Source organism: Eleutherodactylus coqui, chromosome 2 (genome assembly GCF_035609145.1).
Source record: "Eleutherodactylus coqui strain aEleCoq1 chromosome 2, aEleCoq1.hap1, whole genome shotgun sequence".
Classification (NCBI taxonomy): domain Eukaryota; kingdom Metazoa; phylum Chordata; class Amphibia; order Anura; family Eleutherodactylidae; genus Eleutherodactylus; species Eleutherodactylus coqui.
The window spans coordinates 229,180,250-229,252,338 of NC_089838.1; the positions used below are offsets into that span (position 1 = coordinate 229,180,250).

The 72,089-nt window shown below is 39.6% G+C and overlaps 1 protein-coding gene across 1 annotated transcript; it reads left to right on the top strand.

The window, feature by feature from the left end:
- The first annotated feature begins 8,212 nt into the window (after nucleotides 1–8,212).
- ONECUT1 (one cut homeobox 1) lies at nucleotides 8,213–56,304 on the top strand. Its single transcript, XM_066589969.1, has 2 exons — nucleotides 8,213–9,296; nucleotides 56,018–56,304. Exons 1-2 carry the CDS (start codon nucleotides 8,213–8,215, stop codon nucleotides 56,302–56,304), a joined length of 1,371 nt encoding a protein of 456 aa, XP_066446066.1.
- The last annotated feature ends 15,785 nt before the right edge of the window (nucleotides 56,305–72,089 follow it).

The following is a 72,089-nucleotide window of genomic DNA, read 5'->3' on the forward strand; positions in this document are numbered from 1 at the left end:
ATAATATAGAATGTGTATACGTTTACAGTGATATGAATAGAAGTACATATTTTTAACTATGGACATTATGAAATAAAACTTCTTGACCCGCCAGGTGACAGAATGTGGGGAAATCCTCGAGAGGGTGAACAGTGCATTTTATATATGTAATCAGCATGGCACAAGAGTCATTATTCACACTGCTGTCAATTAATGCATGGGCTACGATAAATTTCCCTTTATATCCATATAGGATTTCCTAGGATTGTGGATTATTTGGGTTTGCACTAATAGTGATCTCCTTCTTCTGTGTGGTCATTTCCTGTGTTTACCTTATTAAATCAGTGACTATAAATGGATTTAGCTTCAGCCTGTGTGCTAGGAATATCAAGGGATCGATGTGGCTCTGCATTTGCATTTTGCTAGACTCTTCATATGATCCATGTAGTATTGTGGGTGTTTGCAGTCGTCCTTACCCCACATATTATCACCAGCACGGGATAGCTCTAGATTAAACTGACAATCATCCTGAGAGCTCTCTGAAAATGTTTAACTTTTTGGATTCCCTGTGACAACTCCTTCATATTTAAACAATGATACAGGCACTTGTTTAACGAGTAAACTACACAGCGGCTCCTGGCAACCTCAATACTGGAGGTTTTTGTCAGGTATTTGTACCTTTGTAAAAAATAAAAAAAAAGTACAGCTTTGTATCATTGTGCTATTGTATCAGTTGCAGCAGGACTCACACTTACACAATCCAAGTATTCATGCGCTTCGAAAATGTAGGCATATTCATTGTCTTTTAGGTAATACACACGCACACATACATACATATATGTCCCACTATATATATCACTGCACAACCTCCAAGCAGAACGTGTATAAATGTATGTTTATATATATATCCGTCTGTACGACCTACAAGCAGAGCATATATAAAGGGCTCTCTGAATTATGACGGTGAATATTCTTTGTATGCTATTGCACATATAATATCCAACCAGAAGACCTCGTACTGCATCATGCAAATAGCAGTGCTAGATTAAATGTAGAAGTGCCTATCTTGTCATTGTCATTGAATATAGTATTTCTCCTCTGCACCCCAATACCCCAAAGTTATGATAGCGCTTACCGTCTTTCATAAAACCAGTCACCATATGGCACAAAAAAAGTTAATTCAGAAGTCTAAAACACCGAAATGTATAGTGTTTAATTTTATTTTAATGCTAATATCGGTTTGGTCATAAATCAAACTTAATTTACTTTAGGTACGTCTACAGGTTGTAATTATTATAAGATGAGGGAGAAATAAACTATTGTGACTGATGTTTACAAAGGACTGTACACATAAATGGCCATGACAGTTCATATCCGGAATATACTCTGAACTGTTCAATCAACTATGGTAAAATAGGATTTCGAAAAATCGATCAAGGAGGCCACAATGTATTTCTGTGAATTAATACAGGGAATGGCAGAAAAAAGTTTCCAATATTTTTCTATGTGCGGGACAGAATTGTACACAGTGTGACATATAATAGCCGGTGAGAATGGTTCAGCAGTATTATTATTATTGTCATTATTATTATTAGTGTTATTAGTAAGCTTAGTATTTAATGTTGTTTGAAATTTTGTTTAAATTTAAAAAAATGCTCAAAAAATAAGGATAGGAACACAAGAAATATACCAAAATAAAAAAGAGGAGAAAAAATGTATCTGTGCTGATTCCTGGCACCAAATGAAAGCAGACACACTGAACTGTTGTTCATTTATGTAAATGGTTTTCGATCAGTTTCCAGAGGTTGTTGTATTGTGTATTATACTGCTTATTTTTAGTATTACTATTAGCATTAGACTTATCATTGTTGCCTGGATATGAAGATATGATGTATCATTATTATTATTTGCATTGATGACATATATTTATGTTGTTTGGATATTGTTTTAGCCCCATGATGGAGATGATTCAGTACTATGCAGCCTTGTGTGCCGTTAGCAGCACACAGTACCTGCCTTCCTCCCCAGTATTGATCCGGGCAGCCATTCATCTCCGCCATAGCAGACATGGAATCATTTTCGCATTACAGTAGCCAGGATTTGCTTTTAATTCATATTTAAAGCTGCAACCGGCCCGCTGGAGCTCTCAGTGCAAAGACTGGAGGCGCCTAATTAATAATAAGGCAGAAACTAAGGAAGGTTGCTCTGTGTCAATTATTCATGGCCGTATCTATGGCTCCTCCAGTTTTATCATTACTAATACTAATACTACTCCAAAGTTATCTACTAGGTGGGGACAACTCTCCCTGCACTATACGCTGACATCGCTACTTCTAATCAGTACACACCATTTATATATTATAAATGCATGTACATGAGTGCATGTGTGTAGCATGTATTTCTGTATATATGTACTGTGTACACTGTGCATGAGTGCATAGTATGCATATGTGTGTGTGTGTGTGTGTGTGTGTGTGTGTGTCTATGTTGTTTGCATGTACAGTGTTTATGTATAGTGTGTGTATTTGTATTTATGCTTGTATATGCATTGTAGATGTGCATATGGTCCTATGTGTTGTATGTACGTAAGATATGAGTGTTTCTACTGTGCTTTTTAGTGTAGGTGTCTGTATGTATGAATATATATTTGTATCTGAATATGCCATGTGTACATTTATGTATGTACTTGTGTATTTTGCTTTGTTTTTCTTACGTCTGTATATTTGTATGCATGATTGATTATGTGAATGTATATGTTGCAGTATGTATACTTTTGTGCCTATTATGTACATGTATATTGCTCTGCGTGTTTTGTATGTAGCAGTGTACTGAACTATGACTTGACCATACTGACTAATAACGCAGATGCTTTCACGTACTTTTCATATTATATACATGACACTATATTAAATATTAGGGGTGGGTCATATATTTGTGTATGTTTTCGCTATAGAAAAGATATTTTCAGCCACGAGGACAATAGGTCCAAACAAGACTTATCAATGCTTGGTGTACTCCAGCTCTGGCTCGTGAGGGGCTCATTCTGCTCAAAATAAGTAGTTAGTGATGAACTAATGGTCAGATAGGGGGAGAGACCCCCATATGATGGCCGCTTCAATGCATCTTAACAAAAGTGTAATTTTCCCCTCTTGCAAAGCAGAAAGGCACGAGTGTGAATGAAAAATATCGACCACTATGAGAATATGAGCAGATGCTCCATCACCTAATACCACAGGGTTACATCCATCTACTTACCCTGAACTGGGCATGATCCACCGCCCAATGAAGGGTTAATATATGTAGCCCTTAGATGCAATAGAGAACCTGATAGTTTAAAAGTAAGGAGTCTATACATTTATGTATTCTCTTTGCTCCATTAAATTTTAATTAAATATTATATATACCGTGGTTAAAATATGAATACTAGTGCTGCTACGTTGCCCTTAGCCTCTATACTATTTAGTTCAGTTTATAGGAAACTGGATTTATTTTCTTCCTTATGTACTCGCTTTTATTTAAACTAATAAAAAAGAACAACCACCCTGACCCCCCCCCCCCCCCCCCCCATTATGTTACTTTGTAGCGACAGATGTAGATGTATTTGTAGATGGACAAGTTTGCAGGAAGCTCTGGAGAAATGTAACTGTCCAGCTGGCAGCTGTGGCTTTTGGAGTCTTCACGCGTCACCTTTGACATCCTGCCTATTGGAGAAGAGCTGAGTCCTCCATCCACTGACCACTGCAAGCTGTCACCATTACCAACACATGGCCAGTCCAGCACCATTATACAAAACCGATCACAATATACTGTCCCAGCACTATCATACAAAGCCAATCACAACATACTGCTCCTGCAACATCACACAAAGCCAATCACAACATAATGCCCCAGCACTATCATACAAAGCCAATCACAATATAGTGCTAAAGCATCATTATACAAAGTAAATCATAATATACTGCCCCAGCACTATCATACAAAGCCAATCATAGTATAGTGCTCCTGCATCATCACACAAAGTCGATCACAGTATACCACTCCAGTACCTTCGTATAGAACCAATGACAATATCCTACTCTAGTACCGTAGCTAATCACAACACACTGCTCCAGCACTACCAAACAAATACAATCATAACACACTTTTACAAGAACATGTCTCAAAGCCAATCACAATATATTGTCCTAGCAGTACTGTATGATATATATATATATATATATATATATATATATATATATATATATATATATATATATATATATATATATTCGGTGCACAGTTTATACGTGTGTGTGTGTACGAGTGAGTGTGGGTGGTGTGTATATGTGTGTCTGCCTGCAATTCACAGATAGGTTCATACAATGTAAATGCCATGCAGATGGACAACATGAAAGTACAGCAACAGCGATATTTGCAACATTGTATGCAGCAACAGTTACAGTACTGTCCATCCATATACAACACATTCCATACTACAATACGCACAACACATGAACACACACACACACACACACACACACACACACACACACACATATATATATATATATATATATATATATATATATATAATGCAAAGTACCGTATATGTGCTGTTATGCACGCACACAAGTGTGTGATAGTTTTGTATATGATGTGTGCATATGTTTATACAATTTGTGTTAACAATCTCTGTATGGATACAATATTATCCAGCATTGATCATAATGAAGTAGAGCTTGCTCTCAAGGCCATTTTTACCTCTCTTTTTACACAGAGGTGATTGGCTTTTAGCAGTCTTATTCACTGTACAGCTGGTAATTAGAAGCCGCTTAGTATCAGGGACAGATACATTATCTAATCAATGTTTCTAAACATCCCCATCCCATTTCTATCACTGTTTTGTATCATTAAAATGATTTTCTAAGCCACCAATCACATTCTGCTAGTGGTAAAAAAAAATCATTTAATAAATAACGAATTGGAAAAAAGATATATACTGACTATTTGGAATGATTTGTTGAACTGGGAAAGGGTTAAAATGCGGGCTGACCATGTCTGCAGTTGAGGGAAGGGACATTGCGGCTGCTGTGATTTTGTCCATGGGCTTTACACAATAGACACATCTGTACTTGCTGTGGTGTCTTCTTTTGACACCTGCATAGTCCCTGCCATGACCATTGCTAATCCCAGCATGCAAGGCACAAACTAATGATCTCAGTTCTAGCACACAGAGGATGATATGGAGAAGATAACTAGGGTTAAAAGAATTAATAATTAGTATATAAATACCAGGAAGGACATTAATTGCAAATCACCTACTATATCAATGCTGATTTCCTCACTAGAAGATACAAGGTGCCAGGCTGTGCCAAGTAGGTGCCTGCTTAATAGAAATCGCCTTGATGTAATGAGTATAGAGGAAACCCGGAAGTTAAAATTAAAATTCAATTTGAGCAGCACAGAAGCACTTATAATGCAAAGTCACCAAATGGGAGGGACATGGAGATGTAATTACTACACTGGCTGACATGCTGGGGAGGTGCAGGGACAGTGCCACTGACTACTAGATACTTCCTGCCTACATCACTATATACACTATTATACGGGGTGTAGTCAAAAAGACTAATCCAGTGCTCAGCACTGGTGTCCTATATTGAAATAACAATAGCCTACTTGAATAGGAAGGCATGGATGCACTACACAATGGTATGGCGCAAGGGCCTATGGGGGCCCCAGAACATGGATTTCAATTTTGTGTTGTAGTCTCTGTATGAGATAGAAAGTTAGCCCCAATTGCAAAGTTTAAGAGTGGGAAGTGATCCACGTTTTGCATCTCTATATGTCCCATGAGAACACTGCTATGACTGAAGTAAGGAAAGCATACTCAAAACGGCCTCCTTCTGCAATGATCCATGCATGGAGTCATTATTGGACCTGTATTAATTCCAGGGGTCCCAACACAGATGGGTATCTGAATCACCTGCAGACAACAGAGGTTGACTTCCTGGATAATCTGCCCCTATTGTAATTGTAGCAAAAGTAGGCCACTAAGGCTAGGGTCACACAGGGCGGATTTGCCGCGGTTTTGCCACAGCAGATCCGCCCGCGGCCGCTAATCCCGGGATTAGCCAGCCATGTGGATGAGATTTCTCAGAAATCTCGTCCACACGGGACGGCTAATCCGCTGCGGTAAATCCGGTTGAAACCGCGGCTGCGGCGGCCGCAGCCACGGTTTCAAAAGAAGCAGCATGTCCATTCTTTTTTTCATTCCGCTGCGGCCGCGCTCTCCTCTATGGGAGCGCCGGCCGCAGCGAAAGAGCGAGCGGCCGGGCCGCTTCAAAGCCACCGCGGCTTAAACCGCGGCGGTTCTCCCGGCGGAAATCTCGCGGTTTTTGCTGCGGCCAAACCGCGAGATTTCCGACGAAAATCCGCCCCGTGTGAACCCAGCCTTACAGTATGCTTTCCTTACTTTAGGCCTTATGCACACAGCATGTTCAAATTCCACATGCGGATTTCCACTGCGGATGATCTGCGAGTCATTGCGGAAAGTAAATTAAAATGCTTGCGGGTGATTGCAATTTCAATGGTTTTTCCATGTGGATGTACACAGATGCACAGCGGATCGTCCACACGGAAAAAAAATCAGAATCCATGCTAAAATGGAGCATGCTGCAATATATTTTCTGCTCGCAGAATCCGCAAATCAAAGCCGCATATGTATGTGGAGATAAGGACGCTCCATGCTTTCCTATGGGCAACTTGAACAGCGGGTCTCCCGTGCAGGAGCCGATCGCGGATTCCGCAATTCAAATCCACCCGTGTACATGAGTCCTTAGTCATAGCATTAGTCCCACAGGACTTAGAGAGTTGCGGAAAGCAGATTTCTGTTTCTTACATGCTACTATTCAACTTTACAACTGGGTTTTACTCTCTGTCACAATATAATATTGAAATCCATGTTGTGGAGCCCCCAGGGGCCCATGCACCATACCATACCGTAGCACATCCATGCCTTCCTATTCAAGTACGCCATTGTTATTTCTACATAGGACACCAGTACTGAGATATAGTGCTGGATAATTCTTTTTGACTACACCCTGTATACACTTGTGTACAAAACCTGGTTTACATTGGTTACATTTACATGCTTATGTAGAACATTGTGCTATATGCACAAAGATGATTCTCAGGTGCAACTTGCATCGGACAGCCCACGGACACCTAATCCATGTGCTGCCTGATGTACGAGACACCGCACATTTGCATGTACTATTCTCAGCTGAGAATCAGACAGGAATAAGACCTGCCGCCATTTATTTTTACTCACCCCAGTAAAGAAAAGCCCATGTGAATACACCCATTTGACTGGGTTCTATTTCTGTCTGATTTTAGGACCAAAAAATAGATCCGAAATTAGATGAAAAAATCATTGTTATGCATATAGCCTTACAGCGGCCACAAAATTAAAATCCATATTCTGGGGCCCCTTGGGGCCCAAGTGCCATACCATCCTATAGCGCTTCCATGCTTCCCTATTCAAATACGCTATTGTTATTTCTGTATAGGACACCAGCATTGAGATATAGTGCTGGATCAGTCTTTTTGACTACACCCTGTATATATGAAAGATAGATTGTGGAACTACAAGTCCAAGCAGCTTTTGCAATATGCAATAACCAAGGGTTAATATTTCTCATAGCAATTGGGGTTCTGAAAGATACACCCCAGATATAATACTAATTGCTATAAAAGTGAAGCTTTTCACACAGAGCTGGGGACATATGGGATAAGGAAGTATCCATTGGGGTAGATATTTTCTAGATTTCCTACTGCCTGGCATGGCTGCTTCCAGGGAACAATAGACTGCATTATCTAGAGCCATAAAGAATACACATGCTCATAGCTCTGGCTGGGATCTGGCATGTACATGGTAAATAGAAGCCTTATTATAGGGGGAGTGATGTGACAGGAGCCAGGCTGAGTGCGCCTGCGCGGTGCGGCTCGCCAGCTGCAGGGGCAGCAGCTCAGTGACTACACATTGATCAGTGAGGGACATGGCAGGAGATGGCGAGGGGACCGAGCAGCCTGCAATCACTGCCCTGGTAGCGGGGCCTTAGCCGCGTCCTAACCCTAAGTAGAGTGCGTCTAATGGTAATAAGCGGAGCGCAGGACAAGTTCCATGTGAAGCCTCCCGGGACGTGTCCCCCACACGCCACATACATGTGCTGTCCACACGCCTGCACGCCTCATCATGAACGCTCAGCTGACCATGGACAATATCGTCGATCTGCACGGGGTGAGCCATGATCCGGTAGCGGCCACGGCTGATCTCATGAACGGCAGCCCCCACCACAGAGGATCGGTGACACACCGCAGCAACCACCTGGCGGCTCATCCCCGATCCATGGGCATGGCTTCCATCCTGGACGGAGGAGAATACCACCATCACCACCACAGACCCCCGGAGCATGCCTTAACGGGGGCCCTGCACCCCACCATGACCATGGCGTGTGACACCCCACCGGGCATGAGTATGAGCAGCACCTACACCACCCTCACCCCTCTGCAACCCCTGCCACCCATCTCCACCGTGTCGGACAAGTTCCCCCATCACCACCACCACCACCACCACCATCACCCCCACCAGCGGATACCGGGCAATGTCAGCGGCAGCTTCACCCTCATGAGGGATGACAGGGGTCTGGCTCCCATGAACAATCTGTACACCCCCTACCACAAGGAGGTCACCGGGATGGGGCAAAGCTTGTCCCCGCTCTCCGGGTCAGGTCTTGGCAGCATCCACAATGCCCAGCAAGGCTTGCCTCACTACGCTCACCCCAGTGCCACCATGCCCACTGAGAAAATGCTCACCCCCAATGGCTTTGAAGCCCATCACCCTGCCATGTTGACAAGGCATGGAGAACAACATCTCACCCCGCAATCGGCTGGCATGGTGCCTATCAACGGGATCCCTCATCATCCTCATGCCCATTTAAATGCCCAGACTCACGGGCAAATCCTGGGCTCCAGCAGGGAGCAAAACCCTTCATCTGTGACTGGATCACAAGTCAACAACGGAAGTAATTCAGGGCAAATGGAAGAAATCAATACCAAAGAAGTAGCTCAGAGAATCACTACCGAGCTGAAGCGGTACAGCATCCCCCAGGCGATCTTTGCTCAGAGGGTTCTGTGCCGTTCACAAGGGACCCTCTCAGATCTGCTGAGGAACCCCAAACCTTGGAGCAAACTCAAATCCGGCCGGGAGACCTTCCGTAGGATGTGGAAGTGGCTCCAGGAGCCTGAATTCCAGAGGATGTCAGCTCTCAGGCTAGCAGGTGAGCCCCCTCCCCATATGTAGCCCTTCTTCTATTGTACTCTCAAGGGTTTGGGACCTGATTCTTCCACCTTCACTGCTGCACTTGTGTGCTTTCTTGCACAATACTATTAGTGTCCTATACTCTTATACTGGTATGTGGGTCCAAATAGTTTCATCCACCCTGTATCTTTTGTGTGTATGCTTGTCATCTCCTGCCATTGCTGTCCCTCTAGATCCTGCATTCTTCACCACCTCTATCCAGCCTGTCATTGTCACCCTGATCATGTCACCCAGCCATGTCTACCACTATACAATAGGGTCGTCAGTCCCAGTGCAGGACTTCGCCGTGCCTGAGAATTACCCGTGTGCACTATTATTTTATAGAATTCTAATACTATAAATGTATATTATTAAATATATAATTTGTATCATCTATCTATCTATCTATCTATCTATCTATCTATCTATCTATCTATCTATCTAATAACTATAATATTATACAGAATTTATAGAATATTGTGAAAATAGGAGACTGAAGAAGATCCCACTCTTTCTGTATCTCTCACCCATTGTCTTTGCCAAACAATTAATATCGATTGATTGATTGATTCCTATCTGCTAATCATAAATCAATACTTGCAGAGACGTTTATACTTACTGAGCCACTGCAAGTACCAGCATGTAAATAGACTTAGAATAAGACTGTATCAGAATTCCAGGGGTGAATATAATCTGAGAATTTAGTCATTCTGTCTGTCATTATGGGTGATGTCTGTACCTGTGAGCTTGATGTACACTCCAATATAGTGATGGAAGGTGATTGTATTGGTGACTGTCGGGGAGCTTTTGTCTTTGTTTCAGCAGGTACAGCACTGTTCTTCTGTAAAGTGCACCCACTTTTTAATTGTCGGTCCAGTGCAGAGGACGTAGGGAAGCCTTGGATCCTATGGATTATTACTTTATTACCTTCTTACTGTCCAGTATTAATATTACTGAACTTTGTAGAGTTCTGATGCACTCACTATTATTATTAGAAGTGGTAGAAGTAATACTATTATTATTAGGAGTACTGTTACTATTCCTTCTATCACTACTACTACTACTAATACTATAGTGTCTGTGTAGCATGCCTGAAGCCTAATCTCTGCACCCTGCAGATTTGTGCAATAAGTGATTCCCGGAGTTTAATAGAAAGCAGAGTCTTATTTGAGGGATTAATTAACTGGCAGCTCTTCATTAATCCGTCCCTGGAGAATGGCAGGCAGTCAGTGTGAGGTGCTGTCACTAGCAGAGATCTGCTGCACAGACGGCACTGGAAGGAGTAGACCCCTGCAGGACACGTTATGTGATATGGAGTGTATGTGTATGCTCTACACCCTCTATTGTCATCTTTTGTAGGCTTCTTGTATTTCTTATATTGCTATACAGCATGCTTACAGGACACAGAAATAGTTGCAGGGGTGTACTGTTGTGTATGATATATAGATTATTTCAGCTACGATCATTACACTGCTTCACGATGCCAGAATGCAGCCTGTACAATTACAGCAGTCATACCTACCTGTAAGGACACATATACGCAGATGCAGATATTTTTACTCTATTCTCTTCCTTTCATATTTGGTTAATTGGGATAAAAACAATGTCTATAAGTGAACCCGGAATACTTGGAAACGCTCCCCGGTGATCCTCGTGAAAGCAGCGATTGATAAGCGAAGTTCTCTTCGATTTACAGTGTATTTTTACGACAATTTGGTGGAACAGAATCTCCATTTATTTACATGGATCAATAGCGGAAACAAGCGCCTGAATTAGAATGTAGGATCCCCTTCTTGGCGTTATCTGGGCATTAATCTGCCAATCTACAGTGCTTGCTGGAGAGTGCTGCTCACTTGCTGCATACAAATGAATTGTAATATACATACAGTATATATATATATATATATATATATATATATATATATATATATATATATATATATATATATATATACACACACAAATATTCCCATTCAAATAGATAGTGAAATAGACATTTGATAAATGAGCGGCATGTGTGCTTTTTAGTTAGAATTTACATATTTTCTCCTGCAGGATCGGTTGGTTCTAATACAGTAAGGTCGATAAGGTATATACATAAAATGAATATGCATATATATAGATAGAAAGTAACATTGTTTAGCACCAAAAGTTTTAAATGCACTCATGCACACAATTATATTTACTAATAATCATGATAGCTTGCATTATATATTTATATATATTTACACACACATATATGTATATATATATATATATATATATATAAATATATATAATACAATTTGCAGATACACAGCTATCATTATTATTAGTGAATATAGTTGTGTATATGTGTACATATAAAACTTTTGGTGTAAAACAATGTTATTTCAGTTTCATTTTGTTTCTTTCGTTTATGCAAAAAACATCTATTTGCATGAGTAAAAAAACAATATACTGGACAATGATTGATAAAAGGCTTCATATTTCTTGAAGACAGTGTACATATAAAACCAAATGTAATAATATCTACAAAATATATAATAAACAGTCTATTAATAATAAACAATTTATTATTGTTTTATGCTGTAATATTTTATATCTTTTTTGTAAACTTTTTTTTTACATTTCACTCATTTAATTGTTACTGAATTGATTTCATTTTTGGTTGCTGATAATTAGATTTTTTTTGTATTTTTGTTTTCTTTTACTTTTCTGACTGTATGTTAGAGCCCAGCCCTACCTTTAAGTATGACTGAAAATTCAGGAACTCACAATAAGCAGCTTTTTAAACGAATAAACAGTACATGATTGAATAGCATTTTTCCTTTCTGGATGTTTATTTTTTACATCTCAGTGTTATATAGTACCTTGTACACACCTGTCTCTGAAGATGTTATGTGTGCTGCAGGAGTCTTTTTGTGCTTCTCTGACATCTCTACAGATGAATGCAGCACGGTGGATAGGCTAAGTGCAAGTTCTGAAGAATACCAGTGCATATGTTTTACTTTAGTGGTGTCAACCTACCCTGAGACCAGTATGTCATTTTACATTTGTTTCTGGGCCTCAGTTTAGATTGAAATGATTTTCTGCCATAATAGGCCTCTGTTGGTGTCCAGAGCTTGCTTGTGTTTGCTGATTCAATCCATGTTATTCCACACACTTGGGGCTTACTCTCATTTTTCACAATAGGAATCAAACACATTCAGTTTAAGCGTTTTCTTTACACTCAATTGGATTTACTTTTGTGGTTTAATGTAGGCCTAACTCTTTCTAGGACTGGACACATTTACAGATCAATATAAGATCATGGTTCCAGAATCACTGGGTATTCAGCCATATTTCACAAATTATTGTGTAGCAGAACCCCTTTGTCAATTATAATTACCTACTTAATACGCAGTTAATATTTCAACAAAGTAACATATTTCTAGAAAAAATGTGTCAAAATAAACTTCCCTATAGTCTCCATTTATACTAGTAAATGTAAACAAAAAATGAGTCAACTTTTTTCATATAATGGAAAGTTTTATAATCCTGAAATAATAATAGCAGAAAATTCACATTTTACTCTTTATTATCTTTATTAGAATTGTATTTACAACAAAAAACTTTTCATGAGCCCTGGTACAAAAGCTACGTCAAACTATATTACCAGTAGTGCAAGGGAATTCTCTCATGAAGTTTTTGTAGGTTGACAGTCACAGCCACTTCCAGTCAACTTTTTTTCCTATTTATAATTGTTTATAAAAAGTAAATGAAAGTGAGGACTTTGATATTTGATATTAATCTGTGAATTGTTTGGGGCCTTGTGTCTCTTAAAAGTAATAGAACATAAAGTAAACTTCAGTAATCACTACAGAACAATGCGTTTCTATGGAGCCAGGAGATTTCATAGATTATTTATCCTTAATTAATTAACAAATAGTTCTACAGTAGCACATTGAGTGTCAATAACTCAATTAATTTACTTCTAGTTATACAGTACAGCTCCAGCTTAAGGGACTGAGACTTGTACACAATCAGATAAGTACTGTTTAGTATCAAAGGGCATAAGTGCAGCCATCAGAGGCTTCTGTATTTACCATATGAACGGTGTCTCTGAACAGTACAGAACGTCCAAAGTTTAGTACTAATTTTTTAACAATATATACAGTAAATGACAGTATATGATATAGTGAAGTATGGTAATACCCTCTTTGCTTAAAGTAGATACAAATATATCAATATTTTTACTTCTGAACAGCTACATTTTAGTAATGCCTTCTTCCATCATTTCTAGACTGAAGAGATTCAAGTAAATAGTTATGCAAAGGTTTCAAATACTTTTTCCTGACATTCATTTAATGGTTGTTGTGACACACTTTAAAGCTCACATATTGTTCAAACTTCAAGGGTAGAAGTCATGGATGCCCAGAATACCTAGAGTCATTTATACCAAGACCATTGTATGGTTATATACATATATAATATGTAGTATGGTATGTATTTGTGTATAGGTTCTGCAGATTCTTGTTTGCTTGTTATGATAACTGATTACTCTTAGTTTTCAATGGACATAGCAATATATCTTCTAAGTAAGTAGTAAGCTCTCGTGTTCTTCACCTTCCATTAATGAATTGAATTATCCCTACAATACAATTACTTCTGATCTGATTGGGACAGATGGGCCTCAGTCATGACATATGTATTCTGATCATTACAACCCTTTGAAAGGAGTAACATTGAATTCTGTTTGATCTTCCTGTACACCTGTTGTCACCCTGCGAGGAAACATCATATAAACATGATATTAGGTAGTTTTAAATACCCCTTGACTGCACCATAGTAATTAACCAATCCACCATCTCCAACTCGCATTGATAAGGCTTTTGTTATCTTGGTTGGTAAAACAAAGATACCTATTCTAGAATTAGGCAATATATAGGAAGCCAAACATCTAACGCTTTACACATTGATCATTATTCATTTGTATCTCTACAATGGTTTTAACTTATTTAAGGCCCTGAAACAATACCAGGATAAGAAGAAAAGCTGTATGTGGTCATCTATAATACATGGCACCATAATAAATGCAGGCAATGTTATGCTGCTTGTGTTTAGAGAATTGTTATCAAGCTACAAGTCATAATGAGGGATGTCATACCCTTAGATGTGGAGCAGAAATTTTTAGCAGCAGTAACAATAAAAATCTGATCTCAGTGCTATGCTGTAATTGCTCTACCATAAAACCAGAGTACTCAGATTTAAGTATACTCCTATTAATGTAAAATACAATATATAGGGCTTTGGTAAGAAATAATTTCTTATATTTGGAGTATTAAAATAAACAATTTCACATCTCATAGGCTCTTTACATAGCTACAGAATCCTAACAGCTGGCCACATTGTGGATTTTTATTATTACTTTTAATCATAGAGTTATTAATTTGTCTTGTTAGGCAACAGTAGCCTCTAAAAGTTTAAAATTAGTTCTGCTTGTTTGTAACAAAATTAGTTCTACATGTTTGTAACAAAAAATGACCAAAATGTGCATTTTTCTTTAAATGTCATTAATTTGTGAAAGCAGGTACTATCCTAAACTACAGGATGGCCTCCTTCACACATGGTAAACTGGCCTGGAATGGCACAGCTACATGTCATACTTTGCTGTGGTATTTATTCCAGTTTTGCATTACAACTTTACATGCACTTATTCCTCAATATAGTCCATATAGTAAGCTATGCAGAAACAATCAGACTGTGGGCTGGAGATGCAGAGTCTATATTCTTGACCATCAAATCTACTGATGTGTATGGACGCTCCAATTTCCTGGTCACTAAAGTTCTTGGGTAACTGGCAGCTATGAAGAGTAATTTGTTCACCCTTCTTACACCAAACAATGATGTCGAATCCAATAGTAACTTTCTTTATGTTCTACTTAGATTTCTCAGAGAGAAAATAATAAATGTCACTATAAGCTGCATCTTATTACTTGTTGCAGTGATTCTCTTGGTTTAACAAAATTACAAAGTAAGGCCGGGTTCACACTAGCGTATCACACAGCGTGCGGCATGCAGCCAGTATGCATTGATATTGCGTACAGGTTAGAGGTCACCCATCGTCATGTACTATCCTGGCGTGTATGTACCGTAATACGTGCCAAGATAGAACATGCTCTGATTTTTCAAAACCTGCAGGCGTAATATGAAATTACCCAACACTCGTGTGAGACAGCCCTAAAGTATTACTATTTATTGCCACATGTATTGATTGCACCATGATCTTAAAGTTGGATATATATAGTTTGGAGAGACATTCTGCACTTTACTGTGTCACAGCCAATGGCAACAAAAAGGAAAAGATCGTACAATCATGTTGGACGAACTGCAGAAACTCCTTATGCAATATTAAATAGTTAAAACAGGGAAGCAATCAACCAGCAAATGAGGCAGCACCCATTTGTCAGCTGATCAGATCTTTTTTGGTGCTACAAAAATGATCATTGTGGGAAGCACATCTCCCTGTGTAAACGGGGAATGTGCTGCCGAAAATGATAAAAATGTATGGGGAATGAATGAGCATAGCAACGTTCAGACATTCCCCATTCAGTATGAATTAGGCCATATAAAGGCCATTTTAAATAGCGCCAATCTCATCTATTGGTGCTTGTGATGTGGCTCAGACTGAGAGATGTAACAGAACGTCGAGGGCACCTTCACACAAGTGTATTTGCACACGTCTTTGCATGTGTAAAATGTATGTGTAAAGTACACAGAGAATAGAACCCATTGATTTTTCATTTCCTTTTTGCGGTTGCATTTATCACACATGCAAAAAAATAGGACCTGCTCTGGTTTTGTATGCATTTGCGCACCAAGAGGCCCCATAGACGTCTATGGAAGTGCGCATAAATGCGCAATATGATGTTCAATTCAGTGAAAAAAAGAACACATCAAGAACTCATTAAGCTAAATAGCCACTTAAATCAGGGCATGATCGTTTGCTGCTCACAAATGAACATGCCCTGATGCGCAAAAAGTACAGTAAAATACGCTGATACGCACCCAAAAATGCCTTGTACATAGCACAAATACATTGCACTAAGGCGTGCGCAAAAATGTATGCGCTTGTGTGAAGGAGCACTTAGGCTAGATTCCTTTTTCACTGGAGATCCCACATAGTTTCTCTCTGGCTGGTACACAAAAGTTAGAGGGAGATTGATGCCAGAACTGCTCCCATTGATTTCAATGGAAAGATGTCTATCTTTCGATGCATCAGTTGTAATGCTAGATGATTCGTCTTGTGGACAGAAAATTGCAGCATCCGAAGCCTTCAACAAAACAAGAATACTGTTTCATTATTTAATGCACATGGCACTTTGATCCATGGTGTTCCCCATCCTAACGTGCACACATGGTAGCATGTCTAAAGTTCTACCTTATCAGTAACTAGTAAATCTGTGCAGTTAAATGAAAATTATTGGTGAGGTTGGGGTGGGGGTGGGGGTGGAGTGCTGCCTCAATGGTTGCCTTACATTATACAGTGAATATAACAACTTGTTATATTAAGTGATCACAGTCAAAGACAAGTCTCATTACAACACTAATTGCAAGGTGTGACTGTGCAGAAATCTTTCCTGCATGAATCATACTCCGGCAGAGGTAAATGAGAATAGTTATGCAACAGTTGTTTGCGACTATCATGTGACTCTTGTAAGTTCCACCAAAGTTTCTATAAAATGCAACTTCTATATGTCTTTGACTTGCACACTCATTGAGTTGCACACAAAAACACATTCCTGTGTTGTGTGTCGCACCGGATGCACAAGTGAAGTCATTGTGGCATCCCATAACATTGGAGAGTTATACACTATTCAGGGTCCAGGTAAACTGTTACCTATGTAATAGACAAAGGCAGTTCTTATAGCGGGGACAACTAACATTCTTCTCTTTCTGGATATGTTTTTTTTTTTTTTTTAAGGGAAAACCTTCTTTAACTTTATAGAACTTGTATAAAATCTTTATTCACTGAGGATATGGAAGATCGCTCATCACTTATGGTTTCATCTTCAGTCATCTTAAAACTTCTGAGTGTTATGAGTCATGTATATGAGATGACATTGAAGAGCACCTCACTGAGATCATTACCGTAGCTATATTCCATATATCAGATTATCTCATAGTCATCTATATTATTCTACCCATTTACCAAGCATCCTGCATTGTATTCGCCTATAGATAAACTGGCATCCAACAATTACTGATTACCCATAATATAGTTCACAAGTTCAAACGGACAATAAAGGAAATATGAAAATGTAGTCTAGAGATTATCAGTTCTCAGTATGAAATTCATTGTTTTTCTGTCTTCAAGATAATTGTATTATTTTATTAATATCTCTAATTTAAATGTCAATACTCGCTTCATATCTCTCAGAAACAATTATACAACTGGAATAACACACAGTAATATTTATAAAGTAAAACAATAGCAAATCTGAAGGTCCTTCTGATTGACTTCACATCATACATATTTGTTTCTATCACAAACTGCTAATTATTGGCAAATTACTGTACCAATTTATGTAGACAACTTGGGTTTATTACTACATGCTCAAAAGTATATGGACACCACATCTAGTGACTGGGCTGCCACTATTTAAACCCATGTGCACCCAAGAACATAAACACATAGACCTGCCTTCTCCATCGACAAGTATTAAATGAGTTGGTGGTCACAAAAGCTCACAACATCGGATTGTTGGGTGTTAAAGAATATGGCACATAAAATTAATTGACCTTAACACCAAAATGCCTCAAAGTCAGCACAAGCATATGATCACTGGATAATATCTCTATGGTCAACTAGTCACACACAAGTTAGATTCTTCCATGAGCATGTGAAAGTATTCCCTGTTGTGGTGTAAACTCCACCATTATTTTACATTTTATCATGAATCATTCTTCATCATTTCGAAATCTATTGACTCACTCAGGGTTTTGAGGGATAAAGATGTCCACTCTAAAATTTGTGGAGGACGACTATTGGTTTGGGGTTGTTTTTCAGGGTTTGAATTAAGTTCCAGCCTAGGAACATCTTAATGATATACCCTAAAATGATATTTTAGATAATGAGGCTGCTTCCAAGTCTGTGGAAAGGATATGGAGAACTTACTATGCAGTGAAGCCTCGTACGAATCTAGGCCCATCAAAAAGGGTTTACGAAGAGCATTGATAACCATAAAAGTTTAAGAATCATTTGAAATGGCAATCGCATGCCAGGCCTTATCATCCAAGCTCTCACGCTTGCTAATAATCTTGTGAAGCATGAAAGAAAATACAGGGTGAGCAGAGCTCTGTGCGGAAATATCAGGAAAGAGTCACAACCGTGTAGTGTACTATGAGGGCTGCTACTGACCTAGTGACATTACGCCAGACAGCTAAATGTGTCGAGGAGTGCAAAGCAGAGTACATGAAAAAACTAGGATTCTGACGCAAACCACAAGTAGAAGACCAAAGTGAAGATGATGACAACTTTATTTTTAACCAGCAAGTGTCATACGCTTTGAGGCACTATGCCTCTTTCTCAAACAGGTGGGCAGTAAAAGCCAGATGGTGAAGGGAATCCCTTAAAAGAAATCTGTCAGTTTGAACATGCTGTCCAATTTGCAGTGCAGGCAGCCTGTTATAGAGCAGGAGGAGCTGAGCAGATTGATATAGTTTTATGGGGAAAGATTCTGTATAACTTGTATTTTATTCATTTATATCCCTGCTCATTCTGAGCTGAACAGTCCGATGGGCGGTCCAATCAGTGACAGCTATCTGTGTATGACTGTAGCTGTCAATCACTGATAGGACCGCCCACCGGACTGTTCAGCTCAGAATGTGCAAGTGTTTAAATGAATAAAACACAGGTTATACTGAATCTTTCCCCATAAATCTATATATCAATTTCCTCAGCAACGCCTGCTGTATAACACGCCACCTGCATTTTGGACAGCATATTTGAGCTGACAGATTCATTTTAAATATAATAGTATCAGTAAAAGCCAATGATACCACTTGTGGTATCTTCTCTTTACATTTGGCCCGTTGGCCACTAATGGTAACATTGCTTGGGCTAAGGAATTCCCTTCAGCATTTGGACTTCACTGTCCAGCTGTTTGAGAAGGAGGTATACCACTTCTAAATGAATGCGTCACATTCACTGGTTGAAAATAAAGTTGTCTTCACTTCACTTATTTCATCTTCAGTCTTCTACTTGCAGTTTATGCCAGAATCCTAGTATTTTCATGTACTCTATTAATAATCTTGTGTCTGAATGGGCCTAAATTTCACAAAAGACAACAAATAGACAAAGGTTATAAAAGGCCATTCTGGTGATTTTTAAAAATTCCTTATGTATCTATTCCCCCAGTATGTATATGTGAGCTAGTGTTACCTTGGTTAGTTATTTCTTTCTGTCTGAAGCTCCTTGACTCCTTGTCATGTGATCCCAGTTCTGGCCAGCTCAGATTTATTTGAGAGTTAGGGCTTCATTTTCACAGTCTGTGTGATGCTCTTGCATGCTACCACAGAAACTGCTTAGAGGTGGATAAAGAAGATCCTGTTACAGCTACTGATGATAATCACACGGTTGCTGTCACACAGGTGTAATAGAGGAGATCACAGCTCATCCTCCTGACTGTATGGCCGCCTGCACACGAGCGGGTCGGATCCGGCAGCGAGAATTCTCGCCGCGGGACCCGACCCGAGGGCCTGCAAGGACGAGCGCGTACTCACCCGCGCCTGGCGGCCCCAGCTCTTTCATGTGCCGGCTGCCGCGCAGCCGGCGCATGCGCAGACCGGAGCCGGCGGCCGGGTGAGTGCGTGCCCCGCACAAAAATAGGACATGCCGCGGTTTGTTTGCCGCGCGAGATTTCGCGCGGCCAAACCGCGGCCGTCTGCATAGGAGTGCGTATTGTAATGCACTCCTATGCAAACTTTCAGTGGTGGAAATCCCGCGGGAAATCCCGCGGCGGGATTTCCGCCCGTGTGCAGGCGGCCTATATGTATGATCTGTAGACTATAGAAGGTAATAATAATTAAACTGCCCCCCCTGCAGGCAAAGATTGTATAGCCTTAACTAATGCATCATTGCATTAATTTAAAGGTAAATTAAAAAATCTCACCATCAAGATGGTGTTTGATAAGGTGGCTGCATGACATGAAAAAGACTAGAACATATAGAAGAGACCTGCTGGGTGTGACAGGTAATCAGATGAGGGGGCAAGCAGAGTGGCTCTTTAAAGTGTACCACACAGCAAACCAAAACTCCGCATTCCTTCATTCTAGTAGATGAATGGAAGATCATCCCAGGTAGTGCCATTTGAATACAGAAGTATGTAGGTAGATTTTGGCATTTATAGATGAAACCAATTAAAAACCATCTTTCTTACTAGATTTATTATTAGATTATTATTATTTATTATTATGAAGTACATCAGACTGGTTGTAAAATTTAAACCCTTTGGGAAACTGCAACAATCATTGCCATATGTAAAATGCCCACATGTATATGGGAGAGCTATGCTATGACTATGGGTCCTTTTACATGGGACAATTGTCGGGTGAGTCAGCCCAATGATTATCGCTTCTGGTGCTTCCACACAAGAGCAACAGTCATTCAGTGATTGGAGGCCTAGCATTCACAGTAAACAGGTAGTTGTCTATAGATGAACAACTGCCTGTTTATATAGGTGGATCATCGTTTGATTTTTATGTCTGCCTAAACTGAACGACGAATGATAAGTGAACACATTATTGCTGGCAGGGTTTACACTGAACAATTGTCTCCAGTTTCGCATGATCTAGCAATAAACTGAACAGTAGTCATTCCATGTTAAAGGATCCTAGGGACCATTCTGATTGGTCTGAAGCACATAAGAATCCAATATGTTGCAATAAAATGGGTTTTAAACTCTTTTCATTTATCAGCTGGAATCTACCTACATACATCTGTATTTAATTACCTAAATTCCACAGCCATCTTCCAAAATGCAGTGGCTTTGTTAGAATATGGAAAGATTTTACAGATGCAAACAGAAGACCAACTTCTTATTAATTACCTTGGTTTTTGAAGAAGACATTACTAGCACAAACTGCAGTCTAAGTTACAACTTCCAAACATTGCGCATGACATAAGCATATGTTAAACCAGGTTCTTATATATCAGCTGTGTACAACCAGTGTATTCACACCTGACCTGGATACAACTGATGCCATTTTGATGCACTTTTGCATCAGTCCGATGTCCAAGCTGGACAGAAAAGTGCTGCATGCTGTGTTTTTTTTATCCAGTTTACCGAGGCATCCGGCATCAAAACTGATGCACTGGATGTCTTGAACTGCCCCAATGAAAATTATGGGATCAGTTCTAGCATCAGTTTACCTCTGGCATTTCATTACTATGCTAGAGAGCCAGGTGTACAAGAACCTGGCCTGACAGTATATTGTACCAATCAAGACCAAATTCTCAGCTACTATGAAAATAAGTTCAAATATGTACCCCAAAATATATCAACCAATAAAAGCTCTTTACTCATTTACATATGTAGATCCATACTTGTTAGGCCTATTTAGAAATGGTCAACTATCTATGTTGTTTATGCTAATTTTGATACATACTGTTCAGTAAAACAATATTCAGAGTCCTTTCCATTATATACGAATGCTCGGTAGTCCGCTGTATGCAGTGAACCGCAGGTTTGTGGGCACAAAGTCAAGGAATGGGAGGAACTATAAACATACAATTAAATCTTGGAACTCAGCTCCCCTTCTACTATGCTTCCATTACTTTAGTTTATGGGACTCATCAGAGGTGACAGAGTCCCCTTAAGGGATTGCCACCCAATGTGCCAGCAAATGTGAGCTAAACCTTAAAGTTATTCTATGCTGTATAGTCTTGCTGACCCATATATTAATCTGAAGAATACATATACAGAGGTGCTATATGTAGAGAGCAGAAGTTCCAGGATAATACATGTTATTATAAAACACTGTACGCTTAGAAAATTATAGCATGATTTGTTTTTGAGTTGGTATTTTTTTCCAACTACTTCAACAGTTCAAAGAAGTAAAACTGTCGTCATCGTGAAAAGCTGAGGTGACTGCCATTTGTGCACATTAAGATAGGGGTTCCTGTAGAAATAAGAATGATCAGTGGAATCGCATTTGTCAGTGGCAGCATGGCGTTAAGATGACATCACACGGATGAACTCTGCCCTTATGATTAATACGTGTGTGGAGATATCGCAGTGAGTGACCCCTCGAAGGGTCACTGAACTATATCTGGTCATTAGCTCACTTTCAGTACTATGACTATACAACTCAATGTGACATTAGAGTTTCTTTGTTAATGAATAAACTAAGTGAATAGTAAGCTATTGTCTTTACACCATGAGAACGAACTTAATCAACTTAGCAAAGATAAGAGATGGCAGAGTTTTCCTTTTGCAAATAATGGCTAAAATATCAGTGGGATTAAAATAACATCATACCCACTGTCCTGTGGTATGGGGGATTCCTCTACATTACAAATTAAAATTCGGGAAATTCTGAGCCTGAAAATATGCTTTTGTTTAATTATGGTCAGTTAGTCGCAGTCATTAATGGCAGCAATTTCGTGGACATACTGTAAATTATTACTGTGATTAAGTAAGGATGTCTTAAGAGCCCATACACGGAGCGATGATCGCTCAAACGACAGTTTGAGTGACAGCTTTGAGTGATCATTTTGCATAAATTATTAAGCTGCTCAGCTACTTAATAGCTATTTAGCGTGCAAATGAAGCCTATAGGCCCATTTAGACACAGCGATAATCGCTCAAAAGATGTCGCTCAGGCGACTTTTGAGCGATCATCGTTGTGTCATTTACAGCGCAAGATGATCGCTCAAGATGAGTGATCACCTTGCACTGCCAGTGGAGGATGCAGAAGACAAGCGGGGTGTCCCCGCTTGTCTTCTGCATACAGCTGTTCCCCCGCTTCGAGCTCCCGGCTGTTATACAGCCGAGCGCTCGGAGCATAGGATTCAGAAGACAAGCGGGGTGTCCCTGCTTGTCTTCTGCATCCAGATGTTTTCTGCACGGAGTGCCCAGCTGTTATACAGCCAATGGAGAACAGAGCTCGACCGCTCTGTTTTTCATACTCAACCCGATAACAGGGAGCGGGATTCAGCTGAAACAATAGTATCAGCTGTATCCCGCTGTGAATCCCTGATAAGACTCATTGTCGTCTTTCAGCACGCTAAAAGACGACGATGAGCGATGGCATAACGAAAACTGCACGATGTCAGTGCAGTTACACACAACGATTATCGCTCAAAAGATGGCTTTTGAGTGAATTTTGAGCGATAATCGTTGTGTTTAAATGGGTCTTTAGTAGAGATGAGCGAACCTACTCGTTGCGAGTAATTACTCGATCGAGCACCGCGATTTTCGAGTACTTCCGTACTCGGGTGAAAAGATTCAGGGGGGCGCCGGGGGGCGGGGGGAGGCGTGGCAGAGCGGGGGGTAGCAGCGGGGAACAGGGGGGAGCCCTCTCTCTCTCCCTCTCCCCCCACTCCCCGCTGCAACCCCCCACTCACCCACGGCGCCCCCGAATCTTTTCGCCCGAGTACGGAAGTACTCGAAAATCGCGGCGCTCGGGCGAAAAAGGGGCGTGGCCGAGTAGGTTCGCTCATCTCTAGTCTTTAGCTGAAAGCAGTTTTTAGCCCAAGGGCACTTATTAGCTTTTAGTTCCTTTGTTCTCTAACAGGAAACAATGCTATCAGCACTACCCGTGGAGAACTGCTGAAAAGGCTGACCGATGATTTTTAGGTTGGCCTGAATTTAATGATCGGCTAGCAGTGCACAAAAAGTGCATGATGGCCGCACATTTAGACGCAATGATTATCGCTCAAATGATCGCTTTTAAGCCGTTTTTGAGCAATAATCGCTCCGTGTAAATGGGCCTTTAGCTGAAATCTTCTAGGTAGATGTTCATTAGTCAAGCATTGTCGAAAGTCTATGAATACTTATGTAAATTTTAAAGGTGCTAACTATGAGGTTTCACTCACACAAGTGTATTCACAGACCGAAACACTGCGTATTCCATATGTGTTGCTTTTTTTTGCATGTGAGCATTCCCTTTCTTCACGTACAAAAGGACATCTTACCCAAAATTAGAAATATCAGGAGCAACAAAGGGAAGATCGGCACTGCTGTAGAGAGAACCAGGCTTGTGAGATGAGATAATCCTTTTGTTGGGTTACGCGTTTCTGAGCCGGACCTGCTCTTTCATCAGGCCACTAATTGGCAATCATAGCTATTGAAATCAATGGGAATGATGCCTATTCTATTAACCTTCTGGCTCCTCAATGCAGTCAGGGAAAGAAAACGGACCAAAGGATCAGCTGATCGTCAGGAATCCCAAGCGTTAGATCGCCGTTGATCAACAGTAACAGCCCAGAATAACCCTTTAAGGGATTCTGAGTTAATAGAATGAGTTTTCTATTGAGAACCTACATCTATTACACCCCATTTGGACCCATAGTTTATAGTCCCATTTTCGTTATAACGATTAAAAGTGAGGGTTGGTTTTGTTTTTAAAGACAGACATTTTAACCTAACGGAAATCATTAGAAAATGGACATAGTGGCGGGCTTTTTAGTCATTGTATTATGTGTAGTGTTTGCATTGAACGAAAAATAAACGATAATTGAGCGATAGTTTGGTTGAGCACCAGGTAGGCATGTTAAAAACGAAGCTTTGTCCTCCCGTCAGCCAATCGCTGGGCCTGTAGCCTGTTGAATGTACGCCCCACCAAACGATTAAAAGCTCCCCTCAAATTGCTGAACGACTGAACGAATGTCATTTTAACCAAACAAGAAGCAAACAGACGAACAACGTTTTTTAGCTGACTGCCAGAGCAGAGATTATCTTTGGAGGACCCAGACATTATACCATACAAGGACGGCCCATTGATTTCAGTGGGAATTGTGTAATGTTTCATTTTCCCCTGTGGCGACTCTGTGGGGAAATTAAATACTTGCTGCCAGGTTGGCTAATAGATTACAGTTGATTGCTGGAGGGTCAGCTTATAATCAGGGAACACTTCTAACAAAAAAAGTGATAGTTTACAGTGGCCAACTTCTTTAAATGTGGCCTTTACATCCTAAATTCTTGATTCAGGTGGGTTTCTAGTCAATGCTAAGTAAAATTGGTGGAGCTATCCTCTACAAGACTAGTTGCTGTATTTTTCTGACTATAAGAGGCAGCTTTTAACAAGATAAAATTTAGCAGAAAAACATCTGTGCCTTATGGTCCAGAGGTAGGGGAGTCTGATAGATCCAGATACCCCTGACCGTTGCCTTGATAATCTAGCAGTGTGTTGATGGATCATTGGGAGAACTCTGCAGCCGTACATATCGTGGATGCTCGATCAGTCCCCTCCAGCAGATACCACTAGAGATCACTCACATATCTTCCCCCGGGGTGCAGGTCCTCCTCCGTACACATAGGGACAGACAACAAAGATCAAAGATCTTACTGTAGCAGCAGGATCATAGATGATGTCCTTACCATGTGACCAGGAACTTTGTGAACAGTTAGCAGCTAATGTTAAAGAAATCAGTCTTTAAATGCCAGTTGCAGATGTGTGTGTGCATGCAGTAGAGCTGTGTGTGTGAATGCAGCAGAGTTGTGTGTGTGCATGCATGTAGCAGAGCTGTATGTGTGAATGGATATGCTGCAAACTGTGTGTGTATGTCGCAAAGTTGTGTATCTTCAAGAGTTTTGTGTGTTGCACACATGTACAAAGTGCATGCAGCAGTGCTGTGTATGTGTATAATAGGAACTTATGTGCTTGCGCCATAGTTTGAAGGGACAGACTAGGCTTAATTGGAGCTTACTGTTCAGTGTTGACCCCCTTTTCTAAGTAATAAAAGAACACATAATCACCTGTCCTGTACCCTCGCAGCTCCAGTGCCACTTCTCCCATTCTCCTCTACTGGTCTGTTTACAAGCTGCAGTCAATCTGTATATAATGCACAGCTGAGACCTGTGACTGGCAGCAGCCGTCTGTGATGTTCCATATAAACACCGACTGCAGCTTGTAAAGAGTCCCTGCGGGAGAACGAGAGCTGTGGCGCTGGAGCTGCAGGAGGCCAGGATGGGTGAGTATATTTTCTTTTATTATTTTTTCCCAAGTTCTTGCTGGTTTAAGAAAACAACTCAGAAAATACCTTAAAATGTATTTAATTTAAATCTATATGTTCATTTTCTGAGTTCAGTAGAACATTGTTGACGATCAATGATTTCCAGGACTTCACTTCTGGAGACACACAAGTGTTCTTGAATAAATTTCTTAAGCCTTGGTTCTGGTTTGGAAGAATCGTTTTTAAGCTGATTCTCTGTGACCTCAAGACAAAGTCCCAATGACCTGTCATTAAATACCACTGAAGTCAAGGTCATAATTTGAAGATAATCTTCCCATTGTTGCCAATTGAATAAAATTAGTCAATTCTATTATATATTTTCTTGTTAGGGGTCTCCCTTGTTACCTGAACAACTTCCATTAGTAAAAAGAGCAATTTGGGTGATAAGAGTCTATGAGGGATCTGTTTTCTAAGGGACTTTTCACATAGTTGGAATATTTACGTAGCAGCACCGTAGAATTTGCAAATGTGCGGCAAATTCCACTCCAAAATCCACATGCGTACAGATTGGAAAATGACTGAATTCTTCGTACCATAGCAAGTGAGTTTGAATAAAACAGCGGTATGATGGGTCCTGCCCTATGTTTCTCGTACATAGTATTAATAGTACGAGCGAGAATACCATTAATGAAAGCAAAACCATTGAAATCAATGGTTTCATTTCATTCCGTTATGCGGCTATAATTTTGACAGACGCATAACAAGACAACATCATGTCCAGCTTTTTAAGCTATACACAGCTATTCAGTTGCGTCCAATAATAAGGCAAAAATCGCGACCATCTGAAGCATTGGATTTCAATGTATTTATTAAGATGGCTGATTTTTAGCCGCGCAAATAAATTGCGGCAAGAAAAATAGCTGCGTCCAAAGATAGGTCTTGCCCTATCTTTGGCCGAGATACGCTGGAGGCTCCCATAGACTTCTATGGAAGCTGAATAAAAAGGGAGGGGAGGGAGTTTATCTGCGTCTAATGCTGGGAAAAGAAAACAACTGCCTCTATTTAAGTCATTCCGAGGATTTCTGCTGACCAAAGCAGCGTATTTTTTCTCCAATAAGCAGCAGCCACCCGCGTGAACGGCAGAAAATACGCAGCTAAAGATTGGGACTTGATCATGGCTATTCTTCATTCATGTGATTTTACAGGGCATACGGGCGATTGTAAAAATGCTTACGGTCGTGTAAAAGAGCCCTTAAGCTGCTGTTATGGAAATATTCAACAAACTCTGCAGGTCTATCTGAAGATTTCTAATGCAAACTTGCAGGCAGTTTTAAGCCATTTTCAATTGCGCATCAAAATCTTTAGGTAGTTCTGTGTATTTTGATGCAGAATTTACTGCATCTTGCGGTACATAATGTGAGCTAATACCCCCCCATGTGAAAGCACCCTAAGCCTGGGTTCACACATTTGCTGCGGTTTTGCCGCGGACTGCCGTTGCATATCTGCACTGCGGCAAAACCGCTGCATTTGCAGTGCAATGCAGCACAAATGAGTTTTGCAAAAAAGCTGTTCTCACAGGGAGGATTTTTTCCGCACAGCCGCAGTTCGGAAGTGCAACTGCGGAGCGGTTTTCAAAGACGCAGCATGTCCATTCTTCTGTCTTTCCCGCAGCGCTTTTTCATCCATAGACCTCTATGGACGCAGCAAAATCCGCACCAAAATCCGCGGCAAAAAGTAAAAACCGCTTGCGGACTTTTCTGCAAGAAAATCTGCAAGCCAAAATTAATCTTTGAAGTGGTTTTGCCGCAAAAGCATTTCTTCTGCGGCAAAACTGTAACGGAAAAACCGTGGCAAAACCGCAGCAAATCCGCCCTGTGTGAACCCAGCCTATGGGTCCTTATATATGTAATGATACATTTATAAAAGCCAGCTCCCATCAAGAATCAAGAGATTTTTAACATTCAAAAGACATCCATTTATATCTAATATCATCATGTCTGTTTTTCCCATAACTTTGATCACTTTTGAGATTGCTTGATTTTCCTCCCAGTCTCCCCTGCTAGCAGATACACAGGTGGATATAAAGCATGTCTGTACTAACTTAAAGAAATCAGTGATAGCATCTTAGCGCTGTATCAAGGAATATAGGGAATACTATAGCATTATAGCCTCCATTCAGCTGCTATGTAGCCCTCATAATAATATGCTGGCACTGGCGTAACTATAGGGGATGCAGAGGATGCAGTTGCACCCCGGCCAAGGAGCCTTAGGGGGCCCATAAGGCCTCTCTTCTCCATATAGGGAGCCCAGTACTATGAATAAAGCATTATAGTTGAGGTCTCTGTTACAGGTTTTGCATTGGGGCCCAGAAGCTTCACGTTACGCCTCTGTATGCTGGCTTTTATCATACATGTCTATCAGCAGGCTGTATAGACTCCATATTAAAGGGGTTGTCCCGCGGCAGCAAGTGGGTCTATACACTTCTGTATGGCCATATTAATGCACTTTGTAATGTACATTGTGCATTAATTATGAGCCATACAGAAGTAATCAAAAGTTTTATACTTACCTGCTTCGTTGCTGGCGTCCTCGTCTCCATGGTGCCAACTAATTTTCGGCCTCCGATGGCCAAATTAGCCGCGCTTGCGCAGTCCGGGTCTTCTGCTCTCTTCAATGCAGCCGCTCGTGCAGAATGCCGGCTCCGTGTAGCTCCGCCCCGTCACGTGCCGATTCCAGCCAATCAGGAGGCTGGAATCGGCAATGGACCGCACAGAAGAGCTGCGGTCCACGGAGGGAGCAGACCCCGGCGGCCATCTTCAGCAGGTGAGTATGAAGACGCCGGACCGCCGGGATTCAGGTAAGCACTCTCCGGTTTGTTTTTTTAACCCCTGCATCGGGGTTGTCTCGCGCCGAACAGGGGGGGGGGGGGGGTTAAAAAAAAGAAACAAACCCGTTTCGGCGCGGGACAACCCCTTTAAAGACATAAAACTGCCTGTAGCCTGCCTACATGCTGAAAATGCAACTGCAGGGAATCTGAATATTCCTGTATTTTATCATCTCAACAGGAATTATGTTATATTAAGCAGCTACAAACACCGCCTGACTCTTTATATAAGGGCATCAAGAAGTTGCTCATAAAGGGTTAAACAGCGGACCTTCTCAGTAACATTGAAAAGTAATTTCGTAATTTACTCATGAAGTTACTCCAAGATGTGGCTTCCCTTTTCATGAAGTACACATTGTTATAGGAGCAGAGGTAACATTGATAAATCTGCTGCAAGCTCATGAGGTCCTTCACCTCCAGACCCCCCACCCACCAAGGCCGATACTAAGAGGCGATGCATTCCGGCGCACAGTCTGTCAGCAAATAAACGCCAGCATTGCAGTAAAGGGTGGGAGGATAATGTACAATGGGTGCAATGACACTCAGGAACTAGTATCAGCTCCTCTATTTAACCAAACATATCCTAATGAGTCCAATATAATACCTTCACTTTTGGACTATATTGACTGGAAGGAAATCATTCGATTACATTAAAGAATATAAAATTAATTAGCGTTCACCCGCTACAATAGAAAACTATTTCCCCCTTTTCGTTGAATGCCTATGAAGTTTGCAGTGTCAAATATAGGTTGGCCGTGCTACATGAAGACATAACAGGGGACCTGAGGTGAGAAGAAGGTGGTCACCATGAATCTATTGTACACAGCACAAGAGGGACAGGATTGCTAATTATTCCAAGAATTTTGCTTCTGCTTGCAAGATTTCCTTACGTAGAAGAGAACATCGGTGATTCTGCGCACTTAATCCATGTTCGGTGGACACATATGATAATTCATGTTGTGAAATAACTATAAACAACGGTATCTATCATCGGAGCCCAGAGATGGTTTCCTTGACAACCTGGTTTCCCTTTGTACAGCAGACATCTAGCCCAGCGAGGACACAACTCCGCAGATTAACCCTTACACTGCCGTTAGGGTCTGCAACACAACGCTGAGCAGGGACCTGCGGGCCAAAGGTGATGGCTAAAACAAATGGCTGCTGCAGCCAGATTGGAAAGTATCCACATATGCTAGGGCTGGTGCAAAGGTCCTTTGGATTACTTGTGTGTTTACATACAAGTGCTTACTTGCCGCGGCGCAATGCAAACACATTTTTATTTCAAATTATAGTCTGATATTGGAAGGATAATTTATTATTCTGCCAATGACGGAAAAAGATCATGTTATAAGCAGCAATAATTACGGCAACAATGCACATCGGATGAAAAGGATTGCTTTACAAGAAATACTGTGGCTAGAAGCAAATGATGTACTTCAAGAGAAAACTGTAGCACATAAACCGGTCTATCAAATAATCTAACATCCCTACAATTATATGCACCCATCTATACAGTGTATATACCCCCCTGTTAAAATGCCAGGTTTTAGTCATGTTAAAAAACAGATGTATTTCTACCTTCAATGTGACCCGTTATCTGTACAATTCCATTGAAGACAACCTGAAAACTAAAATAATGTAGTTGCATACATATGGACACCATAGAAATAATACTTTGTTGATGTACCCTTTGACTTTATGACGACATTCAGTATTTTTGGGAAGGTGACTATCAGCATGGCACATTTTGACTTGGCAATCTTTGCCCACTCTACCTTGCAAAGGCACTCCAAATCTGTCAGATTACCAGGACATCTCATGTGTAGCGCCCTCTTCAGGTCACCCACAGATCTTCAATGGGATGCAGACCTGAGGTCTGGTTGGCCATTCCAAAACATTGATCTTCTTCTGGTGTAGCCATTCTTCTGTTGATTTGGAGGTCTGATTTGGGTTGTTGTCATTCTGAAAGGTGAAATTCGTCTTCATCTTCAGCTTTTCAGCAGAGACCTGAAGGTTTTGTGCCAAAATGGACTGATATTTGGAACAGTTCAGAATGCTCCTCCACCTTGACTAAAGCCCCAGTTCCAGCAGCAGAAAAACAGCCCCGAAGCATAATGCTGCCTCCACCATGTTTTACTGTGTGTATGGTTTTGATTTGGTGATGCACAATATTGCCTTTGTTGTAGACATATCTTTTGGAATTATGGTCAAAAAGTTTAACCTTGGTCTCATCAGACCATAACATGTTCTCCCGCATACTTTTGTAGGTTTTAGTAAAACATATCTGGCCTTGGATGTTTTTCTTTGTCAGTAAAGGCTTCCGTCTTGCCCCCCTACCCCACAGCCCAGACATATGAAGAATAGGGGAGATGGTTGGCACATGCTCTACACAACCAGTACTTGCCAGAAATTACTGCAGCTCCTTTAATGTTGCTGTAGGCCTCTTGGCAGCCTCCTGGACCAATTTTCTTCTGTTTTTTCAGCAATTTTTGAGGGATGTTCATTTCTTGGTAATGTTACTGTTGTGCCAAATTTAATGTATGTCTTGATGACCGTCTTCACTGTGCTCCATAGTATATGTAATGTCTTGGAATTCTTTTGGTACCCCTCTCCTGACTGATACCTTTCAACAGTTAGACTTTGTATTTTAACTGTATATATTATCAAATGGTCAAGTACATAGATAAACCTGTCTGTTTGGTCGATTATCTCTCACAAGATGCACAAAACTTGCACGGAAATGCAACCTATTATTTGCAATGAGTCTATTAACATGTGCCAATTTTTTTTCTCACATTGGTGCTGCGAAATAGAAAAATCATAGCATGTTATTTTTTTTTTTGGGGGGGGGGGCAATATTGCCAATTCTTTTCTATGGGAGTCAAAAAAATCACAATATTTAATTTTTTTAAATTAAAATACCAGCGATTTTTATAGTGGGAAACGTGCATGTGCGGTGATGCATCTTCTTCACAAAATGCATTGTAATCACAGGGAAAATCATACGTTTAAAAGTATGATATTGGTCCAAGTTTCTTGGATCAATATCGCGCTAGTCCATGTGAATCCAGCCTTGGGGCTTATTCAGATGGGCGTATATTGGTTGGGTTTTCACGCCCGGTCGATATACGCTACCCCTCTCTGCAAGGGGAGGAGGCTGGATGGGACTGGAGCTAGTGCACTGAGCACTGGGTCAAATCTTTATACATACGATTATATGGTGCATACGAGCAAATGTAAAAATGCATATGGTCGTGTGAAGGAGGCTTTAGCTGTACATAGTGGTGCAGATATAATGAGTATAATATAACTATGATCTATAGCCTAAGGGTGGCTTTACACAGTATATTCCACTTTGAAAATCCACACCGAAATCTACAGGTCTATGCGGATTTTGACACTAAATTTCCAGCAGAATTGTGACATATTCAATTCTACATCAATATATAGATATGTGGATTTTTGTACTGATTTTTTCACATGGTGGAATGTACTGCAGCAGACTACTCAATCGTGTGTGAAATAGCCCTTAGGGGGTCCACAAGATCTCTCTTCCCTATATAAGGAGACCACTACTACGAATGAAGCATTATAATTGGAGGTGGGGGCCCTCTTACAGATTTTGCATTGGGGTCAGCAGCTTCAAGTTACACCTCTGGCTGTCCTGACAGTTTCTTATGACCCATTGCCAGGTTAACCAGGTCCAGTGGATGTCTCTGACCTGCTCACATTGTGATTGAGCCGTGCATTTCATTGTTTTGATGTATATTCTCCATGCGATACCTATGTAAAATCCAGCTTAATAGCAGAAAGAAATCTATTCACTGACATGCTAAATTCCCATTGACATCATAATAACCGATCAGATGTCTCCTTCCTTCGCCATCCACTGCTTCCATTGTGCATTTTGCACATTTGAAAGATGTTAGACTTTCTGATTACACTTTTCTATTTCTTTTTTTTTCAGGGTATTTCCCATAAAGAGACCTTTTTATGTTTTTAAATGTTATGGTGCTCTGACTGATCATTTCCTCTAGAGAGACAGAAATGTAAAGTAATGGATACATTGTGTTTAAATATAGAAGGACATTGATAAACATTTACTGTCAGTCTAGATACACACACTGGTTTATTTTTCAACTTTCTTTAGGAACACTTGAAAACACTTTGAAACTTTCAGATACAAGGCAATATGACTTTTCTCAGTATATGGCCCCCTGCACACAGGTGGAAATTCTGCAGCGGGATTTCCCACAGAATTTCCGCCCATGGCTGCTGCCATAGGATTGCATTAGAAAACATAATCCTAGGCAGATGGACGTGATTTGTCCGTGTGAAAATACACACTGAAAACAAATCGCGGCATGTTCTATTTCTGTACGGGTCTTGCGGAGGCCCGCAAAGAAATGTCAGTGGTGACGCGCCGGCTCCTCTCTGTGCATGCGCCGGCTGGCCATCAGCAGGCGCATAGCAGAGAATAAAGGCGTCGGGGGTGGGTAAGCCTCACGGCTGTGCAGGGGCACGAGTCCGCATCTCGCTGCGAGAATTCTCACAGCGGGATCTGACCCGGCCGTCAGCAGGCGGGCTAAGGCCAGTATCACATGGGCGTGAGCACATTTACCCGCATATTTGCCCCGTTTATTTGCACAATGGGCATTGTGTATTTGCAAGTGTGTGTGTTTTACTGTACTTTGTGTTTTCTCAGATTGTGCTTCCTTTCATTCAAATGGGCAGTTAGTGTAATTAGTTCAATCTTTCCGTGTACAAATGCACAGAGAAATAGAGCATACACTTATGTGAAAAAAACCTATTGAAATCAATGGGTTCTATTCACTACGTATTGCACATGCAAATCTTAGATGAAAATCATATAGCTATGGTAACTTCTTGATTTTGGTGTGTTGTTATATTAATTGTTACAACATATAAAATAACAGGTGTAGTCTGTCATATTTCGTGGTCATGTATGTGACACCAAGAGCCCTACCTTCACTTTTAATGTCATATATATATATACAGGCTGTGTTCACTGGCATCACAGTTTTCATTTTTATTAGCTTTAGGGCTTATTCACAGAAGCGTATATTGGTCATCGTTTTCACGGCCGTCTGATATGCGCTACCATCTGAGCCCCTTCCCTCCCCCTCACCGGCTCTCTGCCTCTCTCCTCCTCTCTGGCTGTTTGCAATGGGTGGGGCAGGAATGGAGCTAAGTTCCCCCCCCCTCCCCGCAGCTATCAATGAGAGGGGTGGGGGGGCAAAGCTGAGCCCCACTCCACCCGCCCCCTCCCACTGCCAACCGCCGGAGGGGAGGAGAGAGGCAGAGAGTTGGTGATGGGGAGGGAAGGGGAAGACAGCTCAGATGGTTGTGTATATCGGTCGGCTGTGAAAACAGCAGCTTATATATGTTCCTGTGAATAAGCCCTTACTATGATCATATAAGATCTGTTAGGAGCCATTTATTTTTTTCACCTAACTCACTTATAATAGGTCTATTAGGTTTCCATCAGGAATGCAGTTTTTGTGGATAGAATAGGGCAGTATGCCTGAACCTCAAAAAGCAATAGCAACCAAGCTAACACAAGTGTAAGTGTATCTTCCATGGAACAGATCTGCAGCAAGTCTGTTGGAAATTTGCCACAGTATGACATGCTGAAGATTTAAAATTTGTACCACATGTCAATTCCATCCAAATGGCTTGTGCTGCAAATACTGCAAATTTTCTCTAGGTATTCCTGAACATAACCTTAAATGGGTTGTCCCACAAAAAAATGCTTATATCCCCTGATTCATTACTAATACCAGAATAGTGCCACCTGCTATTCCTATTCTTTTCCACCTCAGTGATTGTTCCAAGGTGGTCGCACATGCTCAGTCTTGCTTCTCCCTCTCTGCTCCTCTGAGTATGTAGAGGGGTTCTTGGTTCAGTAATTTGCTGCTTCTGAAGTTGCTCTGATGTCAGAAGAGATGCTGAACAAGTATAAATAGAGTGTGACAGCGTTACTGCAGAGAAGCAAGACTGCAGGACTGTGACCACCTAGGAACAATTACTGATGTGCACACAGAGTAGAAACAGCAGGTGGTGCTATTCTAATATTAGTCCTGGAATATCTTCCATCTATTGTCAGCATGGAAAATCCACAGCATTTATGGTAGCAGCAATGTGAATGAGATTTTCAAAATGTTCTTCCCATGCTGTGGAAAAAATCTGCGTGGAAATTGACAGGCAGTGCAGAATTTAAATCAGCAGCATATCAATTAGTTGCAGTGAATCTGCATTCCCAATTCCACCTCTTCAAATAAGGTGAAATCCACACCAAAGCAAATGGTGTGAATTTAGTGCTGTGGATTTGTAGCGGATGTCCTGTGGAATTTCAACCACTGAAATCCACAGCAACTCTGCACCATGTGAACACAGCAAAAATGCAAAATGTTTTAGAATTATGGGCTGGATTTACCTATAAACAATATTTTTGTTGGATAAGCCCTTTAATGGTACATGCCCATGAAAGATTTTTTCTCCGATTTTTGGACCGAAGAATCAGTCCAAAAATTAGATGGAAATAGGACCCACTCTTTTGAATGATAGTCCGAGTAACAAAAATCCTAGCATGTCCTATTCCTGTCCGAATTTCAGATGAGAATAGCACATATCAAAGTACTGCGTTTAGCACATTGGATAGCACACGGACGAGAGTCTCAGGCGCAACTTTTTAATTGCCTGTGTGTATGTACTCCGAGGGCTCCCACGCATTTGCATTTAACACTGCGTTTTCCAAAATGATATTTCAACCAGCCATACACAGATCAATTCTCCCGATTCGACCATATTTCCAACTATTGGGTCCCCATTGGTTATTAAAAGAGCATACACAGCCCTTGGGAAAAATCCTTCTAACTGCTGCAAACATTGTCTGTGTACATTTCCATACATGTATTTTCTCATTGGATTAGTAATTAATGTTACAATCCCGCTTATTTAGTAGCCAATCAATAATGGATGGAACACAATTGAATACAGTGGTAATTATTAATGATCATCTATTCTGATTGCATCGTTAACTATTGTCATTATGAAAATGGGAATAGTTAGACAATAATACATCATTTTAATACCACATATTAAACCACTGGACAGTTATGATGTCATCGGTAAAGACATTTCTGTTAAATGCAAATGGATATAAAAAACATAATCAATGCTTTTCTACATTTGATAGATTAGTTTAAATCTGCTATTCACCTTAGTGCTTCTCAACGCCCCTATAGGGTTACTAGCTTGCAATAAAACTCCAGACGAGGAATTGATACTTACGAAGAACCTATATTAAGGTCTTGACACCTTCCAGGCTGCCTCTCAAATTATAAGCAGCAGCTAATTACACTTGTTACCCTTCCACAGACCCTATGACCACCTTCCATATTTACATAAAGCTGCTTATTTAATTCTCCAGCTCAAACCTCTGCAGTATGTGCACTGGACTCCACTGCCAGGCAAGCCGCTGCTACATATTCCCTTCTCTGCTAGGAAGACATCAGCTCCAATAAATTACAGGTAGATCTTGTGATTTGCACAACTAATTCTAATTCATAAACTCAATTTATGCTTCAGGGCAGTTCAATAAAGCATTTAAATGATTGTTAGAATACTATATCAAGAGGCCTTACAGTAAAACCGCATTTAGACATTACCCTTGCCATTCATAATACCTTTATTTTCAGTGCACATTAGTTCGTACACAGAGAAATTATTACAGTGTACTTGTACTTTGTGGTTTCCCGTATAAAGCATCTCTACTTGTCTCATCTTGTCTTCACCAAGTATGACACGTGGAAGCGCAACGAGTAAGTCAGGTTGGTTATTCAAAATGCAAAAAACAAGAGGAAATAAAGAAGCACTAAGACCGCCATCTCATGTGGCGGAAATGCTGCAGAATAAGCGTCTACAGTATAAGCCATCTGGAGGGGATTTGCAAAATCTGCTTCACGAAGGTGCGGATATTTTTCACAGCGAATCCACAGCATTCTTGAAAAACACTGCAGATGCTAATTCCGCAGCATGTCTAATTATGCTGTGGAACCTCGCTGCAGATTTCGACCCTTGCAATACAAGGGTTAAATTCCGCAGCTGTCCTGCAAGCAAAAACGTGGCCAAATCTGCACCATTGAAGTATGTATTTGGCCACCACGAATTTGCTGTGGGTTCTATGCTGTGTTATGCCGCAGTGATTCTACCATATGAGAAGGCAGCCTGAAGCTTAAATATGTGACATACATTGAATCGCCACTTTATTGGAGACAGCTGCGCTTTCATGATTGGAGCTTCCTTGTATGGAAATTTTACATGGGACCCTGCAGTGTGCAACATAAAATTAAGTTTTCCTTCAATCAATTTTAGTGTGAATCAATCCACATTAGAATGGGAAAATCAAGCAATCTGAGTGATTTCAAATATGGCATAGACATAATTCTAGAAGGGGATCCTGTGGATGTTAGCAACTCAACAAAATGGATCAGAGAAGGATGTCAAGAATAGTTCTGATGAACAGGCAGTGCAAAGTCAAGCAAATTACAGCTGAATACAATGTCAGTGCTCTAACTAACTTGTCATTGGGGGACATTTATAAATGCTTTTACCAGGATTCCGGTGTAAAAAAGTTGCACATTTTTGTTCAAGTTCCATTCATGCGAAAATTTGCAACCCTTTTAGCTTTTTTGCACAAAGTTGGCGGGGCTTGTTGGGGGGGGGAGGGGCATGGCCACCTTGAACCGGCAGGTTTATGCATAATTTACAACCGGAGAAACTGACATAAATTATGCCAGAAATGTACTCCAGGTTGGACCTGGTGTAAGCCCCTCATGTATTAGGTGCATCATCCGCCGAGGAAAGACCAGTGTTGGAAATATGTCATTGTTCCTTAGCACAGATGGGCTATAACAGCAGATGACCAGTTCGAGTGCCAGTGCTAAGAGAAAGAGAAAGGCAAAACTCCAGTGGACAAAAGATGGCATAAACTGGATCACTGAGCGGTGGAAAAACATCATCCAAAGAATCCAAATTTCTGTTCCAACATGCTAATTGGAGGGTCAGAATTGGGAGCAAGCAGCATTAATCAATGAACACTTGCTGTCAGGTATTAATAGTTTAGGCTAGTAAAGGTGGAGTAATAATGTGGAGAATGACTCAACTAATGTGCCTGATACCTGAAGATGTACGTTTAAATAGTATAGCTTACCTAAATTGGGAAGGCCACAGTAGTTTGAACATGCTAATACTTTAGTAAAATAGTCCTTCAGTGCATATGTCCATCCCTTATGACAGATGCAAACATCTATGCAAAAGAGTCCATGTAGAAACAGGCAAATGTAAATTGTTAAGATTGTGTCAACTTAAATGACATCTGCTGACAATATAATGTGTATGGGATCAACCCCCATTGACTTTCACCTTCTCTTAGGGTAAAGAAGGATCTGACAGGATAGACTTGAACCTGTTCAATGTATTGTTTCTCCTGGGGATTAGCAGCAAGGAAGCTCTCACTTTTCCCAACTCGAATCACATGGTTGATTGGCCAAACCAGTTGTACATGACTAGGACTAGGAATAGTGGACCCCCCCATAAGATAGTTATAACAGCTTTTTAGTGTAAGAACCTTTTCAAGGAACTTCCCATAACTCAGCTGCCTTGACTTTTATGAATGAGATATGTGGAGTATGGCAAGATTAAAGGAAATGTATCACCTATATATTTTTACTGATTAAAACCAGGAAAACGTATTCCACTTGAATCTGTTTTTATCTTTAGATTGTAGATTTTGTATTATGGTCTCTGTGCATGACTATGGAGGTTGCATCTTTCCTGAACTGCAATTGAGACTATTTAGAGACATACTTTGCAGCAGAAATCAAATACCATTCATATAATGGACAGGAGGGAACCCATAAACTTCTATGGGAGACATGTTCTGTGACAAGTGAGGTCATTGTGCAGGGAGGAGTAGATAAACTGTGATCATCACTCACTGTGGAGGGGGAATCCTGTGTTATCTACATATAGGTATTGGCTTTCATCGTAATTCTACCAGTGATGATAATGAGATGACTGCTGAAAAGTTTTCTCTACAGAACAGGAAGTGTCAGAGTAGTATTAGGTTTAGTGGTCAGTGTGAAATCTGCAGTGCAGGATTATAGATTTTTTTAAAATATACATTGTGACATTGAATTTTTATTTTTTTTTAAATCTCCAAATCAACAAAATAAGTTTAACATAAAAACCTGATTTAAACAATAGGGCATTTGATGACACAAAGCTTTAAACATAGTGAATCCTAATTCTTGGGGTTTTAACTGGAGATAGTTGAGGACGGCAGGAATGATCCTAAACTACACTCTATCCAACTCTAGATTTATTTATGGTGTTTTGTGAGGTGGATCCGATTTGCAGACATCAATAACAGTCATTATTCGTTCGGGTGATTACATAATATAAAATGACAACATCACTGATCTCACCTTTAATATTTCATATCAGACACAATATGTGTCCCTTCTATGTCATATCCTTCTCTGCTCCAACACCCTTACACTGCTTGACCCATTAATGATGGAACAGGTTATCATAAGATAAGTTATGGCATCAGGAGACAAACACAGAATAGCACTGTCATGTATTGGGACCATGGCCGCTGACTTCCCTCACCGCCTCCCGCTAGAGATCGTGTTTCCTGCCTATGTCCCTGGATATAGATGCTACAGCCACTATTGTCTGCCCTTTCTCTCTGCACATGCTTGGTCCACCTCTTAAAAGGCCAGCATCTGCACCCAGCTTTTCCGCCCTAAGCCAATCCTAATGGTTCCTGCCTTATTTTAGGCTCCCTATGACTAAAGAGTGCCTGGGCAGCTTCTATACAGTGCTAAGGTTTCTACTGTACTGCCTGTTGTCCTAGTTTTTAATCCATGCCTGTCCCACACAGCTTTTCCTGACTTCTGCACTCCCAATCCTGGCTTGTATATTGACCATGTTTACTTTGCCGCCTGCCCTGATCCTCAGTTATGCAGGAATTGCAGCTGTACCAACCTCGGCGGTGACCCATGACCATGTCTCTGTCTACACCCTCGTTACCTTGTTACAGTAAAACCTTACCAAGTTGTGTCATCTGCATCCTGACCAAAACTATTTTTGAGGCAACAGTCTGGGATTTTCTGCAGTGAAGACCAGATCCTGATTGGTGGGATTAAAGGGTGACCACCAGGGTTCCCCAAGTCCAGCCCTGGATTCTAGCACTAAGTGAAATCAGTTCGGAGGCACAGTGGGTCCACATCTGCTACCCCGACAGGTGCATTGATTAGAAATGATTGAGAAGTTGTTGAAATAACATTGATATGATAGAAATCCAGGAATCTAGAGTCAGCCATGTAAACGGCACTTTATCGTCTTGCTATATAATCAGGGCTGCGGCAATTTAGTCTCCAAAAAAGAGTTAATCATTTTCTTGCTCTCATCTGTAAATATGAAACACATCAAGAGGGAAATTGCCCCTAAGCCCTTGGCAGACCCCTTGCAAATTGCCCTGTCAGCATCTATCATTCTAAGAATGTATTATATAAAATGTTTTTTTTAATTGCCATAACTCATTAAACATGCCCATTAATTCAGTTCTCTGAAGAATCCCAACTCTGACAAGCTACATGATGCCTACCTAACATCTGTCATACCAGTAAAACATTGAAAAGTATGCCAGAAGTGAAAATTGAAGACAATCTTCCATCATATCCCATCTTTAATGCTTATCCCTTAAAGTGGTTGTCCAGGAGTTTGGGGACTTTTACTACTGATGACCTATCCTCAGTATAGCTCATCCATAGATGATGGGTGGGGGTCTGCGGCTCACTGTCAGTACAGACAATGCAGAAAGCTGATTGTGCTGTCCGTATTGCAGTAGCTAATTTCGGTGATGCAGGTGATGCTCCTATTAAATTTAATGAGAACTGTGTCTTCACTATCAATCTGGGCTGCTGCAGTATAGATGCGTGATCAGCTTCCTATGCTGTCTATAGTGACAGTAGTGCCAGAATCAGTTGATCGGCGGGGATCCAGAGCAGCAGACCCCCGCCGATCAACTATTGATCACCTATACTAAATATGGGTCATCAATAGAAAAAAATCCCCAAAGTTCCGAAACCCTCTAAACCTTTTACTACTAATTTAGTAGACAAAACCATATATATTAACTGTTAAGACAAAATACAAAATCTGAAAGGTATCTCATTTTTTACTAAATACCCGCTACTCTATTCCCTTTTTTAAAAAACATTTAATTTTTATTAGTTTTTTTTTAGCAGAATAAGTAAAAATTGGAAAAACAAAAACAAAACAAAAAAACAGTGGTACAATTCTAAGCAGCGGTATAGGTTGAAACCATTACATAGCGAACAAAGTTAGTAATCTGGATGTCAGATATAGTTGGTCAAGAAAACATTCCATCTTGTGTTTAAGAGCAAACAGTAGGCTATCAATTTAGGAAAACAACAGGCTTTTACATTGCAGCGCTGCGTACTCAGATTAGCTATTGTGTATAAACCCACCAAGGCGTCACTGCATGAGGACTGGATTTCCTTTACAGCAAAAATACAATCATTACAGAGTATATGTAGGTTTTTACATTTTTGGATTGTATGCAACAGAGGGCATTTAGATGACCACTTCTATGGACAAGAAGATCCTCCTTTGCTGGGATACAATTTGTATGAAAGAACCATCCAAGGAAATTCAATAGATTCCGGCTACTTTTGGCAGCTGAACATGGTTACGTTTCAGAAAGAACTGATTAAAGTATATAAGAGTGGAAGAGTATTCGTATAGTTGGGGCTAGAAAACAGAAATGTGTCCACTCAGATGATTGAATAAGCTCCCCTTAATGTGCATATAGGCAGAATATAGTCTTATTATTGGTTTACGGAAGAGCAACTCAGCAATAAAGGAATCAGCTATGGAATCCAGCAGAATCCAGAGAAAAGTCTTCCACCTGTGACTGGTAGATTGTCAGTGTCCTTGTAGGCTGATTGATTTATAACCATTTAATGCATTGCCACATTTGCTCAGAGTTAATGTTTATCTAAATGAGATACAGCAGTTGGAGATATTTTCAAATGCCGTTTCATACTGATCACGTTCCTGCAGAGACTTTCAGAATGTCTCATGCAAAACAGATAATATTATCAACCAATGACATAATAGAAGCGGCAGTAGATGGCTAAAGCCCCCTTTACATGGCACGGCTGTCGGGGACTGAAGTACTTGACAGCCATCCCAGTGATAATCGCTTCTGTGCTTTCATACAGGAGTGATCATTGCTCAGTGAATGGAGGCGGAGTGGGATGGGCATCGTTCCAGCCTGCCACCATTCACAGTATGCCGGCAGTCGTTCGTAGATGGACTGTCTGATTACACAGGCACATAGGAGCACACCAAAGATGATTTTATGGTCTACATGAAAGATCTAATCTGATCGGTCTTTCACCGCATGCATTTAGGCCTGTTTCACATGGCTACAAAATTGCACGATTTTGTAGCAATGCAACATTGCTACAAAACGCATGTATGTGTAGTCTATGGTTTCCAATGGGTTCTTTCAGGCTACAAAACATCTCATGTGAAAGATCCCGTTGGAAACCATGGGCTTCACATACATGCGTTTTGTAGTTATGTCACATCGCTACAAAATCAGGCGATTTTGTAGCCCGTGTGAAACAGGCCTAAAGCCCCATTTACACGCAATGATTATCGCTTAAACTGCTGAATGACTGAATGAATTAACAACTTTTTTGCCGAAAATTACCCTTACAGATGACGTATTTCCTTCATTAGCTATAGTAAACTTTAGTAGAAGTAGAACTAGTTGTTTGCTCAGGTGGGCATATGTTTATGCTAGGGATTATCTGATCAGCAGGATTCCATTGTCTTCTCCTGCCATGAGTAAACAATGCACTTATTGTGTATGCAATGCATACACAATGAGTACATTGTTTACTCCCTTCAAGTCCTCCAGCCACTCAAAAGACTGAATGATTTCCATTCGAACGGAATGAATTTTGAACTGCCTGCCGACTATCTTTATGCCGGCTAAAAACCAGCGCTAAACGACAAGTGAGCAAATTGTACGTGACTGCCCGCGTTACATGTAGCAATTATCGCTCACTTTCAGCTGTTTGAATGAATTTTGAGCGATAATCGTTGCGTGTAAATGGGCCTTTACACTGGACAATTATCATGCAAACCGCTTGATAAAACGAGTGGTTTGCAAGATAATTGTGCCATGTAAAAGGAGTTTTATTTTTTGCAGGATATACTATATGCTATTTATCAATACTAAGGGCGGCTTTAGACGACCATATGTGCAATTGAGCAAGTTGATGAAGTAAATGAGTGCATAGTTCTGTACTTCTTGCGCACGCAGGGCCTGTTTATATGCACACGCGAAACCTCACCATTATGATTTAAAAGGCTATTTAGCCTAATGAGGTCCAGATGTGTTCTTTTTTCATTGAATTGCGCAATGTATTATGCATTTGCACGCATATTGTGTATGCATTTGCGCACCTCCCAAAGACTTCTATGGGGCCCTTGGTGCACAAATACGCAGGAAAATAGAGCAGGTCCTATATTTTTATGCGTGCAAAATACAGAAATGAAAAGGAACCCATTGAGATCCATGGGTTTGTATTCTCTGCGTATTGCGTTGGCAAATTTTGCACGTACAAATACTTGTGCAAATAAAGGTTGACTGAAAGAGCCCTAATCCTTTAATAAAAGAAAAAAATAACCGGCGTTATTGGCAAATATATAAATATTTGGCCTATACACACTCACATACAGAGGCGCGCAAAAAAATTGCATCATATGCTCCATTTACAGCTGCTCACAGAGGTTTTATGCTGCTTCTTGTTTTCAGTACTGAACACAGAATGGAGCATGAGATGCAATTTCCTTGCACTCCTCTGTACATGTATAGACACACTCATACACGTACGTATACACACTGTACAGCAATGCGCTGCTTATGTGGTAGTTCATGAATGTTTACACTGCTTTTTCACAGCAAGGTTACTAATTGTCCAATTGATTGTAGTCAAAGTGTATGCACAGGCAACAAGATTCTACCCCTTTGTAGCAAGCACTAATCTTTATTACAAATCGTTATATATATATATATATATATATATATATACACACACACACACACATATGGTCCTTTATTAAAGACACCTGCCTTCTTTCATGAGTGGCACTTGACTGTGGGGAAATTAGACATACGACCCCGGAGGGCAGCATAAAAGCATGTAAGCAAGTTTTGTATGGATCAGTCTCAGTGTCAGTCTGCATTAGCAGGGAAAATCAAGCAATTTAAAAAAAATTGGAGGGTTTTCTTATGCAACAGAGTCAAGAGTATACTGAGAATGGTGTGATTGAGGAAAAACATTTGGCGAAAGGGGAAGCTCTGGATTTAAACTACTTGTTGATGAAAGGGGTCGGAGGAGGTTGTGAAGAATCGTTTTTAGTAAATAGGCAGCACACAGTAACGCAAACTGCAGCCAAATAGATCACTGGTGCTCCAACTAACATGTGCGGCCACAGAATCCATGGTTCCTTAGTACGGCTGGGCTATAATAGCAGACGAGCAGTTTGACCTTAATACTTGTCTAAGAGAAACAGAAAGGTGAGATTCTAGTGAGCGTAAGAGTTCAAAACTTGGATTATCGAGCAGTAGAAAAACATCACCTGGTCAGAATAATCCAGATTTCTGTTCCACCATGCTGATAGGAGGGTCAGAATTTGGTGCAAGCAGCATGTATAGATGAACCCTTCCTGTCAGATGTTCAGGACATGTCAGTACCTCCATCTATTTTGTAGCAACTAAAAGAAGTTCTCCTGTCCACATGCGCCAATAATTCTGCAGAATGATTTGAGCATTTGGTGGCATCTATTCCACAATCAGTTGCTAGAGTTTTGAAGGACAAAGGAGGTCCAACACGCTACCAGATGGGTGTCTCTAATAAAGTAGCCATTCAGTGTATATTACCTTACAATGTTCTGGGTGTATCTTCCAAAGCATCTAGAATCTAGCAGTCTACAATATCATTTCATACAAATAAGAATCACAAATATACCCCCCCCCCCCTTCCCCCTACATACTGTATCTATGGCACTCCCGCAACCAGTTTTTCTATGGGAACAGTTTAGTGTCCAGTGATGTGAGTTGTGATGCTGGATGTCTCCCCCTGCTGGACAGGAGAACATTGCAGGCAGCATGCTTCTATCCAGCTATATACCACTAACCAGACAGGCTAGTCACAACTGATATGTGAGCCCAGTCTTACATATCTGCAACTGTACACATGAAGGCCTGGAAAAGAAAGCTGCAGAAAACTCCTATTGGATTGTGTCTTGTTGTAGACTTTCTATAGATAACCTTTACACGGGACGACTGTTGGGCACTTAAGTGCCTGACATGCTTCCTAATGATTAGCACTCCTGTACTTTCACACGGAAGCTATAATCACTTACTGAATGTAAGCAGAACACACCAGAGATCTCTTCTAGCGGCCCTCCTCCATTCAGAGTGAACAGGCAGTTCATAGATGAATGACTGCCTATTTACATGGGCTGATAGTCACTTGTTTTTTAGGTGAGCTAAAAACCAAGGGACTCCGACAAGTGAGCAACTCTTGCTCACTTGTCCTGTCGGGTCCTGTGTTCACCTGGGATGGCAGCTGCCCATAATCACTCTTTTGATCAATTATTTGGGAGAGTATCACCCCTTAGTCCAGTGATAATAGTTACTGTTCAAAGAGTCCAGATGACCAGAGCTAAGATTATATGCTGGAACTTACAGTGTACTCAAAGCCAGAGAATCATGGGTAAACAGAACTTGATGGAGATGTTACATAGTGTAGTATCTGGATATAGCCAACAGTAGTCATAGCAGCCAAGAGGCTTTGGTGGCCGACTCAGGTACAGAAACGTATTTGATCCATGTGGAGAAGAAACATGGAAATTTTCCCTTTGTGTAAAAGATCTGATATATGACACTATTTACTATCCTTTGGTTGCTGTTCAAGTAAAAGTAGTTGCAATGCTGTTGGTATTACTACAGTTCAATTCATTGTCAAGTAGGTAGGTGGCCAATTTTTAACTTTGCATTGGGGCCCTATGAATTTTAGTGATGCCCTTGGCATCTAGCTTGTAAAGATATCCAAGAAACATAAGAGGATCCTACTATATAGTGCAGATTTAACAGTAAGAACTAACGGGTAAGTAGGATTCTTAGGCAAGTATGTTTAATGGGGTTTTATGGGCGATGGGGGATAGGTCATCAATAGCAAAAGGCCTTCAAGGGGGGAATTAATATACTCTTTTGCTAGCTATATTCATTTTATTAAACTTACTCCATATCTAATCAAGTTTAAGTTGGCATTATCCAAAGATCTAATCCACCATTGGCGTCTTTGAGCTACGGGCACTTGAGGGTTGATTTCACACTTGGGAACGATTTATTCAAAGTCAACAACTTGCACTTTTTGTAATGTGCATGTGCTTATCGATGTTCAGATTTTAAATCATTTGCCATAACTAAATTCAAATTACCATTTGTGTAGCAAGGAGAATTTATTGCCCATTATAATTCAAAGTTGTATTTTCCATTAGCATGCAAGGCACTTTGTACATTAACTTAGCATTTACGCCAAACATAATGTTTTACTCATTCCATCTCGCAGCCCGCTTGGATATGACATCCGCATTTTTTACTTCCCTTCAGCGCCAATCATGTAGCCTCTTTACTGACCACCTATTTTCTGCCAGCTTCACTGACAACTAATTATCTGTGCTGCTACAATAGAACTTTAACTAACAGTCACAGATTTGGTTTTTTTCCACATTTATGCTCCTCAAGATCACATTATACATTGACACTTCTATATTAAAGCGGGTGCAGGCATGTAGGAGTACTGGTGCTGCCCATTACATTCTCACTGGCATTGGATAAAGCCTGGCATCTTATTGGATAGATAACGCGGACTGCATCAGTGTTCAGTTTTATACATGACCCTTCTTATCTGTTTCCATCAATACTCTCCTCTTATCACTTTTCACTTGATTACGTCGCATGCCTATCTTTACATTGATGTCATTTCACATTAACTTGTATGGTGAATACTGTTTAGAATAATTACTTGATATGACAAAGTGAATTCTTTGATTTGTTGTAATAAGGTGGAGTCTATTATCATTTCAATGATCTAATGTCTTTACTAAACTAGCTTTGGTACCAGCCGATCCGGTATTTCAGCACTCTGGACAGTTGCCTGCAGACTCCCTGGTTAAAATCGGCTACCCACCACAAAGCACCCAGTCTAATCACTTGTGTGAGTATATATACTGCATTTCTTCAGGAGATATTCCAAACAGCCTGTTCTTTCTTTTTTCTTCTTTTCACCTACATAGAAAATGCACCCAATATGTGATTACTCTGTGACGTCCTACAATCTAAGACCATGGTAGATCCAGTGTCAGCACTATATATATATATATATATATATATATATATAGCCATATTTTACTAAGAGAGCGCACTTCAAAGCATTAATTTGGTATGTTCTTTACATGAAGACTATCCCGTTATACTATCCTATTAAATGCTATACTGTATATCACCTTCAGTATAGCATTGATAGACATGTATATAGTAGCATGAGATATAAAATAGCAATAATAACAGTATATAATGTCAAAAATAATGAAATGTTACAGTAGTGATAATGAAAAAAGTTAATTATGCATTAACAGAAATGCCATGATTGTTAACATCATTTATGTATGCATCGTTCACAATTACATAGTTTGTGTATATCCACAGAAACCGGTCAAATTCCGCCTTGCGGCTATGATTTCTACTTATTCCTGAAATATAAATGGAGAGCTGAAAACTCCATCCACATATCATAGTTATTTTATGTGTTGTTAACTTACAGAGTTCATTAACCTCATCGCCGCTGAAAAACAGGAGTAAATAGCGCTGCATGCCACATTACTTCATCCTGTCAAATCCAGCAAAATGCCGGACAGATGGGTGGAAACCAAATGGACCCCATTACAGTCTATGGAGTAAATTCAGCGCCGCTCGTCCCATCATGTGACAGTTATGTTCAGCCAAGGGTTGCCATTTTCCTACTCCCAAACAGAGGGAGAAAACGGAAACCGCTAATGCTGATGTGAATAAGACCCCCAAAACAGTTTACATTGCAATTCTGTCCATGGGATTTACGATACACTAAGGGCTCGTTCACACAGGCGTATCGAGTCACGTAAATACACTATGTACTTATGCCAGTGAAAATCGCAATTGACGGCGTATTTCAGACATTCAATTACACACGCAAAAGAATACGCAGAAGGGCCCATTGATTTCCTGCGCAAATTCGCAGGTTACCTGCATATTCACTGCATATTTGCAATGGCCCATTCATTTCAATAGCCTAATGCAGTGCATAATATGTGACAAAATTGGGCATGCTGCAGGTTTTTTTCATGTGACCGAACCCATTGAAATCACTGAGTTTTATTCACTGTGTATTACTTACGTAAAAATGACATGCATAATAGGCTGCACAAATACGCTCTTGTGAACAAGCCCTAACACTATGATACAATACATTTAGTTATAGTCATAAATCATAACCACAACGTAGGAAATAAATCACCACTTGGCTGATATCACTAAACTCAAGCCACAAGTCACAATACAGTGAGAAAGACTAAAGAGAACATACTGGTCATATACAGTAGATGCATTACAGCTTATGCTAAAAAATTGGGATGCAAGGGTTAATTTTATGGACTGGGAAAGTACAGAGAAGTTATGTGTGGGGAAGTATATAGAACTAGCACAAAAAGAAAAAAAATTAGATTCCCAGAACAACTCATCTGTATTTGCTTTGCTATTCTATTGAGCGTCAGAATCCCATTGCTTATTATAGAAAGCTGCTCTAGTCCAGAAAATAAAAGGAGTAGATATAGATGTCCAAGGTGGGACTTTGGTAGCTGTTTCACTGGACAGACCCCCACATCTGTATGCTCTAAACCAGAACGTTTGCATGCCAAGAACAACTAAACCCATAAAAGAGTTTAGGGTCCTTGCACACTTGTCAGCTCTCGGGGGCTTCAGCTCCTTACAGTTTTAGCATTACGCTTCATACTTAAAAGTTATTCCTAAAGCAGATGACGGATGAATGGATGGATAGATAGATATGGGATAGATAGATAGATAGATAGATAGATAGATAGGAGATTGATAGATATGGGATAGATAGATAGATAGATAGATAGGATATTGATAGATATGGGATAGATAGATAGATAGATAGATAGATAGATAGATATGAAATAGATAGATATGAGATAGATAGATATTAGATAGATAAATATTAGATAGATAGATAGATAGATAGGAGATTGATAGATATGGGATAGATAGATAGATAGATATGAAATAGATAGATATGAGATAGATAGATATTAGATAGATATTAGATAGATAGATAGATAGGAGATAGATAGATAGATAGATAGATAGATAGATAGATAGATAGATATGAGATAGATAGATAGATATGAAATAGATAGATATGAGATAGATAGATATTAGATAGATATTAGGTAGATAGATAGATAGATATGAGATAGATAGATAGATAGATGGGAGATAGATAGATAGATATGAGATAGATAGATAGATAGATAGATAGATAGATAGATAGATAGATAGATAGATAGATAGATAGATAGATATGAGAAAGATAGATAGATGGATAGATATGTATGAGATAGATAGATAGATATGAAATAGATAGATATGAGATAGATATATAGATAGATAGATATGGGATAGATAGATATGAAATAGATAGATATGAGATAGATATATAGATAGATAGATATGGGATAGATAGATATGAAATAGATAGATATGAGATAGATATTAGATAGATAGATATTAGATAGATAGATATTAGATAGATAGATAAATAGATATGAGGAAGATAGGAGATAGACAGATAGGTAGATATGTATGAGAAAGATAGATAGATAGATATGAGAAAGATAGATAGCTATGACGAAGATAGATATGAGATAGATATATATTAGATAGATAGATATTAGATAGATCGATAGATAGATAGGAGATAGATAGATAGATAGATAGATAGATATGAGATAGATAGATAGATAGATAGATAGATAGATACATAGATATGAAATAGATAGATATGAGATAGATAGATATTAGATAGATAGGAGATAGATATGAGATAGATAGATAGATGGGAGATAGATAGATAGATAGATAGATAGATAGATAGATAGATATGTATGAGATAGATAGATATGAGATAGATAGATATATAGATAGATAGATATGAGAAAGATAGATAGATGGATAGATATGTATGAGATAGATAGATAGATAGATAGATAGATATGAAATAGATAGATATGAGATAGATAGATATGGGATAGATAGATATGAAATAGATAGATATGAGATAGATATTAGATAGATAGATATTAGATAGATAGATAGATAGATAGATAGATAGATAGATAGATAGATATGAGAAAGATAGATAGCTATGACGAAGATAGATATGAGATAGATATATATTAGATAGATAGATATTAGATAGATCGATAGATAGATAGGAGATAGATAGATAGATAGATAGATATGAGATAGATAGATAGATAGATAGATACATAGATATGAAATAGATAGATATGAGATAGATAGATATTAGATAGATAGATAGATAGATAGATAGATAGATAGATAGATAGATAGATAGGAGATAGATATGAGATAGATAGATAGATGGGAGATAGATAGATAGATAGATAGATAGATATGTATGAGATAGATAGATAGATATGAGATAGATAGATATATAGATAGATAGATATGAGAAAGATAGATAGATGGATAGATATGTATGAGATAGATAGATAGATAGATATGAAATAGATAGATATGAGATAGATAGATATGGGATAGATAGATATGAAATAGATAGATATGAGATAGATATTAGATAGATATTAGATAGATAGATAAATAGATATGAGGAAGATAGGAGATAGACAGATAGGTAGATATGTATGAGATAGATAGATAGATAAATAGATATGAGAAAGATAGGAGATAGACAGATAGGTAGATATGTATGAGAAAGATAGATAGATAGATAGATATGAGAAAGATAGATAGATAGATAGATAGATAGATATGAGAAAGATAGATAGCTATGACGAAGATAGATATGAGATAGATATATATTAGATAGATAGATATTAGATAGATAGATAGATACCTAAAAACATGATGAAAATTGTTGCATTTCTAACCTTCCTAACATCTCAGCCTATTGGGAGATATAGTACTTTACTTAGAAAAAGTTGTAAAAACGTCCTATTTAATGCAACTATTGATGAAGTCGCAAATGTATTAATTACAGTACATTAGCTGCAACAATTAGAGCTTCTTTTAATTTGCATATAGTAAGTCAGGATGCCATCTAAGAGGTCGCTCACAGCTCATTTTTCACTACTTCTTGGGATTCCATGTTAGGGTTCCATCTGAATCCTCAAACGCAGGATTCAGGTGGAACCCCATGACAGAACCATAGACATCCACTGCCTAAACGAAGACCAATAAGGTCCCGGTTTGAACAGGTTTCTGTTAGTTTCCAGTATTTGTACAGAATATTATGGTAACAAATGCCAGAAATGGACAGAAAGCTGCTGAAACAGAGACCTTATTAGTCTCCATTTGAAAAATGGAAGCCTATGGTTCTGTCCTGAGATTCCATCTGAATTCTGAATTTCGGATTTGGGTATTCATACAGAACCACATGGGGTAGTGAAAAATGAGGTGTGAACAGCCCCTTAAAGAAGACTCCCAAATTACTAATTCAAAGCAGGGGAAAATACTTTATGTACAGAACTGAACTGTTATTATCCATCTATCTATCTATAAAAAACATAAGATGGCAGCACTCCAAAGATGATTTCAAAAGGCTCTGTATGGAGTGAAGCATTGCACATATGGGTGGATGAAGTACCAGCTTTCACTAAAATCATCTTTGGAGTGCTGCCATCTTCAGTTTTGTGGATTAAAGAAGACGCAGAGTCGGGGTGCTGAGGCTTGCACCCTTGCTGTCTGTTCATATGTATGGTGCTGCTTTCTTCTATCTATCTATCTATCTATCTCTCTATATATCTATATTCTGCACATTAGTTGTACTTATACTGTTGTTCTGCATGTCATGGTAGAAAAATTGATGATACTTTTATCTTAATGACAATGTGAAAGAAGCAATGGCACCTATTTCACCTCTTCTAGATGTATAATTCATGTTTACTGCCCTTCATCCCATCATCGCTTTGTAGACATCAAGGCAGAGTCAGCTATGCATTGTATATCCACTGATATTACTAGCTTGGATATCTGTTGACATTCATTCTACTGACTCATTATGGTTTTTAGGTGAGTCGGTTGGTTTTAGAGTTGTGTAATGTGCAAGTGGAAAGTAAGTTGCATGAAAAAAATCAATAGGAGAGTAAGCAGACGGCGCCATATATACGTACCAAGCTGCTGGCCCGGCAGTAGAGGAAGCAATCAGGAAAGTTCAGATCTTGGCACATGAAGCAGATTGAGTATTGTATATGACAGGGGGAGCTCAGTTCAGCAGTTCAGCACAAAGAAAAGTATTCAGCACAAACAGATAAAGTAGACACTCATCCGTAATTCTCTCAAATGATGCACAATGTTTTTATGCAGATCATTCAAATGATAATAGGACTGATATGGTAAGAAGGAGATATAACTTGCCTACTGGTTGATGAATTCTGTCTATTTATGTAGCGGCTATGATGAGTGACAGCAGTTGATCCCCTGCTCACTGCTACTTTATTGAATGACATGCACTTTAGTTGTAGTGAACATGCATGTAAAGGGTTATTCTAGAAGTAGGAAAAGGGTATGCTTTTTTTCCAAAAACAATATTGCGTTTCAGCTGTATCGAGTATTTCAGTTCTGCAATACCAGATACCATATATAGACAAAATTGGCACAGTTTCTCGATAAGCAACCTTTTTTGGAATCCTGAATAACCCCTTTCATAGTGTAGTCAGGCGTAAAGATTATGGGCTGAGCATTGATTTAGCTGACAGTTATATTATGTGTGTGCCTTAAGTAATTGAACAAAATAAGAATAAAGCCCCCTTTACGCACAACGATTATCGCTCAAAATTCGCTCAAAAGCCATCTTTTGAGCGATAATCGTTGCTTGTAAATGTGTGCCCATCATGCACTTATCGTGCACTTTTCGTCCATCGCTGAGTTCATCTCAGCTTCAAATCCGCCGTCCCTGATAAGAGGGACGGCACGCTGAGTTCTTCATGGGCAGCGCTGATAACATTCTTTCAGCAGCTGTCCCGCTGGAGAACAATAGCAATGTATTTAGAGAACAGACCACCCGCTGTTCTGTAAATACATGCAAATTAAGCTAGTTAGCTACTAATGGGCTGATTAGCCCATTAGTTGCTAATATAAAACGATCACTCAAAACTGTCAGTTTCTGATGAATTTTGAGTGATCATCTGTGTGTGTAAATGGGGCTTAACTGAGATATGTAGACTTGAACTTTGCGCTCCTGAGATAAAGGCAAAGAAACCTTCTCCTTTAAATAGCTTTTACTATCACTCTTTGTGGGCTAATAATGCTTATGTAGATACTCAGCCAAAATCAGGATAAACTGTTAGGCTATTATTGTATATGAATTATTGGCGTTGTCTATTGATTTGTCCTATTGATTATTCTTAAAGATAACTTGGCAGACATACAGTCTTTAAAGAGTATGACATGTTGTCAGCAAACTATATGTTTTATGTTATAGAGTAATATATAGTCACAGACAAGGCTCTGATAATAGGTAGCTCTTGGACCCAACTGCTACCAGCAATGCAATCCAAGAGGCGCCTTCTTATCGCAGATGAGATAGGTCACTATGTGCTTATTAGCTGATTAATCTTGCTAAACAAAAGATACAAGAGTAACTGAGCATTATTTCAGACTATCTTAGTTGACTTTGCTCCAAGTTTAGTCAATGGCTAGGAAGACTTTGTTATAAAAATGTACCTGCCCTAATTCCATAATATTACTACACGTCAAAAGACTTAAGTGCTACAATATAAATTTGTATACGTAGTTACATAAGTAACATACCACTTGTATTACAGAGCAAATATCCCAACAGAGCTTTAAATAAAGGATAATATAGATGCAACGTCTGGTGTGTTTGTGTTCGTATTCCAATTTGGAATTTTAATTACTGATCTGAAAAGTTGAACTTTTAGGAATCATGGGAAAATCCAAGATATTTATCTTAAAGGGATTTTCTTAGCATTTAACCCCTTATAGTACTGATGACCTATCCTCTGTATAGTTCATCTGCAGTTGATCGGCGAGGATCCGCCACTTGGGACCCCTGGTGATCATATGATCTCATTCCCTACACTCACTGCAACGGGCTGGATGTTAATAGTTCCGTTTGCATTGGGGTCAGAGCTGGAAGTGCCTAAGAAAATATAGCTCCCATTGATTTCAATGGAAGTGAAGCCTTGTATTACACTTCCAACTCCAAAAGTATAATACAAGGCTTTGCTTGTAAAAAGCTATACCTTTTATAGCGCTTCCAATTCCGACCCCAATGCAAACTTCTGGCCCCGTTGCAGTACGGGGGCTTAGATCAGGGACCCAGAGTCGCAAACCCCCACCATCAACCACTGATGACCTATCCTGAATGTAGGTAAATGACTGAAATACCGCTTTAATAAAATAAAAAGAGCTCCAAAAATAAAGCAACTTAGCTCCCACCTGGTTTTCATATGTGCTGGTGTTTTTGTGTGTTATAGTACTGTATATTTTATGTTTCTGTTACACTAGGTTACATAGTATATCTATAACATTGCAATAAACTGTCATCAGACGGGACACCTCTATGTTAGGGCATTTTAACAAATTGGTGGGCCCTATGCAAACATCTTCAAAGTGGCCAAAGTTTAAAACAGCAAATTATTTATTTATTTGACCCGAGTTGCCCTAAATATGTGCCAACTACGACTACCTATAAATGCATCAGAAGCCCCCATAAATTTTCTGTTGAAGATATGGCTCAGATTTTCAGGGACCACTGGTCCCATTGGATTTAGATTTTGGATCAGCAGAAATACAGTAAATAGGCCAACTCTGTGCAGGTTTTATCACCATATTCCTATATATAATCTAACAGACCTAACTTTACACATCTGCTTATTTTCCCCATCATCTTAAAAATTGAAGAATACTATCTACTGAGGTACTAACATGAAAAGAGGACTATAGCATATGTGTACATAGAAAAAGATTAATGTCATATCTGTACATAATACTGTATATGTGACAACATACAAGCCTTCATTATCTCAATATGGTGCTATAATTTGAATCATGGTATAATTTTATACTGGTAGTAATATCTTTTTTCTGTCTTTTTTCTCTTTTTATTGCATCATTTTCCTTAATTAGCCTGTAAACGAAAAGAACAAGATCATGGCAAGGACAGGGGGAATACACCAAAGAAGCCAAGGTTGGTCTTCACAGATGTCCAGCGGAGGACTCTCCATGCAATATTTAAAGAAAATAAGCGTCCATCCAAAGAGTTACAGATCACTATTTCCCAGCAGCTTGGCTTGGAACTTAGCACAGTCAGCAACTTCTTCATGAATGCTCGCAGAAGGAGTCTAGATAAGTGGCAAGATGAGGGCAGCTCGGGAAACACATCATCTTCATCAAGCACTTGTACCAAAGCATGAAAGAAAAAAAAACAAAAGAAAAACCAAAAAAAAATAAAAAAATGAAAAAAGAAACTACAACCTCGGTGGAAAAGCTTTAATACAAAAGGACATGGACCTCACAATAGCAGGTTTATACTTTCAGAACTATTTCAAACCAAAATTATTTATAAATCCAAAGAAACCAAAGACTCATTTCTCCTGTATGGTGAACTTTTCTTCTTAAGACATTTTTCAGGAGAACGACTTGCAAAAAAAAATAAAATAATAATACTAATACTAATAACAACGGTGATGATACAAAATTCCACTGGCCTTACACCTTCAATCATCATTTCCATCTTCACCGTAGTTTGCTGTCTGGTGGTTTGGAGCATCGTGGTCTCTTGTCATTGAATGGACTTCTGATATGGGTTTTAATTGTCACCACACATTTAAACATGAAGGTGTATGGTGTATCAGTACTGTATACAATCCAGTGGTAAGGAACATGGTCATAACTTGTCTACAGGTTGGGATACAGTGTGATCTTCGAGTCGTCTTGAGTTCATTTGGAACTGAGTGTAATTGTGTCGTTTGAGCCTAGCGGTTTTAAGACTTGCCGGTGGTGGTCAAATGACTGAATGGCGCCTAGACCTGTGCATTCTCTTTGTTTGTTAAGAGTTCTGCAGAAAGTAGTGACACAACCTCTCCCACAAGTGCAACATACCAAAGAACATGTTTAGAATAGTAGTCCAGGTGTTTTATTCCAGTGATTTTAATATTCCAGTGATATTTTTACATAATGTTGTATGAAGAAGTGTAGGTATAAACAATTCTAATTTCTTACTAGATAAAAATGAGAACTCACAAAAATTCATTATAAGCAGGACTGTTATTTATAAGGAGACAAAATAATAGGAACTTGTTTCTCATTGTAGTTATTTGAGGCTACGATGTGCTCGAGCACAAATATTTTCAGTTGGTCTAATATTTTTACCCACATGCCACAGTCTGACTCTTTTATATATTTACCATGAATCTAGTGTATGTATGGATTGGTGGGTGGATGGGAGTATGTCTATGTGGGTGCGTGGATAGAAATGTGTGTGGCCTTTCAGATATATCTGTTACTGTTTTCTTTTTGATCAGGCTTTGAAACCTGCTCCATTGGGAACAAGTTAATAGTTTGCCCCCCACCCCACCCCCCGACTCAGTCAACTCCTATAATAATACCTGCTACATAATGCCATTTATAAACAGTACAAATCTGTCATCCCCATTAATGATAAACTGAAGATTAGTGGGTCGTTTTTCAGTTTCTTGTTGTAAGACCTAGGCTGGTGGAGTGCCCTTCGACAGTAGGACTACACTTGTAAATTTGTGCCCTTATTTCAAGAATTTCTAAATTTCATGTGGTAGCATTATCCAAAGAGCAGTGACAACAAACCAAAGATTTGTAATATGTATTCAAGAGCCGCTTTCTATTTTTTTACTTACTCTACATGGCAGGCTTAGACAACCAGTGGTTTGGTTGTAGAACTCGAATCCTAGCATGGTGTCCATGATTGGTTAACCACAGGCAGAATGTTGACTGGTTGCCTACACGTCCTATACATTTATTTATTAGGCTATTGACAGTTTTTACTTCATTGGGTGAATGGGTTTCATTAGATTATGGATCGGCAATGATAACCAGTTCACAATTGTAAGTAAAACCTGTTTTTCTGTTTTGGTTCTCACACATCGTAGAGAGGCCTTTCTCCAATTTTTATTTCATTTACTGCCCCCAAGGTATCATATTATTGCCTTATGCAAGGTACTTTCATGAAAACCGCTATTGGTTTGTAGGCCCAGATTACAAACTGCACATCTGGGATACCTTTTCATTTACATTGACAAAGTTTAACTACTAGTTTCGGTGAAAATTATCGGTGGTATCTCTTTCCAAAGACAGCCAGAGTTGCACATTTCTAAAATCGTAGAATTTAAAAATCAAATCAATTGAGATCATATTTTTGCAGTTTTCTAAAAGGTTAATGTTTTGTTATGCGACCAGTAAATCTATTGCTGATACCAAAGAGTTACGTCTAATAGCAAGAATGTTCTACTGGTATGCATTTTCAAGACATACAGCTATACTTTACTTGTATACAACTGTAAGTACTCCACCCTGTAAAATACTTATTTGTCCCTCCTCTGTACTCCTTACACAAGAATAATTCTTTAAAGGGGTTGTCCAGGTCCTAGTATAGACCTTTTAGTATAAAACTATCAGAAAGGTTAAAAAGTTTCCTAATGTACATCATGTTCCAGATCTGCCATATTTCTTCGAATTAGGGCTACATCACCAAGTATAAACAAATGTTGTATGGCATCTTGGGAGATATCCATGTCTATCCATGTACAGAGAGTCTTATCCTATATGTCTTTACTGCCTCTTTTAGGAGATCTCTGCCCACAGCCATAAACAGAACTGTCACAGATACAACTTGTTCTACCCACAGTCATTGGCACTGCAAATACTATATATAAATATAGAATGTTTTACAATGCAGATAGCTGTGTGTTGCACAAGAAGCGTAAACACGCAAATTTTAATGTATGCACGTATGTTTGTTTCTAAACATTATGTTTTACATTTCTGTTAGCTGTGAGCAATGATCACCTAACACGGCCTTGTGGCATAACTGGACTTAAGGCATCAGAGTATAACTGTAAGGCCTTATTCACAAGGGTGAGTGTGACTTCGGTTAGTGAAATACTGACCGATTTCATTGCAAGTGTAGGCAAATTTTACATCAGTTTTTGTTCTGTTTTTGCATTTATTAAAAGGGGTTGCAGCAGAATGGCAGATCAAGGAGGTTTCACCACTAAGACTCCCACTGATCCCAAAAACGGGAGTCCTGTGTCCTATGCCTTCTCACTATGGACTTACTGCATCCCTCGTAGTTAGGAGACCGAATGAAGTGCTGGTCAAGCAAGCATACTGGTCCTCCATTCACTTTAAGTAGGACTGTGAAGATAGCCAAGCAGAAAGTGCTTGGGAATTTCCATCATCCCCATTAAAATGAATGGAATGCCAAATGCCCATGCTCGACCAGCGCTCCATTCATTCTGATGTCACAGCGGGGCAAGACGTTACTCCACTTTTTTTATGCACCCACTGACTTTAATGGGCGATTATGGTGTTAGAATGCACCAAAATAGGGCATGCTGCAATTCCAGTAACAAAGACCATCGGTCCGTGAAAAAAATTGTATATGTGAATGACTGCATTCACTTTAATGGGTCCAAGTTCTTATTGAGTTTGGTCAGTTGCAAACTCAATATAACTTGGATATTAAACTCACCCTTGTGAATAGACCCAAAGACTATGTTCTACGTTGCAGTTGAATTGCATTTTTTGCAGTGCTGCTGTGCAAATAAAAAACCTGAGTTTTTGCCACGGCAAAAAGTTCTACCGTAATGTATGAACACAGCCTTAAACACTCTGCCGGTATTACAGTCCCACTGACAATGTGCACCTCAGCACTGTAAACTATGAATGTTCCACTAACTAGAGGATACTACAGAATGTGTTTTTCTACTTCGCGTGCATAGTTGTCCATTTTATAGAGTACATTGCATTACAATGCTTTTACATATATTTTATATTTTCCAAAAGTCCCATTAAGTATGTTTTATCTTGTCAGAATCTAGTTATATTGTTTGATGATACGAACAATTGATTTCCAGTCTAAGCAAACTACAGTAAAGCCACCTTCACACAGTGCAATTTTGTAGCAATCCTCTGCTGCGTTGTTCTTCCCAGTCACACATTGCAGTGTTTATATGTGGGATTTCAAGTCCACTTTAGACCATGCTTAGTGCTTTTAACTACAGCATTCTCAAGCTGCCTGTCCACAGGCGTTATTGCATTGCGTTCGCTGCGGCGATAATCCGGCCACAGGGAACGCAGTGCGCGCTTTCCATAGCGTTGCTATGGAAAGCGCAGCCCCCCTGTCCAGGAGCGGAGAATCATAGCATTCTCCGCTCGGGGACGGCAAATCGCAGTATGCGACTATCAGATAGGCTCACCACGGAGATCCGTCTGCTGGCTCCTGCTCCCAGACCAGCAACGCCGGTGGACAGGCTGCACTAGATTTTCAGTAGGAGCTAGAATTGCTTCTTTAGGGTTGGGTTCAACACAGCATTTTTTAGAAAATAGTTTTGCAGCAGTTTTCAATACATTTTTTCAGCTAAAGCCCGAAGCAGTTTCAAAAGAAATCGGAACTATGAGGCTACCTACGCACGGTGCATGAAATTCGGCCCAATATCACACTCATGAACGTGCGATTTACCCCCAGATACGAGGCATTTTTCAGGCATTCGTGAAGTTCTGATCCTCTCGCACAAATTTCACACTTGATAGAGGACCGGAAGTGTTTCCCATTGATTTCAATAGGAAACCTCGCATGGCACCCGCATGCACATTGCACGGCATGTGAGAGCCATGCAATGCATCAAAGGTCCCATTGAAATCAATAGGCGATGCGTTCCAAGAAACGCAAAGAGATAGGACATGCCGCTCATGTATATGACTTCATTCATATTTGTGCACAAATCTAGCGCGAGTTTCTCGGCCATGTGAAAGTGGCCTAAAGGAAGAACTTGTACTGCTACTTCCTACTGGATCCACTTCTAACTTTGGGTCAAAAGACTGCACCAAAAACTACAGAGGCATTTTTCTAAAAAGATAAAACTCAGTGTGTGAAATCACCCTAAAAAAGTTGTCCAAAATTAGAATAAGCTTCTTGCCCTCTCTTGTCATATTGGATGTTAGAGTGGCACTGATTGTGAAGAATAAGTAACCCTATTTAATTAATCTAAAAGAAGACCATAAAGGTGTCTCACAGAGCTAGGCTGCAGTCACACAGGGCGTAAATCCCTCAGAAATCTCGCAGAATGACCGTAGCGGGACCGTACGGAAACACTGCGAGATTTCCACGGCAGAAATGCAGCTTTAAAACTCATGTGGGTTTTGAAGTGGCTTCACCGCCTGCATTCTGCTGGGGCTATCTCTACCCATAGAGAGAATAGACGGCTGCAGTGGAGACGGCGATAAAATTGACATGCCGCGGCTTTGAATTCTGCACTGCATGTCAGTTTCATCGTGGCTTGGCTGCAACGGCTTCTCCGCAGATTTTGCAAATCTCATCCACTTTGCTGCTTTATCCTGGGATAAAAATTGCGTCGGAATTTCAGCGGAGAGAGTATGCACGTAAATTCTGCGGCAATTATGCCCTGTGGGAACCCAGCCTTAACCCTTTCCAATCCAATTTGTATCCTGGTTTTCCTAGGGGGCTTACTCTTTTTCTGCCATTATACAACGGCGCTATATGCTGGCTAAAGCCAGTACTGCATGAGGTGACACGTTGGATAGGCTCTGACAGCAGAGAGGCTGGCAATATACGGTAAGAGAACCCCGACAGATGTCTTCCAACATCGGAGCTGTACAGCCTTAAATCATAATGTCTTTAGACAGTGGATTGGAAAGGGTTAATATTCATTTAAGGTCCTTTGATACAGTCTTATGACCAGGCACGAATATTAGTATAAATGTTAATTTTTATGATCATCAGACGATGTGAAGGTGTCGCCAACCATGTAACAAGCGATCAAATGCTTGTTTTCCTGAGATCTCTTCTGGCCACCCGCTTCCATTCAGAGTAAACAGGCAGTCGTTCATAGACGAATGACTGCCTGTTTCCATGGGCCAATTGTCATCAGCTTTTTAAAAGAGACTATCATTTGTCATTTAATCGCTGGCCGTGTTTACGCTGAATGGTTATCATTCATCTTCGCACGAACCAACGATCAAATGAGTGATAATCGTTCTGTGAAAAAGGGTCCTTACTCTATTAGATCTTGTAAAACATAGGAGTTTTTCAATTGGAATCATTTTATAAAAACTCTCCTGTGTCTAGGTATTGTTGTTAGATACTTGTTATGGCTCCTCCTGCTGTCCTTTCTACTCCCTACAAAATGTTTGCAGTACTGGTAGTCACACATGCTCAACAGTGCGGTCAGACCATATGGATCCTGCTGAAAATGTACAGACCAGGCGATAAGAATCGAAGCACTAGAATTAGCTATTTTCCTTCAGCAATGGACACATTAGGTGGACATCCTGAGAAGGAATAAAAAAAAGAAGCTGCACCATAAAGAGTATGTAACAGCAATGTGTAATAATGCGTATACTCAGGAGAACTTCATAAATCCTGCACAAATGTAGAGGAAATGAATATATTTCATCATGGGGCAACCGCTTAACGAAATAAACAAATATATTAGAAAATATATATTAAAGGGTTAAGAGAAGTTGGGAGGGCCCCAAGATAAACTTTTTCACCCAGGCCAAGGAGCCTTTAGCTACGCCACTGTGTATATATATATATATTTTTTTTTTTTCATAACAGCACCACTGTAGTGCAAAAGAAAATGTATATATATATATATATATATATATATATATATATATGTGTGTATATATATATCTCAAAATAGTGGTGCATCAGACTATTGTGCTGTGTGAAGGAGGCCTAATGTTCATCATACAATCTAATAACCTAACAATCATATTCTGCCATAATTCTTGGTTCAGACCTTGGGACATGGCCTCTGAAGTTTTGTGACCTCATATAAGACCGGGACATTTTTTTATCATAGATGTGTTTGTCTAATACCTGTGAAATGATAAAAGACACGTGACATTTTGCATTTATGAAAATCACTCAATACAGTCTAATCTATTTCTTAGATGTTAATTCTACCCAACTGTACATGTATGTCTTCTTTTTTTGTGTGTCATGTCATTTTCTTTGCCAGTATTGCTGAAATTTGCATTCTTTTGTATACCAAAGAGTCTTAGGACAAGTTCACTCAATAGAGCTGGAAAAGGAGTAACCCAATAGAAATCTCTCTCTTTTTTTTTTACATCAGATCAATGTTAAAAAGGAAGAAAAAGGAAAAAAAACTATGCATTTAGCAAACAAAGAGAAAGTACTTTGGCTGTGTTGCCTAATTAGTGTTTATGGTGCGTTCAATTTCCTATCACAGAGGTCAGGCTGATGTCATTGTACTGACCTTCTGGTCTATTGTGGTGTGGTTAGCTTTACAATACGTTTGGTAACAATTTCCTAAAAGGACAAAGAAGCAAAGAAAAAGCTGCTTCCGTGTGTAAAAAAAAAAATAATAAAAAGTGTAAAGATCGACTATTTATAGTGTGAACCAAAGATGCTACCTCACTCAATTTCCATTTCGTGATTTTAATCACATTGATGATACCAAAGAATACCAAAGATTTTTTTCTTGCACGGCCTTCGTCTGCCAAAGGCACTCGGCAACCTTTCTCTGACTCCTGACCCATAACCCCTGACCTTTGAGAAATATAACTCTTTTCTTTTTTTTTCATAAATATTATAATTAACCCCTTCAGGGTCAGAGGTGCTGTAAAGCACCCTTGAGACTGATGGACTCAATAGCAGAGAGACCAGATGGCCTATCATGATCATGGTCTGGCTCATCAATTTTCCCTAAGAAAAACCTGAATTATTGGAAACTGACATTTTAAAATACCAAAAAGCAGAGATAGACTAACTATGTCTATGGATTCCCAGTAACTTATGCAAAACGATTATTTCCTTAATTCTATATAATTGAATTTCTATCCATAGATGTTAATATGTCCACTCCAAGACTGGCAATCATCAGCCCTTCTGCTGTGGTTGGCCTGCAGTTCTCTAAATTCAAGTTCATCCACGGCGACTATAGTTGACCAATAACCAATGTGTTGATGGTTGACTAACCTTCTAGAAGCCAGATCATGGTCATTGCTTTTCGGTGGTCATCTGATGCCTACTGGAAAACAAAAGACACACCAAATCCATTAACAATGCTAGGAAAACAAAGCTTTAGGCAAAAATGTTGCAAACTTTGTAAACTCATAGGACGAGTGCCTTGCTTATACCAAAGTGTTAAACCGCTGTTGACCTCTTCTATCTCACCTTATATGTCTTTGAATACCTCAGCCTCTAAGAAAGGCAACTAATTAAATAATAATAATAATAATACTGATAAAGGATTAATTCTTCACCGTGGTGCTTTTGCAGTGCAACCATGCAATGAACATTTCTTCGATACCAAAGGATTTTATTTTTCACTCTTTTAGCTGATGAACCAAAGTTTTAGCTAGTCTTAGCCGTTGGCAGTCTCTTTTCATGCTCTCTCACTCTCTTGCCTGCGCCTGGCCAATCGCTTTGAGTACCTATTGCCTGGATGTAGGCCGTGCAGTCCTTTTACCAATTCCTTCAAATACCTCATAGTCTAAGAAATCTTTAGGGTAATGTTGTATAGAAAGTCTATGTGATAAGACAGAACTTACTAGTTTGGTAAATGTTGACCTTCATTCAAATGCTTTATAATCCATATTTATTTTATGCCTATTTTGTGTTATTATTAACTTTTTCTCTGTTTTCCCGCTCTTATTTTTCCAAAGAAATTTATTTTGCCTATAGGATAGGAAGGGGTTGGGTCAGGACAGGTTACAACGTAATGCAATGAAGATTTTCATGTACGGTTTTGTTTCTAAACAAGGACACTTTGTGTTTGATAGTGAATTTTTTTACAGGGTAAAACAAAAATGAAATCAATGTAATCCTCATGCTTTCTGTTCCTTTTCGATGAGCTGTAAATGTAATATTTCATTTTGATTTGGGTTATGTAGCCTTTCTTAATTTATGATGGAATTTTAATAATGCCTGTATATAGTCCGTTTCCAAACAACCAAAGTTTCATGTTACGGTCTTTTTATTTGTCTGCCAAGATGATATGATGGAGAGATATTTTCTTTTCTCTTGACTGTGCAGGGTGTATAAAGAATACTCTTTGCAGACATTTGTCGTGTGTTTTAAACACTGCCAGATCCCTATACCTTGTACTGACGAAGGTATTGTTATCAAACCAAAAAGAAGTCATTTGTATGTATGTATGTACATTTTATGGATTTTTTTGTTATTAATTTATTTTTTAAGGGGGTTACTTTATGGGTACGACCTGCACATCCAAAGAATATTTCAAAAATGTTGTTCAATGTTAATCAAGCACTGGCATTTGGGACTCGTTTCTTTTGAATTGATTTGTTCATGTCTGTATATAAATATGTATAATTTGCCATAAGCACGGGTACAGAAGGAAGAGGGTCTTAAATGTTGACGACAAGCAAACTTGTACTTGGATATTTGCTCAACTTTATAAATAAATGGTCATTCTAAATTGAAATCTGTGGTTTACAGAGGAGGAGGGAAACGTGGTATGAACCGGATCATTCGTTTTGGTTGCTTAGTGGATACCAAATCAGTTACTTAAACGGCAGCTGGACTGCTACCTAGGGAAAAGCTGTGTAAATAAAGCGAAACATTGGTGGAGAAAGATAAAGTAAAAGTGAAAATAATAACAAATGCATCTGAAAATTTGATACTTTAAATGTCCAATTTTTCATGAAAGATATTTTGATAGTACATCGCTAGTCTACAGGATTACCTGGGTCTTTTTAATTTAGAAACAAATGTGAAGAAAATTGAAAACCACTATGAAAATCGATTCTCGGCTCAGTATAGAAGATACTGAAATTCATCTTGTTTTCATTACCAATAATATAATAGTAGATTAAAAATTATTTCTAGGGCTTTTTTTCTGGCAGACTAGATGATGGCAGTGGGCATGTAATGTCATGCATCTTACAGCATGATGCATTGTGCCGCACATAATGTTTGCAATTTGTTTGCAATGCATGGTGCAGCAATAGAGATAAGCGAGCACGCTCGGATAAAGCAGTTACTTGAGCAAGCATCGCTCTTCTTGAGTAACTGCATTCTCGTCCGAGCACGTTCGAGGGGGAAGTGGCGGGGGTGACAGAGAGAGATCTCTCTCACTCTCCCCCCACTACCCACCACTCATCCCCGCTCCCCCTTTATCCGAGCGTCCTCACCCATCTCTATGCAGCAAGAGTCCAAACCCATAAACCACCTATACACATCTGATTATAGATATCAATATACTATCATTGCATGCCCACTGTTGAAACAGTGGGTAGCCACAGGTATAGGCCATATATGTGCAGTAGAATAGGAGGCTCAATGCTCAATCATACTTCCCCAAGTGCACATTTCAAATTTCAAAATCAGCACTTGACTACTATGCACAGCACAACCCCCACAGTACATCTAATCTCATTTGGCAGGAAGAAGGGGACCAGTTTGGGAAATAGTGATTTGCATGTTCGATAGATCAAGGGGAAGCTAAGGACACTCACCAGGAAGAGTTGACCTCCACCACATCTTCTTTTTGCTTTGTGATCTTTTTTACGTAGTGTATGTCCCTGTACTATATAATATAGTATTTATACTAACCACACATTTAATTTAAAGGGATTTACACTGATCAACTATAAATACCACGTAACTTAAACATGTCATACAAGTATGACCAATGTAATCAATGGAGGTTAACTGTTGGGACCTCGGATTATCCTAAATATGAAGAGGTTGTAACGTGCACTCAGTGGAAAGGTGGTTTCACATATGAATTCACTGTCCATGGAAATGAATAGGAGATGCAGAAGGAATGGGAGGTTTAAGTACTTGGCTGTTTCCATATCTCCCCTTCAATGGAGAGTGATGACATGACCACCCTTCCACCAAATATGAAGAACTCGCCCAGCTCATTCTTGAGATTGGTGGGAATCATGTTAAATTACTGGTAATACAGTTGATAAGCCATAAAAGCACATCAGCGAAAACTTCTTTCTTTTAAAGTACAAACTCAATTATGGGTGATATTTATTTAGAATTTCCAAGGATTTTGTGCAATTAGCTATGTACTATCCAAATAATCTCCCATGCGTGGGCTGTAATACTTACCGTTTTCAGATGCATGATTTTCTACAGTTTTTCTACAGCTTTACTTCACTTTTAGCCTCTAGATTTGTCTTTTATTTCATTTTAGGGTTTTCTTTTATCCATAATTCCCATATTACTGAAATGCAGATGTGATGTGTCATTAACTCTTGTAAAATACTGTGCATTGATTTACTGTGCGACAAAGTCTTGTGTTTTGAAAACTGTTCTGACATCTACAAGGCACATTTAAAAGTCTGCATCATTTTGCAGTGACAATTACTTTGATGTCAGAAAATGAAATAAATTTCATCAATGTATCTGCGTTGTTTACCCCTCTTCTTTTTTTGCATTCGTTATTATTACATTGTATATACACTCACCCGATGACACTAAAACTGGATATTCAAAAAAAAAAAAAAATGTTCTTGCAATTAGTAGCCTTGCAGCCTTTTATAAATTATTGTCTAAAGCTATCATCCAGCATCGAAAGATATCCATCACTGCACACAATTGAAAAAAATCTTACAAAAGAGCTGAAATAGCCTTTCCAGAGTGTATTTAATTCTGACATAAAGATTTATTTGTTAGGCTGAGATAGTGCTGATCTGAGACGATACAGAATTAGATCTGCCATCTAGTTTTTTTTTCCTTGAAAAGAAAACTCTAGTTCTGCATCAGTTCTCCAGCTCGGAGAAAATTACTAATTGCCAAAGTCGACTATAATAAATGTATTTGCTGTATAATATAAAGCTAAAACAATTTGTTAAATAGGAAAGCATTAAAGGGGACAATCACATTGCATGTATGGGAGAACAACTCTTCAAGGCCTCTAAATTACTAATTCTTATTACTAATGAATTCATTAATTTATTGATTCAACAAACACCGGCAACCATAGAAAGAACTACCAAGGTAATAGGCTTTAGCGGTAAGGGGCAGATAGGGATGACTTTAAAGCAGTGTTCCTCAACCTACTCAAACAAAGTCCCCCTTAATGACTAGGAATTTCAAACATGTACCCCCACAAAAGTGATCAGTTATAGAATGTTAACAAAATAAGGATGCGCTCACACGGCCGTCAGAGGGTCCATTGGCGGTTGCTTCAAATTTGATTTGAAAAATAGCGCATTTTGCAGTGCCACTGTTCCCATTAAATCTATGGACACCGTGCCACCCCAAATAAAGTAAGAGAGACCTTCAGGTGGTCATTGATGTCTCTTGTGTCGTGCATTCAGCATGGTGGACTGTTCAGAGGATGAAAGCAAAAAATGTCACCATGGAAACTATTTCATAATATATGACTCTTTTCTATAGGACATGCACCTAACTAATGCCATTTAAAATCACAAATAGCACATACAACCCCAAAGTGTATACAGACCACACATCAGAGCTCCTAAATAACAATATAGACCCCAGGCCAGATGTTCTTTCATACAGAACCCAGACCAGAGTCCCCCTTCTTTATACAGAAACCAGCCCATTCCCTTATACAGAACCCAGGTCAGAACCCTTTTTTTAGAGACCAGATCCCTATGTATACAGACCAAAGTGCCTTGTATATAGACCCCAGATCAGTCCCCCTTCTACATACAGACCCCCAGATCAAATTCCATCTATTAGTAACCCACCATAACAATGTGACTGACCTGTTTAGCAGGAGCATCATAATGATGACAACAATTAAGATGTAAAAATGGGCAGCACCCTGAGGTAGATAAGTATATTTCCAAATAAATCCTTTTTATAAAGCTTGGACAACCCTTAAATGGCGGTTCTAAAGTAACTTTGCAATGTTCCTAGCCTATAAAAATATCTTTCTCATCTTTAGTTTTACGTCCCCTTGGTGCTGCTGCTCATCTGTATCCTGCGGGCGAGATCTGGGCTAAATCAGTTTCCTTTCCCCTCTTGCAGCCAACACTATAATCTCTTCTTACTTGCCTTGAAGATAGGTAAGGTGCCGGATCCTGAGTAAAAAAATAAATAAAATAGGACATAGGCAAACAAAAACACAAAAAATGACCATATACTCACTATTGTGTAACATAAGGGGGTGTAGTTAATGCACCATATCCTTCAGCATGCAGACAGCCCAACTGCTATATAGTGAGTATATGGCCCTTTTTGTGTTCTTTGGGATCTGGAGTAGTAAAGATATTCACTATGTGACACGTGAGCATGCACTCCTTTACAAGCCAATGAAATAAAACAATAAAGACTGACGGGCAAGTGCAGGATTCACATCAGCTATCAGGATGCATTATTATACAGTTCCAACAAGCTAAGTAGGAATCTTCTCAGCTATATTGCCATGTATGGCAGACGATCTGGTCCTTCCCTGACAAGCAGGCAAAAAGCTATTCCCATTGGCTGCTCTGCAGTAAACAGCAGATCACTATGCAGAGACCTGGCTGCGGAGAGAGTCAATAAGCAGATGTGTCCTCCAGCACTACCTGCACACTGCTACTTAATTTGAAAACCAGGTGCCGCCATACCATGTAAATAAATGTCATATATGTATCTTCACTGGATCACTGTAACAACTGGTACAGGGCAAGTATTACTCATTTGTCATGATCTATACAATGAGTATGATGCAATAACTGCTGCGATGACTCTGATGGTGAGATTGTGCATCTTTATGACTGCTACCAATTTGGCGCAATAGGTAACAGTACCCCCTTCTTAAGACCATACCAAAAAGATCTTCCACACACACCTCCCAGAGAAGACTTTGAAATCCTTTTTGAGCAAATTGGCATCCCCTTCAGAGAGAGGCTGGATAGAACGTGGCAGTAGAGATTGAGATGGAACTTGACACAGAGGTACAACATGAACAGGAGTATCAAGACCAAAATTGAAAACATGAGAGATGTAGGAAAAGAAGTCAATGTCATAATCTTTGTTGACAGGGGGCAGAACCATTGGAGAAGCTGAAACCAGCATGTGAGTAGTAGCAGATCTGGAGGAACCCTGGAAGAGAAGTTGATGACTAAATCAGAAAACCATCCTCTTTGAGTGAAGGCTGGCAAAGTTCACCATACTTATTGCTAGCAGTTATCACTGTGGAACCAGAAGGTGTTAGCGGGTTATTGTCAACTGCTGTTATACTTGGGGCGCAATAAGAATGCTCCTTCTTGAAAGCTCTTCTCAAAGCTCACCTCCTCATAGCAAGACTTGAGATCCCCATCACAAGGTTACAAAGCAGGGTCTGGCTCTAATAAATTAAGTTCGTGCACAAAGGTAAGACGATTGAAGGACAAAGAACTTAAGAAAACACTAATGGTTGTAGGTAAGGGTTACTTTTCACAGGGAAGAGGTCAGTCAGGAAAATTGTATCGTCATCTCTCTTAATAAGACCAGAAAATTCTCCCAGTCTAAGAGGACCAGCAAATAGTTTCGATGAAAATGACCCCTTTATCAACAGTAAAGGCATCGGCCATGGGCCATTATCCTGGATCTTTCCACAGAGGACATAGAAATATGGCCAAGTTGTGTAGGCTCTTCGAGGAAAATATGGCTCAAGGTAATTTTGGTTTGTCAAGAACTGGTGTTTAACATTATAAACCTGGAGAATGCGCATTTTCACTAGTCTATGGGTGAAAGAAGCTTGAGTGTGGGTCTACACATATCATTGTCAGGAAAAAATAATGCATTTTTAAGGTTTTTTTTCCGGGCAGAAAAAAAACTATCACAGCCAGATTTTAGCTGTAGGTCAGTAGAAAGTTATGAAATATACCACAAACGTATTTTTTTGTGATATTTTCCCTTATTTGGGGGAGAGAGGGGCTCATGGCGTGTTCTTGAAAACACAACATGCTCTAGGTTTTTAAACAACAGAAGTCACCCAATGCAAATTCAAAGGGTGCAAATATTCAGCAAAAACCAAATGTGCCATGACAGTGGTTATCAAAGGGCTGTTTGCTCTCTGCAACGACTACTGTCAGCACCGAATATCCATGCTGTGACATGCCGATTCTACTGCTTGGTCTATGTCACAGAGGTGAAAGTAAAGACAATTAATCCCTCTAGTAGTCAGCAGCTCAGTACTTCAAAACTGGAATAATAGAATTAATGAAGGCCTAAAACATGTGCTTCATTCCTCCCATAGAAATCAATACAATGTAAAATACAGATCCATATCCTATTTCCATAGAACCCCATTCACTTCTGTGGAGGAAATACAGATCCATTGTTTATTACACCCATAAAACCCCCGTACGCTACCACTACATATTCTTTGGGTTTTGGACAGGGGTTGTCTTTAGTAAGAAAACCCTTTAAGGTTCTGCTCACACTGTGTTTGAAATAGTCCAGACATATAGCTCTTAAAGAAGCCTCAAATATATGTCACATTATAGGCATATGTCATCCACAGGGACCTTTCACATGTAGAAGATGCACCTAAAGATGCAGAACATTCTGTACCAAAATACACATGTATACATGTGGGTTATGGGAGTAGAAAGATGAACCTCTTGAGAACCAAGCACAGTAACTTTACAGCGTTTGGTCTTGGGCTTAAATCCTGTTCGATAGTAAAAATATGGCGTGGGATTAAAGTTCCTTTTCCTACAATGTAACAGGAGCAGGTCAGATGCTTGGCTGTTAGTCACAGTCAAGGACCCGGAGGAGAAGGCAGAAGTAGTGTTACTTCCACTATTTGACCCAACAATCACGGCAGAGCTGCAGGGTCCTAGCAAACCCAGATCAGCTCTGTTAGTGACTACTGTCAATACAGTGGGATGTTTTTCTCCGTAACTGTGGCTCCAATGGATGCCCCAGCTACAGTGAAAAAGTGTGAAAATAAAAAAATGTGAATGACCCAAGAGGTCTTCTATGATGTAAATGGGAACATAGATGTTAAAAAAATAGTTGCTAATGTGT

What these genes read in the sequence shown, in the direction of transcription:
- ONECUT1 (XM_066589969.1), top strand. Translation starts at nt 8,213, where the DNA reads ATGAACGCTCAGCTGACCATGGACAATATCGTCGATCTGCACGGGGTG. An exon ending in GTCAGCTCTCAGGCTAGCAG is followed by an intron (nt 9,297 to 56,017) that starts GTGAGCCCCCTC and finishes TTCCTTAATTAG; the next exon opens with CCTGTAAACGAAAAGAACAA.